The sequence below is a fragment of the Oryctolagus cuniculus genome, chromosome 15 (genome assembly GCF_051225735.1).
Source record: "Oryctolagus cuniculus isolate XC-2025 breed Fujian yellow rabbit chromosome 15, ASM5122573v1, whole genome shotgun sequence".
NCBI classification, from domain to species: Eukaryota; Metazoa; Chordata; class Mammalia; order Lagomorpha; family Leporidae; genus Oryctolagus; species Oryctolagus cuniculus.
This window is the reverse complement of record NC_142881.1, coordinates 87,712,446-87,783,737: the sequence shown is the minus strand read 5'-3', so window position 1 is coordinate 87,783,737 and position 71,292 is coordinate 87,712,446. Positions and strand designations below refer to the sequence as shown.

Below are 71,292 nucleotides of genomic sequence, written 5' to 3'. Positions count from 1 at the left end.
CCAGCACCTGGGGAAAATACTGTTCCTGGTGCACCTGCTGGCGTACCTGGCCTCCATCATGGGAAACACGCTCATCATCACCATCACCTGGGCTGACCATCGCCTCCACACACCCATGTACTTCTTCCTCAGCACTTTCTCCTTTGTGGAATGCTGCTGCATAACCACAGTGATTCCTAAACTGCTGGCCATCTTCCTGTCAGGGAGGCAAGCCATTTCCTTTGCTGCCTGCTTCACACAAGCTTTTGTCTTTATTTTCCTGGGGTCAACAGCTTTCTTCCTTATGGGAGTGTTGTCTCTGGATTGGTACCTGGCCATTTGCAGACCTCTGCGTTACTCCAGCATCATGAGCCCCAGGGTGTGCTCCCTGCTGGTCACTGCCTGCTTCACTTTGGGATTCCTCTTCATGGTGGTCCCAGTTGTCCATCTTTCCCAGTTGTCCTTCTGTGGCCCCAATGTCATCCCCCACTTCTTCTGTGATTTTGGGCCCTTGGCTAAGCTCTCCTGTTCTGACAGTAGATCTACTGAAATGTTGTTCTTCTACCTTATATTTCTGGGTCTTTTAATATCCCTCCTTGTAACCATCATCACATACAGCAACATCATAGTCACCATCGTGAGGCTCCCGTCAGCCAAGGAGCGACAGAAAGCTTTCTCCACCTGCTCGTCTCACCTCATCGTCCTCTCTCTCATGTACGGCAGCTGTCTTTTCATCTATGTGAAGCCAAAGCAGACGAGCAGGGTGGACTTCAACAGACAGGCTGCTCTGGTGAACACGGTGCTGACCCCAGTGCTGAACCCTGTCATCTACACCCTGCGCAACAAGCAGGTGCACCAGGCTCTCAGGGGTGCCCTGTGTAGGGGGAAGTAGAATCACAGCTCCTCAGTGGAGGGTGCAGCTCCTTCTTGATTGAATCCAGAATTTGCTCCATGTACCCAATCTTCTACATACTTGTAAATTTTGTATGTGTTGTTTTTTCCATTTTTGAGTGTATATCTTAAGTTAGGGGCTGAATGTTAATCCTTTCTGGAAACTCTGAACTTCTTCCTTTTATTGAGATAAAAATATTGTCCATCATCTTGTGTTCATTTGATGTAAATCATTAAGATAAACAATTTTAATGAAGATCCTTGAGTACACGAATCTAATTGATGCAGGTGGAATCTCAATGCTGACAAGCCATGGTTTCCTGTATCTACTTGTGGTAATTATAAGGAGGTAGAGAATAAAAAAATAAATTCCTGGTATTAAGAATATCAATTCATTCCAGGGTAGCTGACCAGTGTCACGATACTGAATTGTGAATACCAACACACACACATGCAGACACACACACACATTGATATTTGACTAACCTTCAAACTGTAAACTCATTGAAGAGTCTCAATTGCTGGATCATACGGGAAGTCTATTTCTACTTTTGAAAATGATCTCCATACTGTTTTCCACAGTGGATGCACTAATTTACATTCCCATCAAGAGTGAGTGTGTCTCTGGCAAAAAGATCTCTGTGAGTGAGATCCCAGTGGAAAGAACAGGTCTTCAAAGAGGGAGGTGCCTTTCTCTGAAGGGAGGAGAGAACCTCCACTTTGACTATGACCTTGTCTAAACAAGATAAGAGTCGGAGAACTCAAGGGGCTTCCATAGCCTTGGAAACTCATGACTGGTGCATAGGGAGATTACTGATGCCATAAACAGGAGTGTCAATTTGTAAAGTCAACAACAGGAGTCACTGTGCACTTACTCCTCATGTAGGATCTCTGTCCTTAATGTGCTGTACACTGAGGCTTAATGCTATAACGAGTACTCAAACAGTATATTTCACTTTGTGTTTCTATGGGGGTGCAAACTGTTGAAATCTTTACTTAATGTACACTAAACTGATCTTCTGTTAAAAAAAAAAAAAAGAAAGAAAAGAAACTATCAATTCCCAACTTGACTCTCACTGGGATTAAACATGACAATAGGTCTGATCTGATTTCATCATCATTTAAAAAAAAAATCATCTATTATTTTTCACTTTATGTTTCTGTGTGGGAACAAACTGTTGAAATCCTTACTTAAGGTATACTAAGCTGATCTTCTGTATACTAAGATAATCGAAAATGAATCTTGATGTGAATGGAAGGGGAGAGGGAGTGGGAAAGGGGAGGGTGGTGGGTGGGAGGGACGGTATGGGGGGGAAAGCCATTGTAACCCATGAGACGTACTTTGGAAATTTATATTCATTAAATAAAAGATAAAAAAAAAAAAAAAAAGAGTGAGTGTGTAAGGCCAGCGCCGTGGCTCACTAGGCTAATCCTCCACCTTGCGGCACCGGCACACTGGGTTCTAGTCCCGGTCAGGGTGCCGGATTGTGTCCCAGTTGCCCCTCTTCCAGGCCAGCTCTCTGCTGTGGCCCGGGAGTGCAGTGGAGGATGACCCAGGTCCTTGGGCCCTGCACCCCATGGGAGACCAGGAGAAACACCTGGCTCCTGGCTTCAGAGTGGCACGGTGCGCCAGCCGCAGCGCTCTGGCCGTGGCAGCCATTGGAGGGTGAACCAATGGCAAAGGAAGACCTTTCTCTCTGTCTCTCTCTCACTGTCCACTCTGCCTGTCAAAAAAAAAAAAAAGATTGAGTGTGTAAGCATTCCCTCTTCTCCACAACCTCGCCTGCATTTGTTACTCTCTGTGATTCAATTAGATAATTTTCTTCTAATTGGGTGCACATTGAAATATGAGAACAAGATACTGTTAAAACTGGCCTTTTCTGATGTCACTGCTTGCATTGTATCAGGACTTATACATCCTTCATGGGTGAAAAAAAACATTTCACCTGCATAGCAAACTGATTTACATATTCCAAGGGAGAGAGGGATCATCAGTACTTAGGTCATCAATCATCCATCTACATTTGGAAAAGCCCAGGAGTGCTTGCCATTGAAAAGCACTTACAGGCATACTGAGGTACATTTTTTCCAGGCAGTTGGTTGAGATTTTTTATTATGTATATATTTTGAATTTTACCAACATATTTTTCTACAGCTACTGAGATGATCATCTGATCTTTGTTAATGTGGTATGTCACAAGTACTGATTTGTGCATGTAAAATATCTTGGAGTGAAACCTGCTTGATCTTGGAAAATGACCCTTTTAGTGTGCTGGTGAACTTAGTTTACTAAGAATTTTCTTCAGAAATCTATACCATGTCCAGTGTGGATATTGACCTATCATTTATTGTGCTTTTACTGATTTGATATCAAGGTAATGCTGGCCTTGCAGAAGGAATTCAGAACTCTTACTTCGACATTTATTAATTTTTGGAAGAGCTTTAGAGTTGCTGTTATTAATTGTTCTTGAGCACAAATGATTGGTACAATTCACCAGTAAGGCCATCGGTCCCACTGCACCTCATTGAGAGGTCTTTGATGACAGACTGCTTCATCTTATACTACTATAGGATCATTCATAGTTTTATTTCTTCAGATTCAGCAGAGTGGGTTATACATGTCTAGGAGTTTGTCCATTTCTTCTAGGTTATCCATTTATGGTGAAAAATTGTTCACAGTAACCTATGATTTTACTTTGAAATGTTGGAATCACTTGTTTTCCTTCCTACTTGAATTCTAATTTTATTTATGAGAACCTTCTCTCTGTTTACAGACCATCTGAATTTTATTGATTTTTCATCATTTCATAATACTAGTCAATTTTGTGGACATTTTCTGTTATTTTTCCCACCTCTCATTTTCCAAGCTATCACCTGTTTTTGCTCTGGCATTTGTCATTTCCTTTCTTTGAATAATTTTGAGCTTGGTTAAGTCTTCTTTTTCTGTGAGATATAATGTTCATTCTTTTTAATTTGTTTTTTGTCTTCTCTTTTGATACAAATGTTTATCACTGTAAAACTTCCTCCGGGAGAGGTCGTTGTGGTGAAGAGTATAAAGCCACTGCCTGCAATGGTATGCCATGTGGACACTGGTTCCTGTCCTGGCTACTCCATTTCCAGTCCATCTCCCTATTGATGACCTGGGAAAAGCAGTGGAGGATGGCTCAAGTTCTTTGTCCCTGAACAACCATGTGGGAGACCAGGAAGAGTCTCCTGGCTCCTGGCTTTGTCTAGCTCAGCCCCAGCTCTTACAGCCATCTGGGAAGTAAAGCAGCCAATAAAATTCTCTCTTTCCCTCTTTCTCTCCCTCTCTCTGTAACTCTGATTTCCAAACAAATCAATAAATCTTTTGTAAAAATTCCCTGTTAGCTAATTTTGCTGCACCCCATAAATTTTGGTACATTGTGCTTGTTTTTCTTCGTCACAGCTAATAGTAAATGTTTTAAATATGTTCTCCAATCCACTGGTTGTTTGGGAGCATGTTGATTAATTTCCACATACTTGTGAAATTTCCAACATTCTTCCTGTTTTTAAGTTCTAGCTTCATACCATGACGATTATAAAAGATGCTTGATATGATTCCAATTTTATTAAATTTGTTAAAATGCGGTTTGTAGCCTGACAAGACCTAACCTGAAAAAAAATTATTTGTGCACAAGAAGATTGTGTGCTCAGTGCCTGCTACATGGAATGTTTTGTAAATAACCTGTGTGTCCATTAGGTCTGCAGCTTACTTCAAGTTCTTAAGCCCTTATTGATTTTGTGCCTATCATTGAATATGAAGTATTGAAGTTTCCTATTGTTCCCACATTATTATTCTATCATACTGTATTTCCCTCCTCAAATGTATTATTTTATTTATATATGTAGGTACTCTAATGTAGAGTGCATACATTTTTATTATGACTTTCTTTTATTTTACAGTTTTTGATTTGAATTCTTCTTTATATGATTAGGTAGAATGATCTCCATTGCTCTTTTTTGTTACTATTTGCATGGAATAACTTTTTCCTTTCCTTCACTTGATGTCTTTATGTGTCCTGAAAGGTAAAACAAGTTACTTTTAGTCTGTGTATCGTTGGGTTTGTTCAAATCTGTCTTTTTTTTTTAAGGTTTATTTATTTACTTGGAAAGACAGAAGGATAAAGAAAAGGAGAGAGACAGAGAAAGAGCTTCCACGCACTGATTCCTCCCCAGATGGCCACTACCAGCCATGTTGGAACATCTAAATCCAGGAAGTCAGAACTCCAAGTGCTTGGGCTTCTTCCACTGCCGTCCCAGGCACAGGAGTGGGAAACTGAATCACAAGCAGAGTAGCTGAGCGTTACAAGTGCTCTGATGTGCGATGACTGTGTCGATAGCTGCAGCTTAAACCATTGCAACACAATTCCAGCTCCTCCACTCTGTGTGCGTCATTTTTCTTTATTTATTTTACTTAGAGAGAGAGAGGGAGACTTCCATCCAGTAGTACACCCCTTAAGAGCTCACAACAGCTGAGGATAGGAGAGGTTGACAATCGGAGAAGAACTCAGTCCAGGCACCCGACATGGGTGACAGGGACACTAAGCCATCACCTGCTGTCTTCTGTCCCTCAGCATTACCAGGAAGCAGAGTCAGAAGCAAAGCTGGAACTCAGCCTGGACACTCACCAGAGAGGCTGGCATCCCACGCAGGGACGTAAGCATTCTACCAGATGCCCATCCGTCACTGGAGAATCCAATCCATTGACATGTGAGGTAGATGAGCTAGAATCACTGATGCTGCTTTGTTAGGTGGTGTCTGGTTGTTTGCAGGCCCTTTTCTCTGATTCATTTGTGATGAGACGATGTTTTAAGGTGATATTCTTTAGTCTTTTTTATCTTCTGTATTCTTTATAGGTTTTGCTTTTTCGGCTACCATGAGCCTTAGACAAAATATGCATAGCTGTAACAGGGTATTTTAAGTTCATAGTTATTTAACTTTGATCACATACTCCCTTTCCCCACTTTTTTTTTGGTTTCTGTGTCATGATTACCTTTTAATATTATACGACCCTTAATATATCATGGGCATTGTTTTGCATATTTTGCCTTTTAATCTTTATGTCCAAACATAACTGACCTACATATCCAGATTACAGTACTAGGATGTTCCAAATTGACTCTGTGCATACTTTCCCAGTGACTTTCCTGTCTTTACCTGTGATGTTGTTAACTAGTGTCCTGCTATCTCAGCTTGCAGAACTTCCATGCGTTTCTGGTCTTCATTGATTCCCAAAATATGAACAGTTCCCTCTCAGTGCACTCAGGTCGCTCCTGTGGGGTTTTCACTGCTTCTGGACTTTCCCATTCTCTCCTCGGATCATGTTTTCAAACAACCTGTGTTCAGGTTCATAATTTTCTACAGTACAGTCAGATCTGCTATTGATACTCTCTGTGGCACTTTTTAAACTTTTATTTAATAAACATAAATTTCCAAAGTACAGCTTATGGATTACAATGACTTTCCCCCCTCCCATAATTTCCCTCCCACCCACAACCCTCCCATCTCCTGTTCCCTCTCCCATTCCATTCACATAAAGATTCATTTCTAATTCTCTTAATATACAGAAGATCAATTTAGTATATATTAAGTAAAGATTTCAACAGTTTGTATATATTAAGTAAAGATTTCAACAGTTTGCCCCCACACAGAAACATAAAGTGTAAAATATTGTTTGATTACTAGTTATAGCATTAATCCACATTGAACAACACATAAAGGACAAAGATCCTACATGAGGAGTAAGTGCATAGTGACTCCTGTTGTTGACTTAACAAATTGACACTCTTGTTTATGGCATCAGTAATCACCCTAGGCTCTTGTCATGAGTTTCCAAGGCTATGGAAGCCTTTTGAGTTTGCCAACTTTGATCTTATTCCGACAGGGTCATAGTCAAAGTGGAAGTTCTCTCCTCCCTTCAGAAAAAGGTACCTCCTTCTTTGATGGCCCATTCTTCCTGCTGGGATCTCACTAGCAGAGATCTTTCATTCAGGTCTTTTTTTTTTTTGCCAGATTGTCTTGGCTTTCCATGCTTATAATTCTCTCATGGGCTCTTCAGCCATATCCGAGTGCGTTATGGGCTGATTCTGAGGCCAGAGTGCTGTTTAGGACATCTGCCATTCTATGAGTCTGCTGTGTATCCCGCTTCCCATGTTGGATCATTCTCTCCGTTTTTTATTCTATCAGTTAGTATTAGCAGACACTAGTCTTATTTATGTGATTCTCTTTGACTCTTAGACCTATTAGTATGATCAATTGTGAACTGAAATTAATCACTTGCACTAGTGAGATGGCATTGGTACATGCCACCTTGATGGAATTGAATTGGAATCCCCTGGCACGTTTCTTTTTTTTTTTTCTATTGTTATTTTTTTCTTTTTTTATTTTTTATTTTTTTTAACTTTTATTTAATGAATATAAATTTCCAAAGTACAGAATATGGATTACAATGGCTTCCCCCCCATAATGTCCCTCCAACCCACAACCCTCCCCTTATCCATTCCCTCTCCCCTTCCATTCACATCAAGATTCATTTTTGATTCTCTTTATATACAGAAGATCAGTTTAGCATACATTAAGTAAAGATTTCAACAGTTTGCTCCCACACAGAAACATAAAGTGTAAAATACTGTTTGAGTACTAGTTATAGCATTAAATCTCAATGTACAGCACACCAAGGACAGAGATCCTACATGAGGAGTAAGTGCACAGTGACTCCTGTTGTTGACTTAACAAATTGACACTCTTGTTTATGGCCTCAGTAATCACCCTAGGCTCTTGTCATGAGCTGCCAAGGCTATGGAAGCCCCCTGAGTTCACTGACTCTGATCATTTTTAGACAAGGCCATGGTCAAAGTGGAAGTTCTCTCCTCCCTTCAGAGAAAGGTACCTCCTTCTTTGATGACCCATTCTTTCCACTGGGATCTCACTCGTGGAGATCTTTCATTTAGGTTTTTTTTCCCAGAGTGTCTTGGCTCCCTGGCACGTTTCTAACTCTACCGTTTCGGGCAAGTCACCTTGAGCTTGTCCCAAATCATACATCTTCTCCCTCTCTTATTACCACTCTTATATTTAACTGAGATCACTTTTCACTTAAATTTAAACACCTAAGGATAATTGTGTGTTAATTACAGAGTTCAACCAAAAGTATTAAGTAGGAAAAAAAAACACTAAAAGGATAAAGTATTAAGTTGTTCATCAACAGTCAGGGCAAGGGCTGATCAAGTCACCGTTTCTCATAGTGTCCATTTCACTTCAACAGGTTTCCTTTTTGGTGCTCAGTTAGTTGTCACCAATCAGGGAGAATATATGATATTTGTCCCTTTGGGACTGGCTTATTTCACTCAGCATAATGTTTTCCAGATTCCTCCATTTTGTTGCAAATGACCGGATTTCGTTGTTTTTGACTGCTGTGTGGTATTCTATAGAGTACATGTCCCATAATTTCTTTATCTAGTCTACTTTGATGGGCACTAGGTTGATTCCAGGTCTTAGATATTGTGAATTGAGCTGCAATAAATATTGAGGTGCAGACAGCTTTTTTGTTTGCCAATTTAATTTCCTTTGGATAAATTCCAAGGAGTGGGCAGGCTGGGTTGAATGGTAGGGTTATCTTCAGGTTTCTGAGGAATCTCCAGACTGGTCATAGATTTAGGTCTTTAATCCATGTTGAGTGGATTTTTGTGTAAGGTGAAAGGTAGGGGTCTTGCTTCATGCTTCTGCACGTGGAAATCCAATTTTCCCAGCACCATTTATTGAATAGACTATCCTTGCTCCAGTGATTGGTTTTGGATCCTTGATCAAATATAAGTTGGCTGTGCAAGACACTCTGGCAAAAAGATCTCTGTGAGTGAGATCCCAGTGGAAAGAACAGGTCTTCAAAGTAGGAGGTACCTTTCTCTGAAGGGAGGAGAGAACCTCCACTTTGACTATGACCTTGTCTAAACAAGATAAGAGTCGGAGAACTCAAGGGGCTTCCATAGCCTTGGAAACTCATGACTGGAGCATAGGGAGATTACTGATGCCATAAACAGGAGTGTCAATTTGTAAAGTCAACAACAGGAGTCACGGTGCACTTACTCCTCATGTAGGATCTCTGTCCTTAATGTGCTGTACATTGAGGCTTAATGCTATAACGAGTACTCAAACAGTATATTTCACTTTGTGTTTCTATGGGGGTGCAAATGGTTGAAATCTTTACTTAATGTATACTAAACTGATCTTCTGTAAAAAAAAATTATCAATTCCCAACTTGACTCTCACTGGGATTAAACATGACAATAGGTCTGATCTGATTTCATCATCATTTAAAAAAATCATCTATTATTTTTCACTTTATGTTTCTGTGTGGGAGCAAACTGTTGAAATCCTTACTTAATGTATACTAAGCTGATCTTCTGTATATTAAGATAATCGAAAATGAATCTTGATGTGAATGGAAGGGGAGAGGGAGTGGGAAAGGGGAGGGTTGCGGGTGGGAGGGACGGTATGGGGGGGGAAGCCATTGTAATCCATAAGTCGCACTTTGGAAATTTATATTCATTAAATAAAAGATAAAAAATATACACATATATATACAGAAAAAAATATAAGTTGGCTGTAGATGTTTGGATTGATTTCTGGTGCTTCTATTCTGTTCTGTTGGACTATCCGTCTGTTTCTGCACCAGTACCATGCTGTTTTGATTACAACAGCCCTGTAGTATGCCCTGAAATCTGCTATTGTGATGCCTCCAACTTTGTTTTTGTTGTACAGGATTGCTTTAGCTATTCGAGGTCTCCTGTGTCTCAATATGAATTTCAGCATCCTTTTTTCCAGATCTAAGAAGAATGTCTTTGGTATTTTTATTGGTATTGCATTGAATCTATAAATTGCTTTTGGGAGAATGGACATTTTGATGATGTTGATTCTTCCAATCCATGAGCATGGAAGATTTTTCCACTTTTTGGTATCCTTTTCTATTTCTTTCTTTAAGATTTTGTAATTCTCATCGTAGAGATCTTTAATGTCCTTGGTTAAGTTTATTCCAAGGTATTTGATTGTTTTTGTGGCTATTGTGAATGGGATTGATCTTAGAAGTTCTTTCTCAGCAGTGGAATTGCCTGTGTATACAAAGGCTGTTGATTTTTGTGCATTGATTTTATATCCTGCTACTTTGCCAAACTCTTCTGTGAGTTTCAATAGTCTCTTAGTAGAGTTCTTTGGATCCCCTAAGTAAAGAATCATATCGTCTGCAAAGAGGGATAGTTTGAGTTCTTCCTTCCCAATTTGTATCCTTTTAATTATTTTTCTTGCCTAATGGCTCTGGCTAACACTTCGAGAACTATATTGAATAGCGGTGGTGAGAGTGGGCATCCCTGTCTAGTACCAGATCTCAGTGGAAATGCTTCCAGCTTTTCCTCATTCAATAGGATGCTGGCCGTGGGTTTTTCATAAATTGCTTTGCTTGTATTGAGGAATGTTCCTTCTATACCCAGTTTACTTAGGGTTTTCATCATGAAAGGGTGTTGTATTTTATCAAATGCTTTCTCTGCATCTATTGAGATAATCATATGGTTTTTCTTCTGCAGTCTGTTAATGTGGTGTATCACATTGATTGTTTTGCGAACATTGAACCATCCCTGCATACCAGGGATAAATCCCACTTGGTCTGGGTGGATGATCTTTCTGATGTGTTGTTGCATTCTATTGTCCAGAATTTTATTGAGGATTTTTGCATCTATGTTCCTCAGGAATATTGGTCTGGAATTTCCTTTCAATGCTGCATCTTTCTCTGGCTTAGGAATTAAGGTGATGGTGGCTTCATAGAATGAATTTAGGAGGATTCCCTCTTTTTTGATGGTTCTGAATAGTTTGAGAAGAATTGGAGTTAATTCTTCTTTAAATGTCTGGTAGAATTCAGCAGTGAATCCATCTGGTCCTGGGTTTTCTTTGTGGAGAGGGCCTTTATTACTGTTTCAACTTCTGAATCAATTATGGGTCTGTTTAGGTTTTCTATGTATTCCTGGTTCAATACAATTTAGGTTATATGTGTCCAGGAATCTATCCATTTCTAAGAGATTTCCCTGTTTGCTGGCATACAAGTCTTTGTAGTAATTTCTGATGATTCTTTTTATTTCTGTAGTGTCTGTTGTTACATTTCCTTTTTCATCTCTGATGTTATTGATTTGAGTCTTTTCTCCCTCTCTCTCTCTCTCTCTTTTTTAGTCAATTGGGTCAATGGAGTGTCAATTTTGTTTATTTTTTCAAAAATCCAGCTCCTCATTTGGCTGATTTTTTGTAATTTTTTTTTGATTCAATCCTGTTGATTTCTTCTCTGATTTTAATTATTTCTCTTCTCCTGCTAGATTTGGGTCTGGTTTGCTGCAGATTTTCTAGATCCTTGAGATGCATTGAAAGCTCATTTATTTGATGCCTTTCCAATTTCTTGATGTAGGCACCTATTGATATAAATTTTCCTCTTAGCACTGCTTTTGCTGTATCCCATAAGTTTTGATATGTTGTTCTGTTGTCCTCATTTACTTCCAGAAAGTTTTTCATTTCTCTTTTGATTTCTTCTATGACCCAGTGTTCATTCAGGAGCATGTTGTTCAATCTCCATGTGTTTGCATATGTTCTAGGGATTCCTGAGTTGCAAATTTCCAACTTCATTCCACTATGGTCTGAGAAGCTGCATGGTATGATTCTAATTCTTTTGAATTTGCTGAGACTTGCTTTATGGCGTAGTATGTGTCAATCCTAGAGAAGGTTCCATGTACTGCTGAGAAGAATGTAAATTCTTTATGTGTAGGATGAAAAGTTCTGTAGATATCTGTTAGATCCATTTGGGCAATGGTGTCATTTAAATCTACTGTTTCCTTGTTGATCTTCTGTCTGGATGATCTGTCTTTTTCTGAGAGTGGTGTGTTGAAGTCCCCTAGTACTATTGTATTGGAGTCTAAGTCTCCCTTTAAGTCTCTTAACACATTTTTTAACTAAACCGGTGCCCTGTAATTAGGTGCATATACATTGGTAATCATTATATCTTCCTGTTGAATTGATCCCTTAAACATTATATAGTGCCCCTCTTTTTCTCTCTTAACTGTTTTTGCATTAAAGTTTATTTTGTCTGATATTAAGATGGCTATGCCTGCTCTTTTTTTATTTCTGTTGGCGTGGTATATCTTTTTCCAGACTTTCACTTTCAGTCTATATGCATCTTTGTTCGAAAGATGTGTTTCTTGTAAGCAGAAATAGATGGGTTTTGAACCTTAACCCATTCAGCCAATCTTTGCCTTTTAACTTGAGAGTTAAGACCATTAACGTTCAATGTAACTATTGATAAGTAGTGACTTTGCCCTGCCATTTTCCCAAAGATATTTTCTAGTATATGCTTTGAGCTTCCTATGATCTTTTACTGGTAGGTTTTCTTCCTTTACCTTCTTTCATATTGGTGTCTGTGTTTCTGTGTTTCTGTGTGCAGCACATATTTTGCAAGTGGCAACAAATTATTTCAATTTCTGTTTGCTATGAAAGTTCTTTATTTCAGCTTCATTCACAAATGAGAGCTTTTCAGGATATAATATTTTGGGCTGGCAGTTTTTCTCTCTTAGCACCTGGGCTATATCTCGCCATTCCCTCCTAGCCTGTAGGGTTTCTGATGAGAAGTCTGCTGTGAGTCTAATTGGAGATCCTCTGAGAGTAATCTGACGTTTCTCTCTTGCACATTTTAGGATCTTTTCTTTATGTTTCACTGTGGAGAGTTTAATTACAACATGTCGTGGTGAGGATCTCTTTTGGTCATGTTTATTGGGGGTTCTATGAGCTTCCTGTACCAGGATGTCTCTGTCCTTCTCCAAACCCGGAAAGTTCTCTGCTAGTATCTCACTAAAAAGGCCTTCTAATCCTTTCTCTCTCTCCATGCCTTCAGGAACTCCTAGAACTCGAATGTTGGGTTTTTTAATAGTATCCTGTAGATTCCCAACAATATTTTTTAAATTTCTAATTTCCTGTTCTTTTCTTTGGTTTGACTGTATACTTTCTTGTGCTTTGTCTTGTAAGTCTGATATTCTCTCTTTTGTCTCACTGACTCTGTTTTTAAGGCTCTCTAATGTGTTTGTCATTTGATCTATTGAGTTCTTCATTTCATTTGGATTTCTCTTCACCATCACACTTTCCTGTTCTACTAGTTCCTGGATTTCATTTTGATTCCTCCTTAAGATTTCATTTTCATGAGAGAGATTTTCTTTCCTGTCCATTAAGGATTTCTGTAGTTCAAAAATTTGTTTTTGAAAACTTCTAAATGTTATTATTATAAATGTTTTGAAATCTGTATCTTGCATTTCTTCTATCTCATCATCTTCATAATCTTGGCTTATGGTGTCTTGTTCATTTGGGGGTGTCATAATGTCTTCCTTGATCTTGTTCCCTCAGTTTCTGTGTTTGTTGCTTGGCATTGTGGAGATATTCTTTGGATTCTTCTTCCTTCGCTGTTGTGTTTTTCTTGTTATACTATGACTGTGTTAAGTGGACTTTCTGCTTTTGGAGGAGCCTTAGAGGCTTGAGGCTTGAGATGGGTGTGGCCAGAGAGCTTTGCTTTGTTCTTCAGGGCTAAGGGTGTGCCAAAGGTGACACACTCAGGTTAGGCGTGGTAAATCTCTCTCTCTCTCTCTTTATTTATTTATATTTTTTTGATTCAGGAGGGAAGTAATACCTCACAGCTGAGTGGAATTGAAGGTAGTCAGCTTCCAATCTCTGCCTTCTGTGGGTATATCATTCGTCTGCTTTTTCCCCAGGACCACAAAAAGAATCTGTTCTGCCCTCAGTATGGGCTCAAATTCTTCTGCAGTCTCCTGCTGGGTTGCCAAGGTTACAGAATTGTGGCGTCTCTGAAGAGTACTCATGTGAGTTCTCTCGCCCACCATTTCTTCCGCCCCACTCAGTTCATTAGCTCCACCCTTTCACTAAGTCCTAATCTCCTGTTATTTCACACACACCCCCCAGTCAGGTTTTTGTGTTTGCCTGGGGGCAGGCGCAGCTCTCAGGTTGCGCACAGCCCTGAGGTCCCTAGCGCACCTTTTATGTAAGTCCAAAGTGGCTCCTGCTCTTTGTCTCCTGCTCGCCTTTGCGAGGTGGGCAGAGAGAGACCTTACTGGTCCCCCCTTTTTTTTCCTCTCTCCTGTAGTTAGTCTGGTGAACTTTCCCCTGCGGGGCTTCAAGCCGGTTTCCCTGCCGATGTCTTGGGTTACAAGGTCACCTCCCCTTTCAGCACAGATTCCGTGGGCGTCCTTGCTCTCCCTGCAGGTCGTCTGTGTCAGATCCACTAGATATGGAAGAGTTTCCTCTGCAATTTTTTCCCCGAGCATTTCCTGAGATTACTGTAATTCCACTTTTATTAACCTATCTTTTCTCGGACTATCAGTGTGCATCCTCTCTATTCCGCCATCTTGGCTCCACCCAGATCCTGAGCATGTTTTCAGGCCTCTGTTGGCCATTTGTATTTCATTCTTTAAAAAATGCGTATTCACAGCCCTAAAGGCACTCGGATCTGGCTGAAAAGCCCATGAGAGTATTTCAGGCATGGAAAGCCAAGACACTCTGGCAAAAAGATCTCTGTGAGTGAGATCCCAGTGGAAAGAACAGGTCTTCAAAGAGGGAGGTGCCTTTCTCTGAAGGGAGGAGAGAACCTCCACTTTGACTATGACCGTGTCTAAACAAGATAAGAGTCGGAGAACTCAAGGGGCTTCCATAGCCTTGGAAACTCATAACTGGTGCATAGGGAGATTACTGATGCCATAAACAGGAGTGTCAATTGGTAAAGTCAACAACAGGAGTCACTGTGCACTTACTCCTCATGTAGGATCTCTGTCCTTAACGTGCTGTACACTGAGGCTTAATGCTATAACGAGTACTCAAACAGTATATTTCACTTTGTGTTTCTATGGGGGTGCAAACGACTGAAATCTTTACTTAATGTACACTAAACTGATCTTCTGTAAAAAAAAAAAAAAAAGAAAGAAATTATCAATTCCCAACTTGACTCTCACTGGGATTAAACATGACAATAGGTCTGATCTGATTTCATCATCATTTAAAAAAAATCATCTATTATTTTTCACTTTATGTTTCTGTGTGGGAGCAAACTGTTGAAATACTTACTTAAGGTATACTAAGCTGATCTTCTGTATATTAAGATAATTGAAAATGAATCTTCATATCCTGAAGATTTTAAAGAATATTTTGACTTCTTAATTCAACATTCAAAACCCTACTTCAATGTTCAAAATGTCTCCTCATTCAACACTGATAATTGGATCCTACCCTCAAAATGATGCCTCTTTCTCTGCTTTTGAAAAATATTCTCCTTGTTTATTCCTTAATTTCATTAAGTAATAATAAAACATCTACTGTCTCTCATATGTGACTTCATTGACTTTGATCAAACCGCAAACTCAACTTACCATAACTTGATAGGTTCAAAGCAAAGGACAAGGGGTGAGAAACTGAGAGCCAGCAGTGTGAAATGTCCAACATGACACAAATATGTAATGAAGGAGCCAGAAGTATATTGGATTGTCAGTCTTCTGATTAGGATTCTACTCAGAGACTGAGAAGAAAATTAATACAGGCCATTCATCTGAGTAGTTATTCTTGGTATCTCTACTTTTATTATAACTTGGTTTTTGTTAATTAGCCCACTACAATAAATAAAATATTTTTCAAAAGGTAAAAAAAAAAAAAAAAAAAAAAAAAAAAAAAGAAAATGAATCTTGATGTGAATGGAAGGGGAGAGGGAGTGGGAAAGGGGAGGGTTGTGGGTGGGAGGGACGGTATGGGGGGGAAGCCATTGTAACACATGAGTCGTACTTTGGAAATTTATATTCATTAAATAAAAGATTAAAAAAAAATTTAAAAAAATGCGTATTCATATTCTTAGCCAATTTCTCTTTTTAAATATTGCTAAAGGTTTTTTTAAAAGATTTATTTATATATTTATTTGAAAGCCAGAGTGAGAGAGAGAGAGAGAGAGAGAGAGAGAGGCAGAGAGAGAAATGTTCTATCCACTGGTTCACTGCCCAAATGGCTGCAGTGGTCAAAGCTGGGCTGATCAGAAGCCAGGAGCCAGGAGTTTCTTCCAGGTCTCCACATGGATGCAGGGGTCAAAAGACTTGGGCCATCTTCTGCTGCTTTCCCAAGTGCATTAGTAGGGACCTGGTTTGGAATTGGAGCCGCTGGGACTTGAACTGCTGCCAGTATGGGATGCTGGCACCACAGGCAGCAGCATTACCTGCTGTGCCACAGCAGTGGTCCCTCTTAGCCCATTTCTTTTTTTTTTTTTTTTTTTTTTTTTTTTTTTTTTTTTTTTGACAGGCAGAGTGGACAGTGAGAGAGAGAGAGACAGAGAGAAAGGTCTTCCTTTGCCGTTGGTTCACCCTCCAATGGCTGCCGCGGCCAGCGCGCTGCGGCCGGCGCACCGCGCTGATCCGATGGCAGGAGCCAGGAGCCAGGTGCTTTTCCTGGTCTCCCATGGGATGCAGGGCCCAAGCACCTGGGCCATCCTCCACTGCACTCCCTGGCCACAGCAGAGGGCTGGCCTGGAAGAGGGGCAACCGGGACAGAATCCGGCGCCCCGACCGGGACTAGAACCCGGTGTGCCGGCGCCGCTAGGCGGAGGATTAGCCTAGTGAGCCGCGGCGCCGGCCAGCCCATTTCTTAATCAGATTGTTTTTGTTGTTGCTGAGTTTCTTGAACTCCTTATATATACTGGATATTAATCCTTCATCAGATGTATAGTGTGCACGTATTTTCTCCTATTCTGTGTGTTGCCTCTGTACTTTACTTTTCTTTGCTGTGCAGAGACTTCTTAGATTTATGTAATCTCATTTGTCTATTTTGGGCTTTATTGCCTTGGCTTCTAGGGTCTTATGGAAGAAGTCTTTGCCTATGTCAGTGTTTCCCCTATATTTTCCTCTAGTAATTTCCTGGTTTCACATCTTAGATTAGATCCCTATCTATTGTCAGTTGATTATTGTATAGGCTGTAAGGTAAGGATCTTGTTTCATACTTAGCATTTTGTTTATGCTTGTGACAGATACTTGGTTTTCCTTCATCTGAGAATGTCTTTATCTTCACTTAACTCATAAGTATTTATAATTCTATATACTGACATTTCTTTTCTTTACCACTTGAAAATATTGTGTTATTTCTTTCTAGCCTCTGTGGTGTCAGATGTGAAATTCACTATCATTTGAGTTATTTTTCCTCATAGGTAACATATTGTTTCTCTCTGCTTTCACGTTTTTTTTTTGTCTCTAATGACTAGAAGTTTAACTACACTGTGTCCTGGAGGGAGCTTGTTGAGTTTATCCTATTTGGGATCCGTTGATCTTCTTGAATCTCTTGGGTTTGTTTATTTCCAGATGTGTAACAATCTTGCCTTGTTTCTGCTCTTTGTAGGATTTCAAAAATGTGATTGATCTTTTCCATAGTCCCACAGACCCACTAGGGTCTGTTTACATTTTATCATTCTCTTTCTGGTGATGACATTGGTAATTAATTTCATTCTGCGTATAATCCACTAATATTCCCCATTCTGTACCACCCATTTGCTGTTGCACTCATCGTTGAGTTCTTAAATATTCACTTACTGTCCTTTTCAGCTCCAATTTTTTTATTTTATTCTTCTTTATGTCTTCTGTTTCTTGGCTGAAACATTCTGTATTATTGCTGAGATTTTCATTTTTCAGAATTTAGTTTCAGTGTTTTTGAATTCCTGTTGAAGCATTTTTATGATAGGTGCTTTGAACTTTTACATAATTCATGTATCTATGTCATCTTGATGTTGATACTTTGGATGTCTTTACAATCAAATTGAGGATTTTTTTAGTTTTTGTTATTACAGCGATTTTTAATGAAACCTGGAAATTTATTTTGGGCATAATGTTATGAGACTCTGGCTCTTAATTATAGCCTAACTTTGCACTGCTCTGCCAGAGTTAGGGGGAGCTACAACTCGATGCAGCCGGGAGAGGATGCAGTTTTCCTATTTGACCTATCTACTACCACCTTAGTAACATAATGCAATTGGGACTTTATAGACTATATTGTTATTATAGTAACTACAGGCGCCCTACTTTCAAAGACTTTTCCTGGGAAGAATTCAGACATCTGTAAGTCCATATTATTATATTTGCAATCGTAATGAAAGAGCAAATGTGATGCTTGTATAATAAGTTTTCTATTTCCAAGAGTACCCAATTAGTATCCAACAGAAATCCTGGAGGGACACTGGTCTCTAGATGGCTTTGTTCCATCTTCTCCTAATGATGTCTGTGGCCAATTGTCCTGGTAGATCCTAATTGGTGTCAAGAGACAGGCCAGTGACAAACCAACAATGGGACAATTCCATATAACTTTAATTTCTTCTCTCAACAGCATGAGTGTCCTCCTGTCTACTGAGGTAAGAATAGGAAACCCAATCCCTGGAACACATGACATATACTCATGATCTATGTGTAACACACCAGGTTAAGTCAGGAGCCAATTTCTTGTCCCTTTGCTATCCTGGGTCATTTTTCTCCAGGAAGCAAGTTCTTTTGTTGGAGCCGACTGATTCAGGAGTAGGAACATGTTGGGGATCTGGGAGACCTGGGGCCTCTAATGAGGCTATGAGATCCCTTTGGCGGTGCAAGTGGACTCACACCCAAGTTCTAAAGTTTGGAGAGAGGATGTGCTCCCCGTTTTTTAATTCAGTGGCACGTTTGCCACTCAGTTATAACTTCAGCCTCCCCTGTTTTGGAAAGCTCTGGATTCACGGAAGATAGATAAAGAGCTCACATGATATACACATTGAACTTCTCTCTGGGACAGCATAGGGGCATCTCAGTGCAAGTCTTTTTGTTTGTTTTCATACAGTACTCAGAGCCCAGCCCAGCATCTTGATTTTTTTCAGAAGTATGAAGATCTACAGGTGCAGCATTGTTGACTGGGAACTCCATGTGGATGGAGTTTAATTTCATTTAATTGTAGTAAGATGAAGCAGAGTCCCATTCCTCTTTGAGTAGATCTCATAGATTAAAAGGATTGGGGGCGTTGGCATTGGTTATACTGAACTTCAACCTGCACTGTGACGTAAGATGCTAGCAACATATAGAAGCTTTCCTGCCATACAGCAGTGCTAGCTCCTACATCATTTTTACATAGACTTGGAGCTATAGACAAAGTTGTAATTTATCCAGGTTTTAGGGCTGCATTCATTTTATTCATAGATAAAAATTATTTTTGTATAATAATGGGAAAAATCTATACAATAAGATGCTAGATGGAATGCTTGCTTCCCATATAGGAGTGCCTGTGTCAGTTTCTGGCCATATTACTAACTCCAGCTTCCTCCCTATAGGAGAGTGGTAAATTAGATGGGTCCCTGTCACCAACTGGGACACCGGATTCAGCTCACACTTCATGATTATGGATTGCCAGAGTTGGAGCTGTTGTAAACATGGGAGTTGACGGGTGTGAAACAATGGCTAGGAGGTTTCTCACTTTGAAAGAGATAACATGAAAATATTAAAAAAAGATTAAAAAAGTATTCTCATATAAAAAAGGGCCATTACCCAGGCCATATATGTTTAATGATATAAAGTTCTCCTTTCTTCAGTCTTGAGACAGCAAGAGAGTTTGGTGAGAAGTAATGATGGAAAGAAAAAGCTGATGATGTGGGATCCGGGGAACAGGACAGCAGTGCAGGAGTTCATCCTGGAGGGCTTCCCTGCTGTCCAGCACCTGGGGAAAATACTGTTCCTGGTGCACCTGCTGGCGTACCTGGCCTCCATCATGGGAAACACGCTCATCATCACCATCACCTGGGCTGACCATCGCCTCCACACACCCATGTACTTCTTCCTCAGCACTTTCTCCTTTGTGGAATGCTGCTTCATAACCACGGTGATTCCTAAACTGCTGGCCATCTTCCTGTCAGGGAGGCAAGCCATTTCCTTTGCTGCTTGCTTCACGCAAGCTTTTGTCTTTCTTTCTCTGGGGTCAACTGTTTTCTTCCTTATGGCAGTGCTGTCTCTGGATCGGTACCTGGCCATTTGCAGACCTCTGCGTTACTCCAGCATCATGAGCCCCAGGGTGTGCTCCCTGCTGGTCACTGCCTGCTTCACTTTGGGATTCCTCTTCATGGTGGTCCCAGTTGTCCATCTTTCCCAGTTGTCCTTCTGTGGCCCCAATGTCATCCCCCACTTCTTCTGTGATTTTGGGCCTTTGGCTAAGCTCTCCTGTTCTGATACCAGGTCTGTTGAAATGCTGTTCTTTGATGTTGCTTTTTTGGTTATTTTTATATCCCTCCTTGTAACCATCATCGCGTATAGCCACATCGTAGTCACCATCGTGAGGCTCCCATCAGCCAAGGAGCGACAGAAAGCTTTCTCCACCTGCTCGTCTCACCTCATCATCCTCTCTCTCATGTACAGCAGCTGTCTTTTCATCTATGTGAAGCCAAAGCAGACGAGCAGGGTGGACTTCAACAGACAGGCTGCTCTGGTGAACATGCTGCTGACCCCAGTGCTGAACCCTGTCATCTACACCCTGCGTAACCAGCAGGTGCACCAGGCTCTCAGGGGTGCCCTGTGCAGGGGGAAGTAGAACCACAGCTTCTCCAGTGGAGGGTGCAGCATTTCCCCAGTTGAATCCAGAATTTCCTCCATGTACCAAACTTCAGCACATTTGTACATATTTTTTCAATATTTATTTGCTTGAAAGTCAGAGTTACACAGAGAAGGTGAGATGGAGAGAGAGAGAGAGAGAGAGAGAGAGAGAGAGAGAGAGGAAGTCTTCAATCCGCTGGTTCACTCTCAATTGGCTGCAGCTGCACCAATCCAAGCCAGGAGCTTCTTCCATGTCTCCCAGATGGGTGCAGGGGCCCAAGGACTTGGGCCATCTTCTAAGGCTTTCCCAGCCTATAGCAGACAGCTGGATCAGAAGTGGAGCAGCTGGGATATGAACTGGCACCCATTTGGGATGCCGGCTCTTCAGGTGGCGGCTTTACCTGCGACACCACAACACTGGCCCCCAAATTGTATATTTATTACTTTTTTCATCTTTGATTATTTATCTTAAATTAGGAGCTGACCTGATAATCCTTTCTGAAAACTCTGAACATCTTCTTTACATTGAGATAAAAATATTGTCCCTCATCTTGTTTTCATTTGTTGTAAATCATTAAAATAAATGATTTTAATGAACACCCTGAATACATGAATCTATTTGATGCAGGTGGAATCTCAAAGCTGACAAGCTGTGGTTATGTGTATGTACTTGTGGTAATCATAAGGAGGTAGAGAATAAAATTCCTGGGTATTAAGAATAGCAAGTTGTCTGGCACTGCAGCTCAATAGGCTAATTCTCTGTCTTGTGGCGCCAGCACACTGGGCTCTAGTCCCGGTTGGGGCACCGGATTCGGTCCCGGTTGCCCCTCTTCCAGGCCAGCTCTCTGCTGTGGCCCGGGAAGGCAGTGGAGGATGGCCCAAGTGTTTGGGCCCTGCACCCCATGGGAGACCAGGAGAAGCACCTGGCTCCTGCCTTTCAATCAGCTCGGTGCACCGGCTGCAGTGCGCTGGCCGCGGCGGCCATTGGAGGGTAACGGAAGACCTTTCTCTCTGTCTCTCTCTCTCACTGTCCACTCTGCCTGTCAAAAAAAAAAAAAAAAGAATAGCAAGTCATCCAAGCATAGGTGACCCGGGTCATGGTACTCAGTGGTCAGTAACAACACACATACACACACATACACACGTTGACGTCTGACTGTCCTTCAATCTGTAAACTCATTGCAGATTCTCAATACAATTATTTTTAATTTTCTGTATATAAAATGAATATTAATTATATATTCAGGCATAAAATCTTTATAATTCTAATTCTCCCTAGGAAGAAATCACATAAATGAATATGGCTGAAATAAAGACATTGTTGGCTTCATTGGTTTGCCAGGTTGGTTTTACAAGCAAAGCACTGAAGTTGAATTGCCTCAAGTAAAGATGTATTGCGAACTGTGGGGTAAAGACTGGATAATTAAGATTTTCCCTACCATACAAAATTGTTACGATTGGATGAAATCTAATCAGAGGTGGAAGAAGTCTGCCTGTGGCTGTGACGCTGTCCAAACGCACATATGAGTAAGTGTGTCAGTTGTGTAGTAAGAGGGCAGGTGGTGATCACCTTTAGGCATCATCTTAGTACCACTGTGAGTGACAGTACTGATGCTTTGTGTGACTTGATACTTTTAAAAAAGTGTGAGTTGAGCATGGCACAGGGAGAATGGTGGGATGTTTTACTGGTAGAATAAATGTGACAATTGTAACTTTGTTACTCAAGGCTTTGATCAGAACTGATAAGATTAGAAGCAAAACCCAGTCTCTGCATTTGGTTTGTTATAAGTTGGTTACTGACAATGATCATGGTTTTCGTTGGTCACATTACTGACATAATCACAATTTGCAGACTAGACTTGACTCAGCTAACAACGCAGTTGTGCAAAATTTTCCATGTGATTTTGTTAAGGCTATTTTCTTCTTCCCACATGTGGTGAATTTATTGATTTGATAATATTTTTTCTCAGAATGACAAATGAGTTGTACTGTCATTGATTTTGATCTCTAAAATTTTACAATATTATTGGTCTAAATAGCAGACTGTCTTTGATAATTCATTTTTAAATAAGTGGGATAAATATCAATGTTTTCATCTTACTTTTTCCAACAAGAAGAAAGTACACGGTTTAAAAATTACATTGTCAGCGATTACCACCAATTCTTTCTTTCTCTCTCTCTCTCTCTCTTTCTTTCTTTAAAAAAGATTTATTTATTTGAAAGTCAGAGTTAAACAGAGAGAAGAGAGGCAGAGGGAGAGAGAGTGAGAGAGAAAGGTCTTCCATCTGATGGTTCACTCCCCAGATGGCCACAACAGCCGGAGCTGTGCCGATCCAAAGCCAGGAGCCAGGAGCTTCTTCCCAGTCTCCCACATGGGTGCAGGGGCCCAAGGACTTGGGCCATCTTCTGCTTTCCCGGGCCACAGAAGAGAGCTGGATGGGACGTCAAGCAGCCAGGTTTGGCACCCATAAGGGGTGCTGACGCTTCAGGCCAGGGCGTTAATGCACTGCGCCATAGCACCGGCCCATTTCATTCTTTTTTTTTTTTTTCAAGATTTATTTATTTACTTCTAAGTCACAGTTACACACAGAGAGAAGGAGATGCAGAGATAGAGAGAGAGGGAGAGAGAGGAGAGAGAGGTCTTTCCTTTCCAGTTGGCCACCATGGCCAGAGATGTGCTGATCCTAAGTCAGGAGCCAGGAGCTTTTTCCAGGTTTCCCATATGGGTGCAGGGACCCAAGGACTTGGGCCATCTCCTACTGCTTTCCCAGGCCATAGCAGAGAGCTGGATCAGAAGTGGACCAGCCAGGTCTCGAACTAGTGCCCATATGAAATGCTGGCACTGCAGGCGGCGGCTTAACCTGCCATGCCACAGTACTAGCCTGAACACAAATTCTTTACAATTAGATACCCCATAGACAGACTTTAATTTGTTTACCCATAGATTTTTTTTGGTGGACATTTGAACTGTTTCCATGTTTTTTCTATTGTTTTTCTTTTTTAAGAAAAGATTTTTCGTTTATTTATTTTTAAGTCACAGTTACACACAGAGAGAAGGAGATGGAGGGGGGCAGGGAGAGGGAGAAGGAGAGGGAGAGGGAGAGGGAGAGGGAGAGGGAGAGGGAGAGGGAGAGGGAGAGGGAGAGGGACATCTTCCATCCCCAATTGGCCACTATGGCCAGAGATGTGCTGATCCTAAGTCAGGAGCCAGGAGCTTCTTCCCGGTTTTATGCATTTGGACATGTATTTGTTAAAGTTTCTGTTTTCACTTCTTCTGGGCATAATCTGGGTGAGGAATCATCGGAGAGTGGCAATATGAGGAGCAACCTACTTGAATAGAAATGGGGCATCTTTCCGGGGTGATAAAATGTTTGGAATTAGATACAAGCACTGACTGCAAAACTTCTTGACTGTACTACCTGTCACTGAATTGTTCAATTTAAAAGGATTAATTTTATATGAGAACTCAGTCAATAAAATCACACATCCTGAAAGTTTTCTATTTTCTTGATTTCTTATATAAATATAAAACAATATTCCTTGACCTACCAGGCAGAGTAGAAGAAATTAGTCCTCACTTTTCCCAACCCATTTCTGCAAATATAGACAGGGATGCAAAAACCAAAATATCCCTGGGAAGGCTTGAGAGTCCACTAAAGGGTCTGCAGCCACACACAGGGCAAAATCATAGAAAATAGCCATTCACAATGGACCATGGATAATATTGGCACATCAGCGGTGCCAGGAGATTGGCTGGGCACAGAGACAAAAGCTGAGGCTGTATGAATCCATCACCTGGCAGGATTCACTCGGACACAGTGATCTGTGCTGTAGAAGACACCAGCATCTTTCCCCACAGAGGGAACCAAGAGCCCTTCCTGGCGGGGACTCCCAGAGAGGGGAATGTTGAGGCACACAGCTACCCCTGAAGAAGCAGCCATTGTTGAATAACTCTGGGACTGGAGCTGCCTTTGTTATCTCTTTATTTTTATGGTATTTAGAATTCTGTATTCTGACACTTCTTTTCTTTAGCACTTAATGATACTGTGTTATTTCTTTCTGTGTTCTGAGAAATTCACTGTCACTTGAGATATTTTTTCTCATAGGTACTATATTGTTCGTCTTTCTCTGCTTTCACATTTTTATCTTTGTCTCCCATTACCAGAAGTTTGCCTACACTATGCCTGGGTGTGGATTTACTGAGTTGACCCTACTTGGAATTCATTTATCTCCTAGAATCTATAGGGTGTGCTTTTTTTTCAGATGTAGCAACAACTGTCCCCTCTTTCTGCTGTACACAGGTCTCCAGAAAAACGAGTGATCTCTTTTCCAGTCCATAGATCCACAACGTTCTGCTCACTTTGTATCACTCTACTTTCTTCTGATGAGCTGGTGATTCATTTTGTCCTATATTACAGTTCACTAATGTTTTCCTCTGCACCATCCTTCTGCTGTTGACCTGATCACTGAGTTCTTAAATCTTCAGTCACGGTACTTTTCAGCTCCAGAATTTTTGTTCGATACTTCTTAGTGTCTCCAGTTTCTTGAGTTAAACTTTCTATATTTTTGTTATATTTTCTATTTTTCAAAACTTACTTTAAGCTCTTTAGTAATGCTTGTTGAAGCATTTTCATGATGCCTCCTTTAAATTCTTGGCTGTGTCATTCAAATCTCTTCACCATGAAGTTGACATCTGTTGAATGCCTTTTTAAAATCAAATTGAGATTTTTTGGTACTTGATATAATATGTGATTTTCAATGAAACCTGGACATTTAATTTTGTCAGTAATGTTTATTGAATTATTAATGTTTTAATTTCGATTTTAATAGATTCAGTATGACTTCAGACACAAATCCAAGAATACAAAGATATTCCCTTTCTCCCTTCCTCCCTCCCTCCTTCCATCCTCTCTACCTCTCTTTCTTTTTCCCTATAATATTCAAATTATACTGCAGTAAATTTTTGATACTTCACTAAATAAGAAGTTTAAAAATAAAAAGTGAATGGACCTAGTTTAATGGGGACAATGGCTATAAACAGTCATTGAATGTAAAAGTGGGTTTTATATGACTTGGCACTGCTGTTGCCGAGTTAGCATAGCTCCATTTCATTGTTGCCAGGAGAGCTCCTGTGTTCCCTGTGTGATCTACCCACCACCAGCTTAGTAACATAATGTACTTTAGGTACTCTACATAAAAGATTTTCATGAGGGTTAACTCAGACAGAATGAGTCCACATTTCTATATTTGCCAACATATGGAGAGTCAACTGTGATGTTTGTGAAACACTTCTCTGTTTCCAACAGTGCCCAATTAATAGCCTCCAGGGATTCCAGAGAGAAATTGGTCTCTAGATGGCTTCATTCCTTTAGCCAATGGGCCTGGTGGCTCTTGATTGGTGTCAAGAGACAGTCCAATGCAAGCAAGGGATGGGAAAACTCCATATAACTTTGATTTCTGCAGTCAATGTCAGTGTGCACAGGTGAAGGGTGGCTAGCCTGGAGTCCAGGAATGCATTTTAGAGACACAGGTCTATGTTTATGGCACTGGGTTAAATGAAGACTTGTATTTCTCAAGTCCTGGCTGTCCTGAGTTTTTTTTTCCCATGAAGTAGGATCTTTGCTGGAGCTGGTAGGTTCAGGGCAGGAGCACTTTTAGGAACTCTGAGACCTGGGAGGCTATGAGATCCCCTAGTGACAGCCAGTGGACTCACAGGCTCTTTCTGGAAGACAGAAAAAGGATCTGCTCCCTCCTCTTATCCCAATGATATGTTTGCCACTGAATTATCACTACAGTGTCTCCTAGCTTGGAGAGCTCTGGATTCATTGAAGACAGATGATTAGCAGACAGGATGCACAGGTGGAAATTTATCTGTCACAGATTAGTCCCAACTGAGGTTCCAATGATTCTTGCCTTAACATTTCCAACTACCTAGCACAGCATCTTGCTTTTGTAAAAGAATGAAGAACTGAAGATAGATCATTGGTGACCTGTGGCTACATGTGGGTGAGTATGTGGGCTTACTGTGACTGGGTCAACTCATTGTTTATTTTTTGTAAACTAAAGCAGAGTATGGTCCTCTTTGGGCAGATCTCGTGCAGTAAAATGCTTGGGGCTGTTGACTTTGACTATATAGGAGAGCTAGTTCAGAGATCTGAGAGTTCACCAGTGTGGCAAGACTCTCCCAAGAGAAGTCTGTGGATTTAAAGGTAAAAGAGAATATTGAATCTAGATAAGTAGACAGCAGGAGGGACAAGGAGTCACAAATTAAATGTTGGATTCATGACTCTATAGAAAAATGATCAATTCTATTAAATTATATCTTTTAATTAATATAAGTATTAGAAAAGCAGAGAGAGAGAGAGAGAGACATGCACACATATGCACTCAGATAAAGAGAAGCAGAGAGAAAGAGACAGAGAGAGAGACATCTGTCCTTCATCTGCATTTCACTCCCAAAATGGCTTCTAGCCAAAGTCAATTAGGATGAAAGTGGGAACCAGGAACTCCATCCAGGTTACCACATGGGTGGTTGGGTTTCTCAGCAATTATTTCATTATTTGCTGCTTCCCTAGGTGTTAACAGAAAGGTGGATTTTTAGCGGAGTAGCTGGGACTTGACTAGCACTCTGACGTGTGGTGCCAGTAACATGATTGGAGGTTTGTCTCTTGTGCAACAGTGCTGGCTCCAACACCATTCTTTATTAAAACTGCTAGCTATACACACACCTCTAATTCATCTAGGTTTTTAGCCTACATGTGTTATATTCATCAATAAAATAATACTTTTATTTAACAACAGTCAAAGCCATATAAAAGGTAAGATTTTAAAATATTACAGGTTGAACATTTGGTTAATGCTTAAGATGGTAGTGGAATACAGGTTCCCATACTGGAGTTCGTACTTCAAGTCCTGGCTTAACTCTGAACTCCAGCTCCCTGCTAATGTACACTTTAGGAGGGAGTAGGTGAGCTCTCAAGTAGTTGTGTTCCTGTCACTCACATGGGAGACCCAATTGAGCTCATTTCTCCGGACCTGGAGCTGGCCCAGCCACAGCTATTCTAGACATGTTGGAGGTGGGTGAAGCAGTGGATAACATCTCTCTCACTGTTATGGCATGTACACACAATGGAATTTTATTCCATTATAAAAAAATGAAATTCTACCATTTGCAACAAAATGGATGCAACTGGGGGACATCATGTTGAGTTAACTAACCTGAACACAGAAAAACAACTGCTGAATTTTCTCCTTCATTTTGGGAGATAAAATTAAAAAGCAAAGAGCCTTGGGTGATTACTGACTTCATAAATAAGAGTGTCAGTTGTTAAATCAAAAACAGGAGTCACTGTGCACTTATTCCCCCTAAGGATCTCTGTCCTTAATGTGTTGTACTATGTGAATTAACAGCACAACCAGTGATCAAACAGTACTTTACACTTTGTGTTTTTGTGTGGGTGCAAACTGTTGAAACCTTTACTTAGTATATACTAAATTGATCTCCTGTATATAAAGATAATTGGAAATGAATCTTGATGTGAATGGGATGGGAGAGGGAGTGGGGATAGGATGGTTGCAGGTGGGAGGGAGGTTATGGGGGGAAAAAGCTGCTATAATCTGAAAGTTGTACTTTGAAAATTTATATTTATTAAAAAAATTTATATTTATTTAAAAAATTCACCACATGTGGTGAATTTATTGTTTTAATAATAATGTTGACTCATACTGATAAATGAGTTTAATTGTCATTGATTTTTTGATCTTTAAAACTTGAAAATATTATTGGTCATCTTTGGTGACCTACTTTAAAATAAGTGGAATAAATATACAAGGTTTCCATCTGACTTTTTTCACCATAAATGAAGTACATAGTTTAAAAACTACATTGTCAGTAATTAACACCATTTACTTACCAAAATTAGGTACACTGTAGGTGTGCTTTTATTTGTCCATTGATTCGTTGGTGGGCATTTGAACTATTTCCACATTTCTTATTGTGAATAGAATTGCTGTGCATATATATGGATATGTATTTGAGTTCCTGTTTTCAATTATTTTGGGCATAATCTAGGACAGGAATCATGGGGCAGTGGAAGTGGGAAGGGGCAAACTGCACTAGCAGCGATGGGGCTCCTTTTGGGGGTAAGATGTTTGGAATTAGACTCAAGTGGTGATTGTAAACACTCTTGAATGTACTACCTGCCACTGCACTACACAATATAAAGGATTAATTTTTAATAATTAATTAATTATTAACATCAATAAAACTACATATTCTGGATATTTTATATTTTCTTGATTTTTTTTTATAAAAAAAAACAATAGTCCTACTTGACCAGCAAGGCAGAGTAGAAGACATTCATCTTCATCTTCTCACCCAATTCTCCTTTATATACGGGGATCCAAAACCAAAACAGCCCTGAGAACGGTTCAGGGCCCACTGAAGAATCTAAAGACACTCACAGGCCCAAATCATAGGGGAAGTGCATTATAATGGATCACTGTGGACTGGTATCAGATGTGCAGGAAATCGGCTGGACAGAGAGTCAGAAGCTGAGGCTGTCAGTATCCATCACCTGGAAGAAATTGCTTGGTCCTAGTGGCCTGCGCTGTAGAAAACACTGGCATCATTAGTCACAGAGGGAACCAAGAGGTATTCCTGTTGGGAACGCCCCTGCAGAGAAAGGCTGATGCACACACCTACCCCAGAAGAAGCAGCCATTGTTGTATAACTCTGGGACAGGAATTGTCTCGTACTCCACACTGTGGTTGCCCCAGACCCTGGGTCTTGGCTGGCTTCTCCATGCATGCTCCTGCTCCAGACCCAGACTCGCTTACTAAACTGCACTAGGTCATGTCTCTGGACAATGGAGCTATTGTCACACCCTCAGCCCCAGAGACAAAGTGTCTCTGTACACTCCCACACTTAGACTGACACTGACAACTCATGCATCCCCTGGTCATGATCAATGGCTGTGCTGCACGCACCCATACCTCAGACTCTGGAGTCACCCCCACAGTAGGTATCTTGTATGCTGGGCCCTGGACCAAGGTCTCTCTGTGCTTGTGGCTTGCAGTGCTGGCTCAGCAGAAATGGAGAATTAGGCTTCGCCTATGACAGAGGCAGTGCAGCACTGCACAACCCATGCTTACATCCTGCTGCCTGGCTGCTCCCCAGGCACCTGACACTTGCATACCTTCACTACCTGGAAGTGTGTGTGGCTCTGCCCTGGGTGTTGGTCTGGTTACCTTCCCAAACCCAGAATTGCAGTTCCCATGCTACATGCCTCAGATCAGTGTCTCCTCTCTGAGTGCCACTCATCAGACCACAGGGCCACCGCCACCACAAGAAGGCCTGAGAACCACACAATGACAAGAAGGAAGCCCTTAGACAATGCCCCGAGTGGAGCAGAAGAGCTTAGGAAACCCTTGGAGCCATTGCAGTAGATACCACAGCAACTCCTATTGCCACTGTGGACGTCCAAAGTGTTGGTTTCTAAGGACCCAGGCATGTGTTGTGAATACCCATATCAGCAGACAGAGCTGTTTAGGCTACACGGCTGCACCCTCAGTGGTGCAGAACTGCTGAGATCCCTCTTGAGTGCTCTGCCACTCCAACTTTCTCTAGGAGAAGACTTCTCCTCACCAAAACAAGTAAAACAGCACAGCTTACTGCCTCAGCAAATGCAGGACATCAGTGTGAGGCCACAAAGCAGGGAGAAACTTGACCAGCCTTGAACGTAATATTCCAGTAAGTGACCCAAAAGAACTGGACATTTACAAACTAGCTGATAATGAATTCAGAAGCATTATCATAGGAAAGCTTGGGTAATATCAGGAAAATGCACAGAAACAATTTAATATATCAGTAAAACATGAAATCACCCAGAAATAAGTTTAACAAGAGAGTGAAATCATAGAACCAACATAAATTCTGTCATTTAAAAGTACAATGAATATAATCAAAAAAGTGCACCTTAATCCCTAAGCCAGAAAAAGATGCAGCATTGAAAGAGAATTACAGACTTATATCCCTGAGGAACATAGATGCAAAAATCCTCAATAAAATTCTGGCCAATAAAATGCAACAACACATCAGAAAGATCATCCACCCAGACCAAGTGGGATTTATCCCTGGTATGCAGAGATGGTTCAATGTTCGCAAAACAATCAATGTGATACACCACATTAACAGACTGCAGAAGAAAAACCATATGATTATCTCAATAGATGCAGAGAAAGCACTTTAAAAAATACAACACCCTTTCATGATAAAACTCTAAGCAAATTGGGTATGGAAGGAACATTCCTCAATACAATCAAAGCAATTTATGAAAAACCCACCGCCAACATCACATTGAATGAGGAAAAGCTGGAAGCATTTCCACTGAGATCTGGTACCAGACAGGGATGCCCACTCTCACCACTGCTATTCAATATAGTTCTCGAAGTGTTAGCCAGAGCCATTAGACAAGAAAAATAAATTAAAAGGATACAAATTGGGAAGGAAGAACTCAAACTATCCCTCTTTGCAGATGATATGACTCTTTACATAGAGGATCCAAAGAACTCTACTAAGAGACTACTGGAACTCACAGAAGAGTTTGGCAAAGTAGCAGGATATAAAATCAATGCACAAAAATCAACAGCCTTTGTATACACAGGCAATTCCACTGCTGAGAAAGAACTAAGATCAATCCCATTCACAATAGCCACAAAAACAATCAAATAACTTGGAATAAACTTAACCAAGGACGTTAAAGATCTCTACGATGAGAATTACAAAATCTTAAAGAAAGAAATAGAAGAGGATACCAAAAAGTGGAAAAATCTTCCATGCTCATGGATTGGAAGAATCAACATCATCAAAATGTCCATTCTCCCAAAAGCAATTTATAGATTCAATGCAATACCAATCAAGATACCAAAGACATTCTTCTCAGAACTAGAAAAAATGATGCTGAAATTCATATGGAGACACAGGAGACCTCGAATAGCTAAAGCAATCCTGTACAACAAAAACAAAGCTGGAGGCATCACAATAGCAGATTTCAGGGCATACTACAGGGCAGTTGTAATCAAAACAGCATGGTACTGGTGCAGAAACAGACGGATAGACCAATGGAACAGAATAGAAACACCAGAAATCAATCCAAACATCTACAGCCAACTTATATTTGATCAAGGATCCAAAACCAATCTCTGCAGTAAGGACAGTCTATTCAATAAATGGTGCTGGGAAAATTGGATTTTCACATGCAGAAGCATGAAGCAAGACCCCTACCTTTCACCTTACACAAAAATCCACTCAACATGGATTAAAGACCTAAATCTACGGCCTGACACCATCAAATTATTAGAGAACATTGGAGAAACCCTGCAAGATACAGGCACCAGCAAAGACTTCTTGGAAAAGACTCTGGAGGCACAGGCAGTCAAAGCCAAAATTAACAATTGGGATTGCATCAAATTGAGAAGTTTCTGTACTGCAAAAGAAACAGTCAGGAAAGTGAAGAGGCAACAGACAGAATGGGAAAAAATATTTGCAAACTATGCAACAGATAAAGGGTTAATAACCAGAATCTACAAAGAGATCAAGAAACTCCACAACATCAAAACCAACAACCCACTTAAGAGATGGGCCAAGGACCTCAATAGACATTTTTCAAAAGAGGAAATCCAAATGGCCAACAGACACACGAAAAAATGTTCAGCATCACTAGCCATCAGGGAAATGCAACTCAAAACCATAATGAGGTTTCACCTCACCCCAGTTAGAATAGCTCACATGCAGAAATCTACCAACAACAGATGTTGTTGAGGATATGAGGAAAAAGGATATCAACCCACTGTAGGTGGAAATGCAAACTGTTTAAGCCACTATGGAAGTCAGTCTGGAGATTCCTCAGAAACCTGAATATAACCCTACCATTCAACCCAGCCATCCCACTCCTTGGAATTTAACCAAAGGAATTTAAATTGGCAAACACAAAAGCTGTCTGCACATTAATGTTTATTGCAGCTCAATTCACGATAGCTAAGACCTGGAATCAACCCAAATGCCCATCAACAGTAGACTGGTTAAAGAAATTATGGGACATGTACTCTGTAGAATACTATACAGCAGTCAAAAACAATGAAATCCAGTCGTTTGCAACAAAATGTAGGAATCTGGAAAACATCACGCTGAGTGAAATAAGTCAGTCCCAAAGGGACAAATATCAAATTGTTCGCCCTGACTGGTGATAACTAACTGAGCACCAAAAAGGAAACCTGTTGAAGTGAAATGGACATTATGAGAAACAATGACTTTATCAGCCCTTATCATCACTGTTGATGCACAATTTAATACTATATCCCTTTTAGTATTTTTGTTTGTCCTACTTAATACCATTGGTTCAGCTATGTAATTAGCACAGAATTACTCTTAGGTGTTTAAAGTTAACTGAAAAGCGATCTCTGTTAAATATAAAAGTGGGAATAAGAGAGGGAGGAGATGTACAATTTGGGACATGCTTAAGCTGACTTGCCCCAAGTGGTAGAGTTAGAAATGTGCCAGGGGATCCCAGTACAATCCCATCAAGGTTGCATGTACCAATGCCATCTCATTAGTCCAAGTGATCAATTTCAGGTCACAATGACCATAATGATAGGTCTAAGCATCAAAGGGATCACATAAACAAGACTAGTGTCTGCTAATACTGATAGAATTAAAAAGGGAGAGAACGATCCAACATGGGAAACGGGATACACAGCAGACTCATAGAATGGCAGATGTCCTAAATAGCACTCTGGCCTCGGAATCGGCCCTTGAGGCACTTGGATCTGGCTGAAGAGCCCATGAGAGTAGTTTAGGCATGGAAAGCCAAGACACTCTGGCAAAAAAAAAAAAAAACTAAATGAAAGATCTCTGCAGGTAAGATCCCAGTTGAAAGAACGGGCCATCAAAGAAGGAGGTACCTTTCTCTGAAGGGAGGTGAGAACTTCCACTTTGACTATGGCCTTGTTGAAATAAGATCAAAGTCGGCGAGCTCAGAGGGCTTCCATGGCCTTGGCAACTCATGATTAGAGCCTGGGGAGATTGCTGACACCTTAAACAATAGTGTTAATTTGTTAAATCAACAACAGGAGTCACTGTGCACTTACTCCCCATGTAGGATCTCTGTCCTTATTGTGTAATTCAATGTGAACTAATGATATGACTAGTGCTCAAACAGTAGTTGGCAATTTGTGTTCCGTGTGGGGCAAGCTAATGAAATCTTTACTTCATATATACTAAATTGATCTGTATATAAAGAAAATCAAAAATGAATCTTGATGTGAATGGAATGGGAGAGGGAGCGGGAGATGGGAGGGTTGTGGGTGGGTGGGAAGTTTTGGGGGGGAAAAAGCCATTGCAACACTTTGGAAATTTGTATCTACTAAATAAAAGTTTTTTTTTTTTAAAAAAAACATGCTCAGTATCACTAACTATCAGAGAAATGCAAATAAAAACCACAGTGCATTTTCACCTCACCCCAGTTAGAATGGAATCCAAAAATCAAAACAAACCAAATGCTGGTGAAGATGTGTGGAAAAAAGATACCCTAATACATTGTTGGTGGTAATGTAAACTAGTAAAACCATTATGGAAGACAGTACGGAGATTCCTCAGAAATATGAAAAGAGATCTACCATACGACACAATCATTCCACTCCTGACTCAAGGACATGAGATCAGCATATGAAATAGTTATCAGTACCCATGTTTTAGCAGCTCAACTCACAATATGTAAGATAGGAAATCAACACAAATGTCCATCAACTGATGGTGAGTTAAAAAAATTACAGTATATGTAAATGATGGAATACTACTCAGTTGTAAAGAAAAATGAACCCCTGTATCACAACAAAATGGATGTAGCTGGAGACCACTGTGTTTAGCAAAATAAGCCAGCCCCAAAAGATAAATATCATATGTTTTCTCTGATTTTTGGTACTAATGCATAGAATAAAATAAAAGAAATATGTTTGGGTGAAACTGACTTCTTCAGAATTATTGTTTATAGGCCTTGTTTATTCTCATCCTAAATACTGGTCTCTCTACATACTATTTGTTAAATTCTTTATTTAGTAGAGGATGAAATTGTAATTGTAAAAATAAATTAAAAGTATGTTATTGCAAAAATTAAAAGGAAAAAAGAGAGAGAGAAAGAAGCATGATCATGGGCTTTAAATGGTGTATATAAAATACATGAAGTCTGTTCTTTGGAATGGGAGAGAGAATAGGAGATAGGATGGTCTGCGGGTGGGAGGGAGGTTATGGGGGAGTGGGGGAACTGCTATAATCCAGAAGTTGTACTTTCAAAATTTCTATTTATTAAATAAATATTTATTATTTTTTAATTTTATTATTAAATATTATTTTATTATTCAATAAAAGTTTTCAAGAAGCAAGAAATCTGTTCTCTTTACATATAAATATTTTTTTTAAATTTCAAGAGACTATAAAGCTCTCAGATATGTCTGTTGTTACTGAGGCAAAGGCACATATAAAACTAAGCATTTAAAGAATTCAGTGACATTCAGTACACTCAAGACACTATGCAATCAGCACTGCTATCTAATTCAAACATTTTGGTTCCTTTCACAAAGAAACTCCATACCTATTAGAGGAACTGACGCACTTTCCACTCCCCCAGAATTTCTCTCAGAGACTATATGAAAGGGTATTACAAAAGGAATTCAAATAAATACATGCACACACATATCATACCAGTGGTATTCACCATTGAATAAAAGTGGCAACAGTTCAAATATCCCTCAACAGATTAATGGATAAGGAAATTGTGGCATGTCTATGGAGTATTAACGGTAGTGAGCAAATTGTGTTATTCAAATACAATGTAATTTCTCTAATGATGCACTATATACTTGTAGGAAAGAGTAAAATAAAATTATTGTGTATTTTTGAATTTATTACAAAGTAGATTTTCAATGATGATCCATTATATAATTTCAAATTTTAGACATAAAAAAGGCAATGACTATGCAGGAAAAATTATGAGCAAAGAAATACCCTCACAACATGAGTAAAAGAAACAAGATTTAGCCCAGCGCCATGGCTCACTTGGCTAATCCTCCACCTGCAGTGCCAGCATCCCATATGGGCACCAGGTTCCGGTCCCGGTTGCTCCTCTTCCAGTCCAGCTCTCTGCTGTGGCCCGGGAGGGCAGTGGAGGATAGATCAAGTGCTTGGGCCCCTGCACCCTCATGGGAGACCAGGAGGAAGCACCTGGCTCGAGGCTTCAGATCAGCACAGTGCCAGCCCTAGCGGCCATTTGGGGGGTAAACCAATGGAAGGAAGACCTCTCTCTCTCTCTCTCTCTCTCTCTCTCTCTCCCTCTCTCTCTTTCTCTCTCTCACTGTATGTAACTCTACCTGTAAAATTTAAAAAAAAAGAAACAAGCTTTAGCAAAAGCATATGGAAATTTTATACATATCACATAAACAAAAACTTGCATGGTTAGTTAAGTCTATTCTTCAAATTATTTTCTGATTATATCCCTAGAAGTTTCACATCACAACCATTTATTATCCTCGCAATGAAGAAACCATGTGGCCAAGGTAAAACATCTTTGCCATGAACCAGCTTACCAAACCAATTCCAACTACAGGTCTTTGTCTACATTCCATCAATCCCACCTAAATTACAGTTGTAACTTGAAATCTTCCATTAAGTCATAGAATTTTCCCTACACCGGCCGGCGCCGCGGCTCACTAGGTTAATCCTCCACCTAGCAGCGCCGGCACACCAGGTTCTAGTCCTAGTCGGGGTGCCAGATTCTGTCCCAGTTGCCCCTCTTCCAGGCCAGCTCTCTGCTGTGGCCAGGGAGTGCAGTGGAGGATGGCCCAAGTATTTGGGCTCTGCACCCCATGGGAGACCAGGAGAAGGACCTGGCTCCTGCCATCGGATCAGCGCGGTGCGCCAGCCGCAGCGTGCTGGCCACGGCGGCCATTGGAGGGTGAACCAACGGCAAAGGAAGACCTTTCTCTCTCTTTCTCTCACTGTCCACTCTGCCTGTCAAAAAAAAATTTTTTTCCCTACACCATGCTCAAGTGGTACTTTTGTAAAAATGTGTCACATGTCATATGAAGTCTGAATAATGTTATTCACATTAGTGCTAAAGGTGATCACAGCCTCACTTCTTCCACAAATGTGGGGACCTATTCATAGGTGAAGTTAGAAACAGTTATAGTCACAGTTGGACTTCTTCCCATCTCTGATTAGATTTCTCCCAAATTCTTTATATTTCCTAAAGCAGGCAAAAGATCCAGTTCCTTGTTCCAGATCTCATAACGCATCACTTCTAGAGGGGCTTCAAATTCAAGTCTTTAAATGCTCAAGTCAACCTCGAAAATCAAGGAAGCCAAGAGGACTTTGATTTCAACCAAGGTGTTTATGTGATTACATCACAGGGACAACTAGAATTGTAAAGATTTGTGAAGAAAGAGAATTGCAAAAATATATATCCATTAAACACAGACTATTCATCATTGAAAACAACTGGACTGAGTAATTGACTTAAGCAAGTAAATGATAGAATGGGTCAAATATGTGTGCGTGTGTGCTGTTCTTCATAATTCAGCACTATAACCATGTTAAATGATCCTTGCATTAATTTGATACTCTTTTTTAAAGTATTTATTTATTTATTTGAAAGGCAGAGTGACAGAGAGACAGGAAGAGAGAAGAGAGGTGTCTTCCATCTACTGGTTCACTCCCCCAATCAGTTGCAACGGCTGGAGCTGGGCCTGTGGAAAGCTAGGAGCTTTCAAAGGACCCATCCATCCTTCTTGTGGATATAGTGCAAAAAAGAAAAAAAAAATGTCAACCTTTAGTAGACATATCTGCAATCCCTAGCTGATTGCAATAGCCAAGATGAAAACTGCCTAATTGTCCATCAACAGATGACTGGATAAGATATCTTGCTGGCTATATATGGCTTGAAAAGTGTGCTTTTACAAAAGGATACTACAGGTTTTCCATGACACTTTGGAATCCCTTGAACCTTTTGATTCATTCTCACACATACCTGTGTAAAGATATTTATGTGTGTGTATACATATATATATATATAATGTGTAGCAATACATTGTACATGATAGATGTATGATTATATGTATATATATATATTTATATGATGGCATGCTGTCCAACTCAAAGATAAAGGAACTCATGTCATTTGTGATAAACTGGGTGAAATTGGAGGATATTATGGAAAGTGAAATTAACCAGATATAGAAACAGTAATCCTGAGTGATGTCTGCTATGTATGGAATCTAAAAGGAAAATAGTTGAATATGTCAAAACAGAGAATATAAGGGTGGTCATCAAGGTGGTGGAGTCAAGTGGGAAGAATAGAGAGATTCTGACCCAAGAGTACAAAGTAGTAGCTATACAGAAGAACTAAATCTAGGGTTCTGAAGTCAAGCATGAGAATCTGAGTTATTAATGGAGCTATATTCTCTATTAGAATTAGAATTTTCTAAGAGTAGATTTTGTGGGTCCTTACCATGTGCAGGAACATGAAGGATAACTGTGAGATGATGAATATTTTTAATTACTGGTCTCCAGTAATCATTACACTATGCATATGTGCATTACAATATCATTTTTGCATGCTTAAGGATTGATTTTTTATTTGAAAAGCTGAGTTACAGAGAGAGGGTAAGAGACCTTCCATCTTCTGATTCATTCACTCCCCAAATGGCTGCAACAGCCAGGGCTGGGCCAAGACAAAGCTAGGAGCCCAGACTTCCATCTGGGTATCTCACAGGAGCTCAAGGGCCCAAGGACTTGAGCCGTCTTCCACTGCTTTCCCTGGCACATCAACAGGGAGCTGAATCAGCTGAAAGTGGAGCTGCTGGGACTCCACCAGCACTCATAGGGGAGGCCAGTGTCTCAAGTGGTGGCTTAACCCACTGTGCCACAGTGGAGACTCCTACATCTATTTATACATCAAAATTTAAAATTTCAAAAAATCCCAATTCAAATATAAACCATTCAAATATAAAATCCATTCAAATATAAACCTTAAAATTTTGAGCTTTTTGGGACTGGCATTTGGTTCAACAGTTAAGATGCATTTGGCAATGCTCACATCCTATATTTTTTTATTTGACAGGTACAGTTATAGACAGTGAGAGAGAGAGACAGAGAGAGAAAGGTCTTCTTTCCATTGGTTCACTCCCCAAATTGCTGCCACGGATGGCGCTGTGCCAATGTGAAGCCAGGAGCCAGGTGCCAGGTGCTTCTTCCTGGTCTCCCATGGGGGTGCAGGGCCCAAGCACTTGGGCCATCCTCCACTGCCCTCCCGGGCCACAGCAGAGAGCTGGACTGGAAGAGGAGCTACTGGGACTAGAACCGGGCACCCATATGGGATGCTGGCACCACAGGCGGAAGATTAGCCAAGTGTGCCATGGTGCCGGGCTAAAGCTTGTTTCTTTTACTCATGTTGTGAAGGTATTTCTTTGCTCAAAAATTTTCCTGCAGAGGATTAACCGAGTGAGCCACGGCACCCGCCCCTTACATCCTATATTTGAGTATCTGGGTTGGAATCATCAAAGGGCTTCCCGTCCAGTTTCCTGCTAATGTGCACACTAGGAGGCAGCATGTGATGGATCAAGTATTAGATCCCTTACTTCTAAGGGTACGGCTTAACAAGTTGCCATCAGACCCCAAAATCCCTTAAGCTGACTGATAAAAATAGCAGGTTAAGTGTTACAAAGACAAGTGGATAGGATTAAGTGGTAAAGTGAACATATAGATGGATCAAGTGTTAAAGTGATCATATAAATAGGATGAAGTGTTTGGAAACAATAATAGACAGAATTCAAAAGGTGTGGAGGCTCTAGCATGAAAAGTGGTCCATACAACAGACTCATAGAATGAGTAGCACTGTGAACTCAGAATTTGCCCATAAGGCATTCCAGTCTGGCTGGAAAGCCCATGAGAACATTTCAGGCATGGAAATCTAAGACACTTGAGCAAAAATTGCCCTACAAAGAGGACCCCTGAGGGTAGACCCCCGTGGAAAGAAGTGGCCCCTGAAGAAGGATGTACTTTCCCTGAAGGGAGGAGAGAATTTCCTCTTTGCTTATGGCCTTGTTGAGCTAGGTGGATCCAGAAGGCTTCTGTAGCCGAGGCAGCTCATGTCAAGTGGCTTGGGTGATCACTGATGTCAGAGGTAAGAGTGTTATTTGTTAAAGACACAGTGAGAGTCACTGTGCACTGCCCTCTGTCCTCAAAGAGTTGTATCATGGGCCTTAATAGTGAAACTGTTCTCCAGAATCACTTACTTGAAGTGCATTAAATGGAGGATATTATTACATCTCACAAGTTATAGTTCTGTCTAAGAGCTCCCAACAGATGTATCATCCTTGTGTTCTTCTTTGAAGATTATTGAGTTTCTTTTTCTTTTTTTTAGAAAGCATAATCTTTTTTTATTTAATGAATGAATTTTTATATATATACAACTTTAGGAATACAGTGGTTCTTTCCCTCATGCCCCCAACCCCACTCCCTTCCCACCTCCCATTCCCTCTCCCATCTCCTTCTTAATTTATGGATCATTTTTAGTATGACTTTATATAGAGAGGACCATCTCTATGCTAATCATATAGGTCAACAATCTGTCCCCATGCCCATACGCAATATGCAGAGTACAGTTTGGGGAGAGAATTTGTAGTCAATTCAATAGGGACAGAGGTCCTACCTGGGGCGCAAGTGCACATTGACTACTGTTATTCCTTTAACAATTAACACTTTTTTATGACGTCAGTGATCACCCCAGGCTTTGTCCTGAGCTGTCAGGGCTGTGGAGGCCTTTTGTGACCATAGACTCTGTCGCTACTTGGACACGGCCATAAGCAACGAGGATGTTCTCCTCTCCCTTCAGAGAAGTCTCTCCTTCTTTGATGACCCTTCCTTTCCTCTGAGGTCTCGTAGAGATCCTCCGTGTAGGGTGGTGGTTGTTGTTGTTTTATTTCCTGCACTGGGAAATCCTGTCTTAGATTTCCATTCCTGAGATGCTCTTGCAGGCCTTTCAGTCCGACCGGTCTATCTGTTGCCTTTAACACATAAGCTGATCATTGTAACATTGAAGATGGGTTTATACCACCGATTCTTATGGGGTTGGAGCCCCATGAGTAGTTCTTAGCCTGTACCCTTAGAGGTGAGTCTATATGCTTGTATGCATAACTATACCTTTTTTACAGTTTCAGACTACCTCCTCCATCTCTTATTCCCTCCCTTTTTTCAGCTGGTATCTTTTTTTCCAATTGCTTTAAAATACGTATAATTAACCCTGTGTTACATCGAGAGTTCAGCCTACAGTGTGAGGTAGAAGAGAGAGAGAGAGAGAGAGAGAAAATAGAGGAAAAAGAAATAGAAAAACAACCATCAGAACAATACCGAAGGGAGAACTGCAGAGAGCAGCATTTGCAAGCACCCAGGTGTCTCGGACTCTGGGAAATCTCTTACTGGTGGCCATCAACAGAGCGCAGGAAACGCGAGAGAAGAGGCAGCTAGAGACGCAGGAGAACTCACAGCCTGACTATCTGCTACACTTTCCAATACCTTCCTAAAGTTCATCCACAAAACAAGCCTGGGAAAGTGCATGACGCGGGAAAAAAGGCAGAAGCAATCACCCACCAACAGCAGCCAAGTGACAGGAGCAATAAATACAGCGGACAGTCCGCACGAGGAAGGCTCCTTCTCCTCCGGACTCTGCGGCTCCCTCGGGATCCGGGCCAGAGAGACCCGGGAAGAGGGGTCCACGGCGGGGGAGGCAGGGTCGGGACCCCAGAGGGAAGAGCGGAAGCCGAGCTCAGGTGGCAGGGCGAGCATTAACTCCACAGAGGGGACCCCGCAGCCACAGCGCCGCGCACCCGCTCCTCCGTCAGCTCCCACGCGGCTGGGAAGGGCGGGAGCGCGGACGCGCGGGACGACCCCGCCCCAGACCGCGGGCGCCCACAGGCCACGCCCCCGCCACGCCCCCGGCGCTTTCCCGCCCGCCGCAAGCCCCGCCCACCACCCGGTGCCCTCAGCCCTCAGGAAGGCGAGGCCCCTGCGCCCGAGGGCGCCGTCGACGACCCCCAGCCCGGCCTGCAGGCCGCCGAGGGGGCTGCTGCGGACCCCGCTGAAGAAAACGGAGCTGTGGACAATGGAGGACCCGCGCCAGGGCTCCGGGACGGGACAGCGGTGCGGGGTCACGTGAGGGCCGCCTTCCGGAACCGGAGTCAGAGGAGAAGACAGGGAAACGGGACGCGGGGCGGACCGCGCCCAGGGACGGGGTTCCAGGAGGACGGGCGCCGGCCCCAGGCTCAGGACGCGCTCCTCGGAGGGGGATGCGGGAGCCGCGCCCACAGCTCCCGGGAGGGCGGGAAGGGCCGGGCCCCTGGGGAGGCCGCGGGGCTGCGGAGCCCGGGCGGCAGGGGGCGCTCTCCGGGACCACGGCCTCCTGTTTTCAACTAGTTTTATTCTTACCATTGTGTTTATTTATTCGAGAGAGAATTACAGAGAGGGGAGAGACGAGGGTCTTCCGTCCTCTCGTTCGCTCTCCAAGTGGCCACAACAAGGGGTCTCCCAGGCAGGAGCAGGGCCCAAGCCCTCGGGCCACCTTCCACGGCTTCCCCAGGCCATTAGGAGAGAGCCAGACGAAGAGGGGCAGCCAGGACGGAACCAGCGCCCACGGGGGAAGCCGGCCCTGCAGCCAGAGGCTTAGCCCACCAGGACACAGCAGAGGACTGACCGCGGCGTTTCTGGTGCTGTGCAGAGAAACTGACTTGAAACTTACCAGTCTCCAGGAGCTAGAATCCGCTGTTTTTCTCTTAGAGAGAGGAGGCCTTGCCTCCTGCGTGCGGGCTTGTAGTTTATAACTGTGGCCGGCAGAAGTCTCTGAGGTCTGAAGTGCAGGTAAGGAAGTGAGGTTTAGGTGGCTGCAGGTCATCCCGCACTGTCTAGGGTTAGAGGCTCTGGAGCTGGCGCGGTCACACTAAGGGAGGAGCCCAGGAGTGCAGCGTGGGGCGACAGGGCGTGCACAGAAGGGCAGGGTTGTGGGGGCGCTGTGGCACCCACATGGGAGACCCAGATGAAGCTCTTGGCTCCTGATTTCAGCCTGCCCAGCCCTTGCCATTGTGGCTATTTTGGAAGTTAACAGGCCAATAGAGGGTCAGTCTCTCTTTTCCTTTGCCTCTCTCTCTCTCTCTCTCTCTCTCTCCCCTTCCCCCTCCCCAACGTTCCAATAAATAAATAAAATAAATCCTTTAACAAAGAGAGAAAGAAAATCAATGGTAAAATCAAGAAATCAATGGCAAAGGACAAAATACCCAGCCCCACTTATGAAATACATATACATTTCTTCAGGGAGTGTTTTTCACACCTTTGTCAAAACTAACTGGGATGTAGGTGCATGAATTTCTATGGATTCTCTTTAGTTCCATTGTCCTATGTGTCTATTGCTATGTTGGTACCATACCGTTTTGGTCTCAATAGCTTTGTGGCACATCTTGAAATTTTGCATGGTGATGCCTTTAGCTTTGGCTTCATTGGGTTAAGAATACTTTCAGTATTCCGAGACTTTTGGTTTTCTTAAGAATTTTAAGATTTTTTTTCTAATTCTGTGAGGATGTCATCAGAATTTTGATGGGGACTATACTGAATCTAAATTATTTTGGCTAGTTTTGACATTTTAATAATATTAATACTTCCAAATCAAGAGCATACGAGGAAATTTCATTATATTGTGTCTGCTTCGATTTCTATCATTAAATTCAATTGCTTTTAAATTTCCATTGAAGAAGTCTTTAACATCTGGTTGAACTTATCACAAGGTATTTAATTTTTTTTAGCTATTGAGAATTGGATAGCACTTATAAAATCTCATCAAGATGGTTGTGAGTATACAATAAGGCCATTGATTTTGGAATTCACGAACTGTGTAGCTAATAAAGAATTAATAATCCAGAACAGCCAGCGCCGCGGCTCACTAGGCTAATCCTCCACCTTGTGGAGCCCGCACACCGAGTTCTAGTCCCGGTCGGGGTGCCAGATTCTGTCCCGGTTGCCCCTTTTCCAGGCCAGCTCTCTGCTGTGGCCAGGGAGTGCAGTGGAGGATGGCCCAGGTCCTTGGGCCCTGCACCCCATGGGAGACCAGGAGAAGCACCTGCCATAGGATCAGCGCGGTGCGCCGGCCGCAGCGCACCAGCCGCGGCGGCCATTGGAGGGTGACCCAACGGCAAAAAGAAAGACCTTTCTCTCTGTCTCTCTCTCACTGTCCACTCTGCCTGTCAAAAAAAAATAATAATAATAATCCAGAACATATAAGGAATAAAAGAACTTCACCTGTCAGGTAGATGCCTCACATCAGAAGTTTGGAATTTACCTGGTTCATGAAAGTGAGATGTAAGTGAGGTGTTGAAGGCATTTGTTAAGTGTGGATGCTTTCTATGATTCCCTCCATCTGTGGACTCTGACATTAAACAAACTGCTTATCTGCCCCCAGTGTGCAGGGGACATAGGGTGACAGTGACAGTGGCTCTAATTCAGCAAGGGTAGAAATGGAGGCCACAAGGAAGTCATGCATCCAAAAGTTTTCAAGTTGAGATGGGCAAATCCAACAGGACTTCCTGGGATAGGTTTCAGGGCCGAGGACTAATCCTCTGAGACATGGGCCTTGCCTCTGGGTCTCAGCCTGCGATACTGCCATCTTCATTTGAGCCAGTAATCGTCCTTTCTTCTCACACTCCTCTGATGTTTGCCTTCTTCCTGATGTCAGCAGCTGTCTCTTGGTTGTTTTGCACATACACCTTACCTGAGTCAGTCTGCCAATGCCGCGTGCTTGGCTTTGACCACTTTCTACCAGAGGCTGTTCTCACAATCTCAGGCACCTCTGGAAAATCTTTATTGACCTGATTTGCGTAGTTCATGGTGGTTTTTAAATTTTTTTATCTTTGACACTAGCAGAACAGCCTAGTAGAAAAGCTAAGTCTACAGGGGCCCAGAAGGAATCTCTACTCTCCCTGGCTCCAGGACAAAAAAACAATAGCATGGATCTCCATACAGAAATGACCTCCATGAGGTCTGACACTCTCCAGCATTGCCGCAGAGGAGAAAGCCTGAGGGAGAATTCCGGAGGTGAGGGCTCCACAGGACAGGCAGGGCTGTGTTAAATACCTGTTAAACTTGAGTGTTATCTCTCACATTCTATCACCCAGTGATTGAAAACAGAGAATAAATAATGGGAGAAAAGAATTGTGAGAAAAGATGTGTCCAAGGAAGGACCTTCTTACTTTTGTTTGTTTTTTGCAGCAGAAATACCAGTGCTTTATGCAAAGTTCACAAAACCCAGCCTTGCATTCCTGGAAGACAAGAGTCAAGCCTGGGACAGGGAAGCTGGAGGTCAAAGCTCATGGGGTGGCCCTACTACCATCAGGTGCTGTGGTGCTGAGACAACCTCTTAGTCTGCATGGACCTCATGTTCATCATCAGTGAGGTAAAGTGTGTATTGTTCCTCTCTGAGGTCCTCCTGCTCAGGTTCCTCTGAGTCCCTGGGGAACCACACCGTGCCCTGGAAACTGAGGCTGAGACATGACCTAGTCCCTCCTCTGTGTCTCCTGCAGGTCTGGAGCTGAAACCACATCCTGAGATCCCAGAACTGAAGGTGCGGATGAAGGAAGAGGAGCAGCTCTCTGGGACATGAGAATGACCCAGAGAATGACAAGGTAATGTTAGGGTGAAACCAAGTGTGGGTCAGATGAAGGACACATTGTGTCAGAAACCTCAGGGGATACTCAGAAAGGCCTACTCCACTGTCCCCCTCCTGTCCAAATCACAGAACTGAGAAATTGGCAAAGGTGCCCATGTGGGATGCCAGCACCACATACGGTGGCCCCACCTGCTATGCCACAGCACTGACCCCAATTTGATATTCTTAATATTTAAGAATTCTGTTAGTTATCTCCTTCTAATTATCACAAGTAAATATATGAAAAAACAGCTTCTCAGCTGAGATTCAGCATGCATGAAATATATTCACAGATTTGAGGTTCTTGATTAAAATTCTTTGAATATTATTGATTTAAAATTAATGAAATGAATATAGCAGATAATATTGTATCCCAGAGTAAGATGGAATATAGAGCTATCAAAAAGATTTATTGTATCAAATATCAGCTCTTTTTCAAAGATAAAAATCAAACATGAATAAAGAAACATAGTTAAAACTATAAAGTTCTGGAGAAGATTCTGTAGATTGGAAAGATTGGATTCAATCATAGAGAAGCTGCACCCTCCACTGAGGAGCTGTGGTTCTACTTCCCCCTGCACAGGGCACCCCTGAGAGCCTGGTGCACCTGCTTGTTGCGCAGGGTGTAGATGACAGGGTTCAGCACTGGGGTCAGCACCGTGTTCACCAGAGCAGCCTGTCTGTTGAAGTCCACCCTGCTCGTCTGCTTTGGCTTCACATAGATGAAAAGACAGCTGCCGTACATGAGAGAGAGGACGATGAGGTGAGACGAGCAGGTGGAGAAAGCTTTCTGTCTAATGGGAGCTACACAATGGTGACTATGATGTTGCCATATGCGATGATGGTCACAGTGAGTGACATCATAATGATACATAAAGCAAGGAAGAAGGCATATATTTCAACAGGTATGGTGTCAGAGCAGGAGACGTGAATTAAGGCACCAAAGTCGCAGAAGAAGTGAGGGATGAGGTCGGAGCCACAGAAGGACAACTGGGAAACCTTGAGAACCAGAGCAGTGATGAAGAGGAAGGACACTGTGCAGCAGCAGGAAACCAGAAGCAAACACACCCACAGGTTCATGATGGCCGGGTAGTGTAGAGGCTTGCAAATGGCCAGGTATCGATCCAAGGAAATCACAGCCAGGAGGAAGAAAATTGTTGACCCAAGGAATAAGAAAGAAAAGGCTTGTGTGAGACATGCAGTAAAGTGAATTCTTTGCTGTCCTAAAAGAAAGATGGACAGCAGCTTAGGAATCACTGTGCTAATAAAACAGCATTCGTAGAATGAGAAACTGCTGATCAAAATATACATGGGTGGGTGGAGGCGCTGGTCAGCCCAGGTGACGGTGATGATAAGCGTGTTTCCTGTGATGGAGGCCAGGTATGCCAGCAGGTGCACCAGGAAGAGGACTTTCCCAAGGCGCTGGAGAGCAGGGAACCCCTGCAGGGTGAACTCCTGGACAGTTGTCTGGTTCCTCACCTCCATCAATATCTGCATCCCTCTTTGATCTGTTGGGCAGAAAATACTCTCATTGATAAATAGCTTAATTGATGACCACCATTTCAAAAGCTGTTTGCAGTTACTATTCTCAATGGGGAGTAACTTTCTTTTTTTTTTTTTTTGGACAGGCAGAGTGGACAGTGAGAGAGAGAGACAGAGAGAAAGGTCTTCCTTTGCTGTTGGTTCACCCTCCAATGGCCGCCACAGCTGGTGCGCTGCACTGATCCGAAGGCAGGAGCCAGGTGCTTCTCCTGGTCTCCCATGCAGGTGCAGGGCCCAAGCACTTGGGCCATCCTCCACTGCACTCCCTGGCCACAGCAGAGAGCTGGCCTGGAAGAGGGGCAACTGGGACAGACTCCGGCGCCCCAACCGGAACTAGAACCTGGTGTGCCAGCGCCACAAGGCGGAAGATTAGCCTACTGAGCCGCGGCGCCGGCCAGTAACTTTCTGTTTTTAAAATATTTTTATTATAGGAAGCATACATTTAGTTTATTGGTCAGGACACCCATTTCACTTATCAGGGTGTCTTGGATCTATTCTGGCTGAAACTCCTGACTCCAGCCTCCCATGCTAATGCAGACACTGAGAGGCAGAGAGGATGGCTCACTTATTTGGGGTCATGCCCTTGACATGGTGTGTTTTTGGCATTTGGGTGGTAAACCAGAGGCTGATATTTCTCTCTCTCTGTTTCTGCCTCTCTCTCTCTTCTCTCTCTCTCCATCTGTGTGTCTGTATGTGTGCATGTGTTTCTCTCTATTTGTCTCTCAAATAAATAAGGAAAAATTAGCTAAAAATTGTTGTATAAATCATTAGGTATTTTTCCTTTTGTTAAATTGTAAACAAAAAATTGAAGGTTAATTTTTTGCATTTGTTTTTGAGAATTGCTTTTTATGTGTGAGCTCATTTTTCTAATAAACAACCTATTTTGAATACTATTCCATAAGGAAAACAAAGCAGTATGAAAATTATTTTTGTAGGCAACATTAACAACTAATAGCAATGAAGGCTGTCAAACCTCAGGGGATGTTCTGGCATGGGTCACTATGGTAGTTCCTACATTTCAGGAATGGCATGATCCCCTGGAGTGGCCCTGCACACAGATTTCACCCATCTGACACGACATTGGGAAGCTTGAAAAAGCCATGCTCCCATTATCATGTTCTAACCCAGTTATTTACATGAAGTCCATGTAGCCTGAGTTCTGTGCCCAAAACTCTAGCGCAAGCAGGAAAACTCACTATTGTAGTTTGTCTTCACTTTCCACTCCACAGACATAAGAGAAATCATGTCTAAAGAAGGTGGAGGAGGAATGGTTCCATGGACTGCATTGTTCAAGCATACAAGCAAATGCAAAGTGGGTGATACACTAATTCTAACTCTATCGGTTTAGGAGAATGCAAGTGTCTCCTGCTGTTGGTCATCCATTACCCCCTCAACGTGGCTTTATCCTGGAACATTATTGTTGTATGCGGAAGTTCTGCTGTGGTTGGATGCACATTGCAACTACTAGAAGAGCAATAACTCTAGTTTCTTTAAATGCCACCCCTAGATGGAAATCAGATGAGGAAGTATGTGCTCTTTGGTGAAGAGGTCTCTATACCTGCTGGAACTCAGTGGTGTAGTGAGTAAGTCATCATAAGAAATTGCATTAATTCTTCAACTTGGCTAAATAAGTTGCTTTAGCTATGAGTCATCCACAATCCTAGCCTGAACACAATCACTCTGTGGTTTCAATATTAGACCCATTAGCTTGCAAATTATTCCCTTGTTCAAGTGCTCACCAAGAAATAACTCACAGGAAACAGTGCTTCTGCAATCTTGTGCTTCTTTTTCCTTCCAACAAACCAGGGTCTTTTCCCAAAGCCACTGGGAAGGAAAAAGAAAGAACACCCAGTTAGGATATCTTTGCATTATCAAAAAGCCAGTTGGCATCTTGTGTCCTAACTCAGTAGGAAATTACTAGTAAGGCTGATTATTTCCAAGGAAAACAGAGATTTCCAGACCTTAGAGGATGAACAGTTGTAGTTTCCCTTTGGCTAACTTGCTGGTAAAGCCTACTTCACTACAGAATGCAGCATGCCCACATCCGCCCGAGCAAGCGCAGGTGAGCTGCTGCAAGCTCCTTAGCATACGGCGGCCCACTCTAACAGACGTGACGGCAGAGTCCACCTTGAAAACCAACAGCACTGCTTGTGCATCGCCCCAGAAAGACCCAGGAAAACAGACAAGAAGGGCCTAATTTCTGGGCCACTCTCCCAGACCGGCCTCTCTCCACCTGTCTGAGTTAGTGAGGTCATCACAGTGGAAAAAGAAAACACATTTAAATGCCCTTATCTCAGGGGTGTTTGCCACCACCACTGAGGATACACAGGGTCCCAAAGGACAAACCCTTGGACATTCAGATTTCATTAGAGGAGCGAAAATGAGGCAGGGACTACAATCACAGCAGAGTCTTGGGGGTATTTAATTGTTCATTGTTGGAAATGGGAAAGTTCAGCAGAAATATACTCTAGTTACCATTTCTCTGCCATCATTCTCCATAATCTACGTGGTTCCCAATAAAAGACTTCAGAGGGGCTGGCGCCAGGGTTCACTAGGTTAATCCTCCGCCTGCAGCACCAGCATCCTATATGGGCACCAGGTTCTAGTCCCAGTTGCTCCTCTTCCAGTCCAGCTCTCTGCTGTGGCCCAAGGAGGGCAGTGGAGGATGGCCCAAGTGCTTGGGCCCGTGTACCCACATGGGAGACCAGGAAGAAGCACCTGGCTCCTGGCTCCTGGCTTTGGGTTGGCACAGCGCTGGCAGTGACCGCCATTTGGGGAGTGAACCAATGGAAGGAAGACCTTTCTTTCTTTCTCTCTCTCTCTCTCTCTCACTCTCTCTCACTGTCTATACTCTACCTGTCAAATAAATAAATAACAAAAAAGACTTCAGAGATGGATTTGGCAAGATGACCCCAAGGTGATATCATCTCAAATTATGTATTTCAAGAGACATAGGGATAAACCACATAAATATTTTTACAATTACTTTTTTTTAATGTTTTCTGCATGATTTTAACCTCACTTTTTTAAAAAAAACTATACTTATTATTTGGGGGATTTTTCAATTTCATGCTCATCAACAACTTATTGGCTCCACTAAGTATAGAGTTCAACAAATAAAGAGCAAGAAGACCATGGCTCTTAAGGCCAGGAGGCATGGGCTATACACAATGGACAAAGGCAAAGACATCCAACTTCACTGCTATGAAGTTTAAAAGATACAAAATCATTAAAATTATACTAGCACATGTCAGAAATGTATTGCTTTTCTTTTTGTAAGTTTTTATTTATATAAATGGAACAGCTATCATGTATTTCAATGCACAGTTTTAAGAGCATAATGAAACTTCCTACCCTTCCTACCTCCTTTGCTCCTACCCTCCTTTCTCCTTCTTTTAATTTTTACAAGACATAATTTCAATTTACTTTATAACCACAAGCCTAACCCTACACTAAATAAAAAATTTGACATGTACCAAGTAGGAAAACCACTGTTTGTCAAGAAGTATAGACAGTGGCTCTAAACAGTGATCAAATCTCAAAATGTCAATTTTGCTCATATACATTGCTTTTTTGTACTCTATGATTTCCTTTAGTTGTTGTATACACTTGACAAAATCAAAATAGTCATTGTTTTAAATACTTGTCAAATTGGTAGGGACTATACACTGTTATAATTTTTCTTTATTGACATATAATTTACATACTGTAAAATGCACAAATTTAACTGTAGAGATCAATAATTTTCTGCATATATAAACAGCCATGAGACATTGCTGAAATCAACTTATAAAATATTCCCTTTTCAGCACAAATTTCCTTGTGCTCTTCATAGTCAATAGCCCACACTACGAAAAACATTTTTTTTGTTTCTATCATCAGAAACTACTTATGTCTTTTTTAAAAATTAGCTTTTATTGAGCCAACTTTTTGGCATAGCAGGTAAAGTCATTGCCTTCAACGCCAGCATCCCATATGAGCACCGGTTCATGTTCTGGCTGCTCCATTTCTGATGCAACTCCCTGCTATTGTGCCTGGGGAATCAGCAAAGGATGGCCCAAGTGCTTGGACCCCTGCACCATGTGAGAGACAAGGATGAAGCTCCTGGCTTTGGTGTGGCTCAGCCCCAATCATTGTGACCATCTGGGGGTGAACCAGCAAATTAAAGATCTCTCTCTCTCTCTCGCTCTCTCTCTCTCATTCTTTCAAATAAGCCATAAATATTTTTTGATATTTTATGTATTTATTTGACAGAGTTATAGATAGAGAGAGGGAAAGACAGAGAGAAAGGTCTTCTATCTGCTAGTTCATTTCGCAAATGGCCTCAATGGCTAGAGCCAAGCAGATCCAAAGTCAGGAGCCAGGAGCTTCTTCTAGGTCTCACATATGGGTGGAGGAGCCCAAGCACTTGAGCTATATTCCACTACTTTCCCAGGCCACAAGCAGAGAGCTGGCTGGGAAGAAGAGCAGCCAGGACACAAATTGGTACCCATAAAGGATGCCAGTGCTGCCAGCGGAGGCCCAACATACCAGGCCACAGTGCTGGCCCCAACAAATAAATCTTTAAAACAAATTAGTTTTTACTTCCTTGAGAGACAGAGAGAGGTTGAATTTTGTATACTGATCAAGTGTTCACATGGAACCCAGGCACTCTGATGTGGGAAGTAGAGTCTTATGTCCTTGGCTAAACTCAAACTCTCCACCAGTATTGAATGGAACACAGCTTTTGAATGGAACATGTTGCTTACCTGGCTTTTTTTTCCTACAGATTTCTGAGACTCATCTCTGCTCTCTTGTGTTGCTTGATGGTTCTTTTATACTTCCTAGCAGCAGCACTGCATACATAGAATGTAAGTCGCCCCTCTTCCATTGGTAGTCATCTGTGATCTCTTTGATTCAATAATATAATTAAAGCTGCTATACACAATTTCTTTTGTTGCAAAAGACAAGGTTTCATTTTTTTTACTGCTTAGTAGTATTCCAAAGTATATATATACCACATTTTTGTTATCCAATCATGGGTTCATGGACATCTGGGCTTACTGCATATCTGCATATCTTGGCTATATTGAATTGAGCTACAATAAATAAGGGTACAGAAAAATCGTTTTTTTGAAAGATTTATTTATTTATTTGAAAGTCAGAGTTGCACAGAAAGATGAGAGGCAGAGAAAGAGAGAGTGGCCTTCTGTCCACTGGTTCATTCCCCAAATGTCCACAACAGCCAGAGCTGTGTGGATCCGAAGCCAGGAGCCAAGGAGATTCTTCCAGGTCTCCCACGTGGGTGCAGGGGCCCAAGGACTTGGGCCATCTTCTACTGCTTTCCCAGGCCACAGCAGAGAGCTGGATCAGAAATGGAGCAGCCAGGACTTGAACTGGCACCCATATGGGATGGTGGCGCTTCAGGCCAGGGTGTTAACCCAATGCGCCACAGTGATGGCCCCCAGAAAACTCTGATACACTGCTTTCATTTCATTTTGGACAGTTCCCAGGAGTAAGATGGCTGGCTGGGTCATAGGGTAGGTCTTTTCAGATTCTGGAGGAATCTCCACATTGTCTCCCGTTATGGCTGTACTAGTTTACATTCCCACCAACAGTGTATTTAGGGTATTTTTTCCCTACATCTTCCCAGATTTGTTGTGTTTTGGTTTTGGATGATAGCCATTCTAAGTGAGATGAAACCTGATTGTGGTTTTTATTTGCATTTCTCTGTTGGCTAGTAATCCTGAGCACTTTTTCACATGTCTGTTGGCCCTTTGAATGACAACTTTCGAAAGATGCCTGTTGGGGTGGCTCTGTGGTGTGGCAGGCAAAGCTGCTGCCTGAAGTGCCAGCATCCCATATGGGTGCTGGTTCATGTCCCAACTGTTCCTCTTCCAATCCAGTTCTTCGCGATATCCTGGGAAAGTAGTAGAAGTATGTCCAAGTCCTTGAGCCCCTGCACCCATGTTGGAGACCCGGAGGAAGCTCCTGGCTCCTGGCTTCAGATCTGCTTCAGGTCAACAGCTCTGGCTGTTGTGGCCATTTGGGGAGTGAACCAGCAGATGGAAGACATCTCTCTCTCTCTCTCTCTCTCTCTCTCTCTCTCTCTCTCTCTCTCCCCCTCCCTCTCTTCCTCTCTCCTTCTCTCCCTCTATTCCTCTCTCCCTCTCTCTGCCTCTCCTTCTCTTTCTGTGTAACTCTTTCAAATAAATAAATATATCTTAAAAAAATAGATTCCTGCTTAAGTCCTATGCCCATTTCTTAACTGGATAATTTCTTTTGTTGTTGTTTAGTTTCTTGGGCTCATTGTAGATTCCAGATATTAATCCTTTATCAGTTGCACAGTTTGCAGATATTTTCTCCTGTTCTGTCTGTTGCCGCTTCACTTTGTGGAGTGTTTCCTTTGCACTGCAGAAGCTCTTAGCTTGAAGTAATCCCATTTACATGATTTTGCTTGTATTGCCTGTGCTTCCAAGAAGGCTTTGCCTATGCCAATCTCGTGCAAAGCTTCCCCAAAGTTTTTCTCTAATAATTGATGGTCTCAAGTCATGGGTTTAGATCCTTGGTTCATTTAGAGTTGACTTTTTCATAAGATGTCAGGTCGGGGTCTTGTTTGGTCTTCCTGCCTGCAGAGGTCCAATTTCACCAGCACCACTTGTTGAAGAGACTGTCTCTTTGGGGATTGGTTTTAGCTCCTTTGTCAAAGGTTGTAGATGCATACATTGGTTTCTGAGATTTCTATTCTGTTGCGTTGGTCTACATGTCTATTTTTGTGCCAGTATCAGGCCGTTTTGATTATAACTGCCGTCTAGTATGTCTTCAAATCACAGATTTGAGGAGTTTTCACTTATACCTTATACCTTTTTAAATAATATTTCTGTCCCTTTCCCTTTCTCATATTTTTCTTTACCATGTATAAATGTTCTTTAACATGTATAATACATGTTACTAACATGTATAATACATGTCACTAACATGTATAATACATTTACTAATGCTGTAAAATTGCACATCAGCTGTTCTTCATTCCTATTGGGATTTTTTTTCTTTTTCTCCTCTGATTGCCTGTTTTCAAATGAACTGTTTTCCCAGTTCATACATTTTCTTTACTGTGATCTATTCCACTGTTGATATTCTCTGCTGCAGTTTTTCATTTTACTTATAGTGCTTTTCAATGACAGTATTTCTATATGTTTTATGATTTCAATTTCTCTGGTTAAATTTACTTTTGGGATAATCTTATGTTTTCCTGATATCAGTAAATGATTCTCTGTATTTCGTTTAAATTCCCAGAGCATATTAATCAATTATTTTGAATTCAATAACAGCTAGTTTGTAAACGTCCCTCTCTTTGGGGTCACCAGCTGGGAAATTATATTCTTTGGGTGGTGAAGTTTCTCCTCCCTTTGTGCCTTACAGGGACGTTGATACATTCGGAGGAGCAGGTGCCTCTTCCTGTCCTACATACTGGTCATGGTGGAAAAATCTGCTAAGATACAGGGGAAAGCCCCACTCAGGGTGTAGTGCAGCAGGGCTGGCACTGGTCAGGGCGCAGCACCCAGTTGCTAAGCAGCTCTATGAGTTCATGTCAGTGTTGAGCAAAAATGCATGGGTCTTCAGGGACCAACACTGCGCCTGTCCTGAGTGCCTTTGAGAGTTGTGAGGTCTGGAGTCCCACTGCCTGCAAGGGTCCTGGCAGTGTTTCTGCTTTGCAGACCTCACTCAGCAATGGCACTGGTGTCTGATGAGTGGCACTCTTAGAGGAGCCACAGGGCTGAGGTATGTAACATGGGCACAGCTGAAGAAACCACATCTCTCTCTGAGGTTCAAGGACATAATGGTTCCGATGCCTAGGGCACACGTACTCACACTTTCAATTTAGCAGTGGTCTGAGTTGATAGAGCATCCTGTGAAGCAGCCAGGGAGGAGGGATGCGACCTCGAGAGTGTGCAGAGCTACAGTGGCTCAGGAGGCAGGGTCATCCAAATCTCTTTGCATCTGAGCCAGCAGCTCAGACAAACAAACAGACAAACCTTGGATCCAGAGCCCAGGGAAATCCTACCCTCCATGGTGGAGGCTTTGGTGTTTGAGGTATGGGTGCAAGTTTGGAGTCAGGACCAGTGAAGGTACTAGCTGTCAGTGTCAGCTGAGCTGCACTCTGAAGTGTGGGAACACGTAGGGAGTCTAGGATTTGGGGCCATGATGTGAAGTATCTCTCTATGACCATGGCTCCCACGTATTGGTGTGGCACGATGCTGTTTAGCCACAGAATTGGAATATAAGTGTGAGCATTAGTGGAGAATCAAAGACTCAGGGTCAGGGACATATGCAGGTTGGAGTGATACAGCGGTGACTGCTTCTTGATGGGCATTGTCCGTGGCAACACTTCCTGCTCTGGATCTCCCATCAGGAATGACTGTTGGTTTCCTCCATGCGTAGGATGCCAGTGTCTTGTGCAGGGCAGCGCCCCAGTGGTTCCTGCCAGGTGACTGCTACTTACACCCTCAATCTTCTCTCTGTGTTCTCGGCCATCTCGTGGCACCTCTGACAGGCAGTCTTACCAGAGGTCCTTCCGGGTGGAGATTCTCCATTCCCTCTGTGTTGCTGCACATTCTTCCAGGGTCCTTGGGCAATATTGGTTTTTGATCCCTGTCTACTTTTTAGAAAGGAAACTTGGGAAAGGCAAGGACCAATTTTTTTTTTCTACTCCGCCATCTTGATCAGGAATGATCTTGGTATTCACGAGAAAAAGTTCAGCAGAACATACAAATTTTGGAATGTTTGTGTTATTATTCAAGTATATGTACATATAAAATTAATCATTTTACTTGTACAATTCATTGATATGTGTACATTTAGAGGTTATGTAATCACCATTTCCATCTAATTCCAAAATATTTTCATCACTCCTGTAGGAAGTTCCATATACATTAAAGCATTTTCACCCCATCTCCTCTCCTCCACTTATTCCTATGCAAGTTTATACCCAAAATAATGGAAATAACAACTCATACAAAGACAAATCCACAAATATTCACAGCAGAGCTACTCACAAGAGAAAGAGCTGGAAACAATTAAAAAAAGATGTGTCTGTGTTTTTTAAAATACAGTATGATAACCATGTTTGTCCATGCTTTGAATCAATTTGATATTCTTAAAATATATGAAATATTTAAATTAGTTCCTTACAAATATTCAAGAGGATACATGAAACCACAGCAGCCCATCATTGACATTGCAAATGCATCAAAAACATTTATGTATTAGATACTCTTCCTTAAAATTTTAAGTCTTATTAATTCAAATGTAATGAAAATAAAGGAAGATATTTTATCTCAATGCAAGGAAGATTATTCAAGCTTTCAGAATGGAAAAATAGAGCAATGATTCTATTATTAAAATAAAAATGAAAACCTGAATAAACTAACATATTTATAAATTTAAACATGTTTAGAAGATTATGCACATTGAAGGGAGATTCTATACAGACAGTGAGAAGCTGCACCCTCCACTGAGGAGCTGTGGTTCTACTTCCTCCTGCACAGGGCACCCCTGAGAGCTTGGTGCACCTGCTGGTTGCGCAGGGTGTAGATGACAGGGTTCAGCACTGGGGTCAGCACCGTGTTCACCAGAGCAGCCTGTCTGTTGAAGTCCACCCTGCTCGTCTGCTTTGGCTTCACATAGATGAAAAGACAGCTGCCGTACATGAGAGAGAGGACGATGAGGTGAGACGAGCAGGTGGAGAAAGCTTTCTGCCGCTCCCTGGCTGACGGGAGCCTCACGATGGTGACCACGATGTTGCTGTATGCAATGATGGTTACAAGGAGGGATGTAAAAAGAATCAAAAAAGCAATATTGAAGAACAGCATTTCAACAGACCTGGTATCAGAACAGGAGAGCTTAGCCAAGGGCCCAAAATCACAGAAGAAGTGGGGGATGACATTGGGGCCACAGAAGGACAACTGGGAAAGATGGACAACTGGGACCACCATGAAGAGGAATCCCAAAGTGAAGCAGGCAGTGACTAGGAGGGAGCACACCCTGGGGCTCATGATGCTGGAGTAACGCAGAGGTCTGCAAATGGCCAGGTACCGATCCAGAGACAGCACTGCCATAAGGAAGAAAACAGTTGACCCCAGAGAAAGAAAGACAAAAGCTTGCGTGAAGCAGGCAGCAAAGGAAATGGCTTGCCTCCCTGACAGGAAGATGGCCAGCAGTTTAGGAATCACCGTGGTTATGAAGCAGCATTCCACAAAGGAGAAAGTGCTGAGGAAGAAGTACATGGGTGTGTGGAGGCGATGGTCAGCCCAGGTGATGGTGATGATGAGCGTGTTTCCCATGATGGAGGCCAGGTACGCCAGCAGGTGCACCAGGAACAGTATTTTCCCCAGGTGCTGGAGAGCAGGGAAGCCCTCCAGGATGAACTCCTGCACTGCTGTCCTGTTCCCCGGATCCCACATCACCAGGCCTTCCATTGCTTCATCAACTCTGTCTGAGCTTCTTGCAGTGTATGACTGAAGAAAGAGAACTCATTTCATTTAACATAAAATATCATAGGCAATTGGCTTTTTTAAGTGGTGCTACTTATTTTTTATTTAACGACTATTTATTTATTTATCCCTCTGTAAGGGAGAGAGAAAGAGAGGTCGCCAGTCTGCTGACTGATTCCCCAAATGTGCAACACATCTGGTGCTGACCCAGGCTGAAGCCAGGAGCTACAAGCTTTATCCAGGTCACCCTAGTGGGTGTCTGGGACCCGACTACTCGAGCCAGCACCCACTGCCTCCAAGGGTCAGCATTAGCACATGGCTGAAACTGAGAGTTAAGCTGGAACTCAAACTGGAATCCAGGAATGCCAGTACCAAGCACCATGAGCACTAGGCAAATGATGCTCATCACACGTTATTTTAAAGCATTCTGTGTTATATGTAGCTTTTGCCCACTTCTAAATGAAAGTCAGTGATTTTATCTATGACTACAATGAGAGTAGCCTGAAATTCTTAGATAAATAAAATTGGAACTACCAGTCTTCATAAAGAATAATGCCATTTTAAGAGCATTAGTCATTTCCTATTCAGTCTATTGCCAATCAGAAAAGCCATCTTTCTCTTAGCCCTGTATCTGATCGTGCCGTGTAATACCACTAAGAAGGCACTCACATTGTGCAGCTACAAGGTCTATTACAAAAGGAAAACTGACTTCCAAACAAGAACTTCTGGTCATGGAATTCTGTAATCCCACCCAAAATTCCTTCGTCATGTCTTGGGATTCATTTCCGAATTTGGGGACACAATATCGTTGGTGAAAAACTGACCTGCACTGCAGCTCCTTGAAGTGAGTTCTATTAGAAGCCTCACGACAGCACTGACTGGAATGGTGGAGACTCAGCCCAGCCCCTTTTGGCCCTAGGCTGTCGTCAGTAGTAAGAGTGGTGTGTTTTCCCTTCATCCGCTGCTAAGTGGTCATCCGGGGGAATCTTTAGCTTCTGACCTTCCTGGTCCACAGGCCCAAGGACTGCCTACCAGGAGACAGAAAGAGCCATAGTATGACCTTACTACAACAATTCATTCTGACTCTTTCTCAGACCTACTGTCTACATATGTAGAATAGATTTTTATTTTGCCTTTTAGGTAAACAGATTTCTTTGGGTGACACTTTTTCCCATTAGGTCAGCTAGTATTTGTCCTGGAGCTCTGAATTAACTCTCTGATTAAGTCAAAGCCAACACCCCTAATCCAGTTACCATGTGAGACCTACTTGAAGAGGAACACACTCTGTTTCAGTTTACCAAAAAAAAAAAAAAAAAAAAAGAATGATGAGGTGACCCAAACTAAGGCCACACACTCACCCACATGCAGCTCCAAGTCACCAACACTCTATCTGCAACTCTTCACTCTTCTGAAAAGTCAGGATGCGGGGATAGGCAGCTGGAAAGGTACGAAAAGAAACACTTGCACCTGCGATGTCCCTAATTTGTTCCGGACAAAAGTTGGACCTGTGCATCATGTCTGCTCCTCATGCATCTTCAACAAACCTGGAACTATCCCAACTCGGGGAGACTGAGAGATATCTCCCTGGCAAGCTTCCCTGGTGAGACCCCAGCACATCCCTTCCCAGTGTTCTGGAACTTGGGTGTGACTTCACTCACGCTCCCACAAGGCTTTCTTAGCCTCCTGGCAGGCCCCTCAAGCGGCTCCTACTCCTGAACCAGATAGCTCTAACAAAATTTTTTTAAAAAAACATTGTTTGTTGGGGAAATGAGAAATAGTTCTTTACATAATCTGGCCCTTGTGTATAGCTCCTGGGTCTTAAAATGTGTTCCAGGGCACTAGGCTTGCCACCCTTCTCCCCATCAGACTAGGCAGGATACCCATACCATCAAGAGCAGAAATGAGATTTATATGGAATTGTCCCCTCATAGCTTTGGCACTAGATTGTCCCTTGACACTGGCTAGGAGCCACCAGGACCAGTAGGCAGAGACATCTTTAGGAGAAGACGGAACAAAGCCATCCAGAGACCAATTTCCCTCTAGGATCCCTGGTGGCTGCTAACTGGGGACTATTTGAAATAGAAAATTATTACACAATCATCATCAGAGTTACTCTTTCATTACGTTTGCAAGTGTAATAATATGGACTCGGATATCTGATGTGTCTCCGGTGAAAATTGTTTAGAGTAGAGTACTTATCAATATAGTAGGGTTTATAAAATCACAAATCACATTATGTTACTAACATGGGGCTTATAGGGCAAGTAGGGAATGTGGTGGGCCTTCTCCTATGAACCGGAGCACTCCCTAACTCTGCCACAGTGCAAAGTCAGATAAAACCCAAGGTCTAAATAAAAGCCAGGAGTCTCAAAACATAATGCCCGGGGCCGGTGCTGTGGCATAGAGGGTAAATCTGCTGCCTGCAGTGCCAGCATCTCATATGGGCACTGGTTCAAGTCCTGGCTGTTCCATTTCCAATCCAGGTCTCTGCTGTGGCCTGGGAAGGCAGTGGACAATGGCCCAGGTCCTAGGGCCCCTGCACCCAAGTGGGAGACCTGGAAGAAGCTCATGGCTCCTGGTTTTGGATCGGCACAGCTCCGGCCATTGCGGCCAACTGGGCAGTGAACCATCAGACGGAAAACCTCTTTCTCTCTTTCTCTGCCTCTCCTTCTCTCTCTGTGTAACTCTGACTTTCAAATAAATAAATTAAAAAAAAATAATGCCCAAAATTCCCAGGTTTATTGGAAATCACTTGTTATAACAGACTAAAAAAAAACACTCAAGTTGAATTTTTTAAAGATTTTATTTGAGAGTCACAGACATGGCCCCTGAATTTGAATTTAAAAAGGCAACCAACTGATATCAACAGCAAGATATTTGAATGATACAACAAAGGAATTAAAGCAGCCATTTTAAATGCTACAATGAGTAATACATATGTGATTCAAATAAATTTTAAAGAGTAGAGAAAATCTTCTCTCCTACCAATCTTAGGTTTGATTTATTCCCTGTTCTTCTAGGCCCTTGAGATGCATTGTTAAATCATTTATTTGCCTTTTTCCCGAAAATGGCACCTATTGCTTTAACTATCCTCTTCACACTACTTTTGCTGTATCCCTTAAGTTTTGATACGTTGTGTTGTCATCTTCATTTGTTTCGAGGAATTTTTAAATTTCTCTTTTGATTTCTTCTATGAAGTCAAGAAGAGCATGTTGTTCAGTCTCCATGTGTTCATATATTTTCTAGAGGTTCTACTGTTGTTAATTTCCAGCTTCATTCTTCATAACTCTGAAAACAGATCTACCCTATGACCCAGCCATCTCACTCCTGGAAATTTACCCAAACGAAATGAAATCAGTGTATGAAAGAGTTAGCTGTACCCCCACATTTATAGCAGCTCAATTCAGAATAGCTAAGATATAGAATCAACCCAGATGTGCATCAACTGATGATTGGATGAAGAAAATGTGGCCTGTGTATACAAACTGGAATACCACACAAGCATAAGATAGAATTTCTTTTGCAACAAAAATGGAAAGTAGAGATCATTTTGCTTGGTGAAATAAACCAGTCCCCAATAGAGAAACATCATATGTTTTCTCTGAAATGTATAAGAATGAAACTGACATCATATGATTTAGCTATTGTGTATAGCCCTTGTCTATACTCCTGTGGAAGAGTGGCTTTTCTACTTCATACTTGCTGAACATTATGGCTAGTTGGTCCTTCTCCTGCCTCCCCATAGGCAGCTTTCTGACCAGCTCATTGTAGGTATCTCTCCAAGGGGTTTCCCACACTCACACATGAATGTATATTCACTCCCTCACTTTTAAACAAATCCTTCTCTCATTTGTGTGTCTTATTTATGCCTCTACTTTGCATTCTCATCTCTGTGGGGGCAAGCACTTGGAATAAAAATGAAGACACTGCTCAGTGTAGGAGCTGCTTCCTTGGGGTCTTGGAGACATCCCCAGGAGGCTGAGCTTCAGACAAACATAGGGGACAGTTCCATCGTAAGAAAGCACTCATGTGCAGTGCTGGATAACCACATCTGCTGATTCTAAGGCAGCAAAATGAAGGATTCTGATGGGCTTCATGGTCGGATTAGGCTCTCATAGACTGAGTGCAAGCATTGCAGGGTAAGGGGCAGCACACGGGAGCACATCAAGGCAGAGCACCTCAGCACCAAACCACCAGTGGGTTCAGACCCAGGTGTACGGGCATTTAGTCTGCCAAAGGCATAAGGTCTTCTCAGCCCCAGAAAAGGATAACACAAGGGGCTGTCTCCACTTGTTCTTGAATGTGGCATAGAGCCACCAGCAGGAGGCCGTTTCTTCAAGAGCCCAGGCTGCTTCTTCATCCCAGGGATTTGTAGAGAATGCCAGGGACTCTCCCTGGTTGGGCAGCTGAGATGCCATGATGCAGCTGTGTTCCTGGCCTGTAGGGTGGAGCCCTCTCACGAGAATGGCCATGAACTCACCCAGCTGCTGGAGGAAGACCAAGGCCTAGCCCTGCCTTGTCAAATGTCTTCTTGCTCACCTTTGATGGAAGTAAGCCCTCCACCCCCCTTTCCAAGAGAAAAGGTCTCCTTAGATCCATTCAAAATATAAAATAAAATCACAATCTACTCTGTGCAATAGAGTCTACACTTCCCCAGGCTTACGGAGCTGCCCTTTCTCTGGAATAAACAACTAAACCTGCCGGACTATTCCAGAAGAAGTCTACTTCTGAGAAGGTGGCTCAGGCCTCCTGCCCCTATAGATTTCATATCAGAAGGACACGACCTATAGTGTCAGATGGACAGCTTTGTAGTTCAGGCCTCAGTTGGTGAAGAAGCCTCCATGGAGAAGACCCGGATCCTGTCCCCACCAGCCACAACCATGATAGTGTAGTTGCAATGATGACAAACCAACCCACCATTTACAGGAGGTCGCTTGAGTCAGGAAGACCAAAGGAGCAAGGGCTTATGATTGGGGAGTTAAAGGAAGATGTGCTTTCCTTGGTTTGTAGGCATCAAAGACAGAAAGCAGAGGAATGGGTAACATGGGGAAAAAAAGTTCTATCATTCCTGGCTCTTAAAGACTTGACCCTGTGACGTCATGGTCAGCCAGCCCAGAACGTGCAACCGGCAGAGTGCCTGGGGGTCAAGGGTAGGTCCAGGACTAAATCACAGGATTAATGTTGAGAGAGAACATAACCGGGAAGCAACAGCTGCTCCGAGTGCCCAGCAGAGGGTGCCAGTCAGTGCCTGTTCCTGCAAAATCCACCACAAGAACAAAGTCTTCATTATCAGGTCAGCTGGAGGGGTTTATGCCGGAGAAGGCAAACACCGAAGGAGACAGCAGTCCAGCAGTGAGGAATGTGTGCCAGCACACAGGGAGAAAGACAAGCTGCTGGCACCCACAGGACTCAGAGGGACAAAAGGGGCAGAGCCCGAGACAGCCACTAGAGGGAGGAGTGACTTGAAGAGCAAAGGGGACCTGTCTGAGTTTGGAGAACAAGAAAACAGATGGCTCTGGTGAGTTGGGACAGCATTCAGGACTACAGAAAGGTGAGCCTCCCACCTCTGCCAGGGAGTCCCTAGGTGAGGTTCCTGGGTGAGGATGGTGTCGTGTCTCAGTCTGGAGATTCCTGAGCTAAGCAGCACCCCCCTTCTGCATCAGAGACCACCTCAGTGGCTTCTCATTTACTTACTCCAATGGCCTCTCCCCACTGGGTAATTTTTAGAGCCAAGTCCACAGCTGTCCAAAGCCCCACCTGGGTGGTCCCATACAATTCAACCTCTTTTACTCAATCTAGCCACTCTCTGAGAGCCAGCCCTGGGCAGGGACTGTGACATGGCCATCCTGGTCCCCAGGGGTCACTCGCCAAGAATAGCATCCTAAACTCAGCTCTCAGCTTCCTTTTCTTAGATTCCCTCACTCTGGGTTGGCAGCATCTCAAGGTGGACATATTGTCCTCGTACTTAGAAGAAAACTAGGGCTCAAGTGAGCCGAATGCTACTGAGAGAGTCTGGATTTGAACCCCGATCTCCTCCCTCCCTCCCAGTTCAGGGCTCTTTCCACACACACTTCTTCCCTGAGCTTCTTTTTTTTTTTCTTCTAATTTTTTTGACAGGCAGAGTTAGACAGTGAGAGAGAGACAGAAAGAAAGATCTTCCTTTTTCCATTGGTTTACCCCCCCCAAGTGGCCACCAAGGCCAGCGCGTTGCACCAATCCGAAGCCAGGAGCCAGGTGCTTCCTCCTGGTCTCCCATGTGGGTACAGGGACCAAGGACCTGGGCCATCTTCCACTTCCACTGCAATTAAAAGACATTGTAACTGCCCTGTAACATCTATGTTCCCAAACCACTGTCAGCCACAATTCAACAAATTCTTGAAGTTCATACCCAAAATCAATGTGCTTCTGATGGATGATAATGAGAATGCTGAATGAAGAAGAATCAGAGCCAACACATCCAACTCAAATATCAAATTCAACCTTCAACTACAATAGCACACAATTCGTGTTTTTATTCTGTCAAATGATGCAGTCTAACATTCACATCTTGCTCCTACCATTCCTAATGGGTCAGGATAAAGAGAATGGACTTCCCAATACAATTTCCCAATGGTGTAGAACACAGGCTCAAGACTTGTTTTCATGCGAGATGGAGGATTTGTCTACCCAGTGTTATTCAGAAACAATGGAAGGCTAGCATTGCCTTCTTTCAGTGCTGTGTGACTTCTTATAGCCAAATCATAGCAGTGGTCCCCACTCCAGACCAATGCAGTAGATCAGATCCTCGTGGTCTGAGAGCAAATTCAAGGAAGGGTGAGAAGACACGGGCATCTCTCATCAGGTAATGAAAGGTGGAGTTTCTACAGTCAAAGCAACGTGGTAAAGTCCAACAGGGTCAAGAGAAACCAACTGAGTTAAGATGGTAGCCATAGAAGGTTCCTTAGGGAAGAATAGTCTCCTTAAAACATTTCCTCTAGGGCCCGGTGCCATGGCTCACTTGGTTGATCCTCCTCCTGCAGCGCAGGCATCCCATATGGGTGTTCTAGCCCCGGTTGGGATGCTGGATTCTGTCCCGGCTGCTCCTCTTCCAGTTCAGCTCTCTGCTTTGGCCTGGGAAGGCAGTGGAGAATGGCCCAAGTGCTTGGACCCCTATACCTGCATGGGAGACTGGGAGGAAGCACCTGGCTCCTGGCTTTGGATCAGCATAGCTCCAGCTATGGCGGCCATTTGGGGGATGAACCAACGGAAGGAAGACCTTTCTCCCTGTCTCTCTCTCTCTCTCTCTCTCTCTCTCTCTCTCTCTCTCTGCCTAACTCTGTCTGTCAAATAAAATTGAAAAAAAAGAACATTTCCACCAGCAGTCCTCCAGTCCAAACATCCTGCCTCACTCAATCTTTGTAGCCCACACACCTAAATTCTAGGCGTCCTTTCAGGATTTACACCCTGAACGTTGTGCATACGTTTGCACATGACTGTGTGTCTAGAACACAAGGAACACGTTGCTTCTCTATCTGTTTGGCACTAGCATCACCTTGGGGTCTGACTATGGGGCCCCACTTCTCAGAGGTCTGGGGGCCGTCTCCCAGTCCCAGGCCTCACATCAGCCAGCCCCAGGACCCCAGAATTCTGAGCTTATCCATGCAGGCATTCTACTGGGGTGGAAAAGACAGGTTTTATTCACCCTCCAGCCCATAAATTTGCCCATCAGAACCCCTCACAGGAAGGTCAATACCCAATGAAATGATAATTTCCAAGGAAAACGCCTTCTAAAAGCAAAACTTAGTTTCTGAAGAATGGGAAAAGCTTCCTGAGAGCTGTTTTAACTTCATTGTTTCTCAGAGAATAGATGAGGGGGTTGAGGGTAGGACTCAGCATGGTATACAGCACACCAGCCACCTTGCTCTTCTCCGCACTGTAGCTGGAGACAGGGCTTATGTAGGCGTAGAAGACAGCGGTGTAATACATGCACACCACAGTGAGGTGGGAAGAGCAGGTGGAGAAAGCTTTCTTCTTCCCCTCCGAGGTCCGCATCTTCAGGATGCTGGCGATGATGGAGCCATAGGACATGACAGTCATCAGGAAGTTCAACATGCCATAAAAGGCGTCAGCCAGGACAATCATGACGCTGTTCACATAGGTGGAGCTACAGGAGAGACGTAGCAGGGGAGGGACCTCGCAGAAGAAATGGGTGATGACATTGGGGCCACAGAAACTCAATCGCAACATCAGTCCTGTGTGGATGGCCGTGTTGAAGGCGCAGAGCACCCACACACCCGTGGCCAGTACACCACAGCACGTCTTGCTCATCATGGTGTTGTAATGCAGGGGGTGGCAGATGGCTGCGTACCTGTCATAGGCCATGACCGTGAGGAGGAGCAGCTCTGAGGACGCAGACCACGTGAGGAAGTAGAGCTGAGCCATGCAGCCCCCGTAGGAGATGGAGCTCCTCTCTGACAACAGATCCGCCAGTGCCTTGGGCATGATGGAGGAAGTGCAGATCACGTCCATGGTGGCCAAGTTGAACAGGAAAAAGTACATGGGAGTGTGGAGGCCAGGGTTGAAGGTGATGGCCAAGATGATCAGGACATTGCCTGTGAGCGCCACAGTGTAGAGAGAGAGGAAACAGCTGAATAAGAGCACCCAGTATTCGGGGTACTCTGAGAAACCCTGCAGGATAAACTCGGTCACCAGCGTCTCATTGCTCATAGTCTGCAGGCTGGGAGGGGGTTCTGTGTCTGTCAGGTGAATCTCCACACACAGCTTCATGTCATTCGGGGCTAGAGAGAGAGGGAGGAGAGGTGTCCCAAGGAAGGCTGCTAGCTTGTTGCGTCCATACCTGACACCATGGCCTGGGCAACATTACGCAGGTGCACTAGGATGTAGTAATTAAGACAGACACACCAGTTTACAGTAGGCAAGGGTCAGGAGCATTCAGGTCATGAAAAGTAAATGCAGATGGCCGAATAAATTCGTGAAGCATCACTGAACCCCAGTCAAAGAAACACAGTGAGATCCACTCTTCACCATCCGTGACTTGGCGAGGTTAGATAAGCATGGCAGTGACTACCATTAGCAAGGGTGCCTGTTCCACTGGAACCAGCCCTCTCCCTTCTGCCATGTATCCTGAGGAAGTAATTCAAAACACAGTGTCAGAGCAGTGCTACTGGTAATCATGCATTTTCTCATGTTCTCTACCTTTTTTTTGAGGAATTTATTAATTCATCCCAGTCTCAGGGTCACAAAATTGCATATAATAGTGAAATTTTAAAATCAACCTATACCCTTAAAAGTCAGTTTACTAATATAATATAATGCTGAGTACTTGTCATACTGGTACTCTGGGAGTGTTTTACTGATGCTTTTCTTAAGATAGAACTAGAGGTTGTGTTGTGGCTCAGCAGGTGAAACTGCCTCTTAGGACGCCTGCATCTCATATCAGAGCGCCAGTTACAGTGCTGACTCCTACACTCTGATCCAGCTTCCTGCTAATGCACTTGATGACCCACCTGCTTCAGTTTCTGCCACCTACATGGGAGACCCCAATGGAGTTGCTGGCTCCTGGCTTTGGTGTGGTCCAGCCCTGGCTGTTATGGACATTTCCAGTAGTGAACCAGAAAACATAAGATAACTCTCTCCCTCTGCTTTCTCTCCGTCACTCCCTCTCTCTGCCACTCTGCCTTGCAAATAAAACTAAATAGATCTTTAAAAAATAAATCCAATAACAGAGAATGAAAAAAATTAAATGTAATATGCACAATCCTATCTCATTTTTGGTTTAAAACAAAGAAGGAGGCTTGTGCATGTACTAGTAGAAAAAACAGCTGGTGAGTGATAGACCAGAGTTTGAACAGTGTGGATAGCTTGTGGTCAATTTTCATCCCATTGCTTCCAAGACAGAACAATCAGGAACTCTAACAGTTCTTCCATGACCTCCAACCTCCACATGCTGCCCAAAGCAATGCACTCAGCCACAGCTGCCAGGAGCCCCACCTCTCCAGGCTCTCTCCCCATGCATCTCAACCCTCAAACCAAGAACTCCAGGTTTGCCCAGCACTCCCAGCATGGCCAATGCACCAAGGTCACACCAGGATTTCCTGGTTCTGTTCTTGCAACCCCCTCAGCCAGGAATGCCCTTCCCAAGGACCAGATCCACCATCAGCCAACCTTGTCTCTGCACATCCTTCCCCTGGGCACGGAAAGGACTCCTACTTCTTTGTGTCCATCTGTGTTCTCTACTCATCTGTCCTGGAACCCATCGCACATCACGTTGTGATCAGGCTACCCAGCTGTCCCTTCTAAGGTTGCTGTGTATGCCCTGTTTATCTCAGCACACCCCTTGCTAGCACCCAGCCCTATGCCTAGCACCCAACTGCACTGCAATGATGTTAAAGAACAGTCTAGTGTGGAAAAGCAGAAAGGTTTCTCTTCTGAAGACAATGCACCTTCTGCACTATTTGAGATAAAAATCAGCATGGGATCACACTTGCTTTCTCCATCTTTTCAACTCCTTATTCAAAAAAAGAGCTAACCAAGGTGTCCATTTCTAAACAAAAATTCTATCTTTGTCAAACCTCAAGAAACGGATTTACCACTAACACATTGAAAGATTTACACAACATGAGGAAACATCACCTGCACTCTAGTACATCATAGTACATCACTATTCTAGCAGGTGAAGGCTGCTCTCTGTCCTTAAGAGCTGAGGGCAGAGTTAAGGTGGGGTGATTCAGAGCTGGTGAGAGCGATGGACATGGTTCTGGCAGCAAGGTGTCAGAATAGCTCCGAGATTTGGCTGGAGAAAATCAACAATGTGTGTGTTAGGCCGTTTCATTTTCATTTGGGAAGAAAAGATTTGGACAATCACTTTTGCTTGGTTTCAACAGGGCCATCTTAGAAAACAGCTCTAACTTCACCTACTCCTTACCACAGCCCAGTAAGTGGCTCCTGTTTAACTCCAGGCTGAAAAGAACAAAATTGGACTTACCCCAGACATCCCCAGATAAGGTTTCCTGCCTGCTAATGTCCTCCCTAGGATTCTCACTCTTCTGCAATCCATCATGGTGCACAATGCTGGCCAGGATCACAGAGCTGCCGCTGCACCCAGAGACCAGTAGGGGGCCAGACCTGCCCTAAGCCACTGCTGGGGCACCAAGACAGCTTTTCACAAAGGAAACCTTAATGCCAACCTCTCTCTAAACACGTCCAGAACCAAGAAAGAAAAAATCTGTTGCATTAATGGAGGCTGTGAACAGGTGCTGAGCAGAGAGAAGTTTCAACAAGCCCACTCACATTTAGGGACATATTACCCACTCCCTGGGACTTCCAGGGCAGGTGGACAGTCCCCTGGTCTGGTCGGTGAATAAGGAAATCAAAGAAGCAAAGAGTCTTTCTGTGACAATGACCAAGGACCCTCTGTGGAACCTCAATAGCTACTTCTCCTTCAGGAAAACAAAGACCTTTCTCCCCCGAGGTTCTTGGGGCACTGGCTTTCATGCTCATCAAGCACCACAAGAGTATCACCAAGAACAGGAGTGGAAAGGACTTCAGGTGGCAATGGCCAAGTTGAAGCACACACGACTCTAGGCGGCACGGTGGCTCCCACAGGCAAGGTGACAGGGTATTTAACCCACGGTTGTTCCCCACACTTGAACTCTTCAGTGTCCAAGCTCCTGAGAGAATGAAATGCATCTGGAGGATTGCTGCAATCTCGTGGAAGAAATGGCAATGGCTGTCCTCAGAAATCCCCAGAATCAAAAACCTTTCACCTCCCTGAGTTTTTCCTAAAGATAGATGGAACTTTATCAGAATACATTTTTGCTTTCAGTGAGATATTGTTAGATCCACTTTGTTGTTGATGGTTTCACAAATGGAGAATCTGCACTGCCATGAATAGTTGAGAACTTGTCTACTCCCATTGTTTTAATCTCTAAAGGAGTTGAAGGATTTTCACAGATACAAAATAATTCAATGTCCTATCATATATGAAAGTAGATGTTCCTACTGCAAAGATTTCACAAACAGAAAACTAAGCATCAGAACGTGCCAAAACTTCATATGCTCTGAAAGACATTTTGAAGATGACTTTGTTCATTTTTTTTTTTTTTGGAAAATCACAAAAGAATCTAAGTGGCTTGCCAGAGTCACACAGAGTAGCAGAGACAAAGCTAGTGTTGTGTCTCACATGTTTGGAATTCCACTCCCAGGATTCTTGGCTGTATGATATTTTAGATGCCTACCTAAATCTACCTCCATCCAATGTCCAAAAAAAAAAAGCCACAAAAAAATCAACCAAGAGCTGATTTGAGCATTTTTATGGCTGAGGTGTGGAATGCAAACCCGGAGTCTCAGCAGGCTCTGGCATCTGCCTGAGCTATTTCCTTGACTGACCAGTCATGACACACAAGCAGAAAGACGCAACTGACCCTGCGGCAGTTCAAGAAAACCCAACAGTTAGCTACTGATCCAGATTAGGAAGACTCAGAGTTTTAAACAGAAGATTCCCCTGTTTTTAAATCCCCACTGCAATGAGCCATCCTCGGAACACACAAAATTACCTTGACAAAGCGATCTCACCCTCCTGGAGGTGAGTTTACCTGTGACTCCTCTCTCTCTCTCTCTCTCTCTCTTTCTCTCTCTTTCTCTCTCTTTCTCTCTCTTTCTCTCTCTCTCTCTCTCTCTCTCTCTCTCTCTCTCTCTCTCTCTCCCTCCCTCTCAACGGCAGTTGAGGTTGGGAACCCAGCGACACTGTGCAAAGCCTGTGGCGGTCAGTCTAGACAGAAGAAGGTTCTTTGCCTGTATTTAAACCACTCTCGCCAGGAACATCCAACTGATGTTTCGCCAAGTTTGTCCGTGCCTGAGGGAGACACTTGGGAGAGTGGCTCACAGCCATTACTCTAAGTGGACCCTGAAGGAGCAATTAAATTAACTGCCTCTTTGCTGAGGACGTGGCTGTCCCTGGTGCTCACACAAAGGCCAGTTCAGAATCCTGATTCTGGCACATGGTAAAGAGCACAGGCTCAAGTCAGGGGCAGCAGGACCCACCCATGTCACAGCTCAGAATCTGGAACAGGGACCCACCCAGTGCCAAGTGTTCATAACAATGTGGGCACTCTGGGCACCAAAGGAGAAGGTCAGGCCAGCAGCTGACATCTCTGCTCTGCCCTCCACAGAAGACGAGAGGCACAAATCCAACAGTCCCCCTCCTCTGCAGATTCCACCCAGCTAACAGAGCTGGCCAGCACTGTCTATCACTCACACCTTGGCTCCTGGTCTCCTTGCTACTTCCCTGTCCCATCTCCACAGTCTCCCGCCAGATCTTAGTCCCTTCTTCAGTCAAACCACCCCTGATTCCCAGAGGGCAAAGAGCCTTGTCTGTCACCTCCAGGGATTCCCCCACCAGGCCCCAGTGGCCATGCCACGGGCTGCAGAAACTTCTCGGACCAGATCCAATCCCAACCCTGAAAGCTGATGGTTTTGTCACTGTGGGCTGTCTCTCAACCACCCCAGGACACAATTATCACAATGAAAAGACTTACCACACACACACACAAACACACACACACAATCTCAAAAAGTCTGTGGAAAATTATGAAAACGCCATACATGGATTTCCAAATTATTTTGTGCCAAAATAAACACATTTTAATTCTATTTTTCCAATGTAGGATTATTCTGTATTACTTAGCAGGCAGAGCCTAGGCTACACATATACCACCCACCACCCTAGAGATGTGCCCAAATATAGCTAGCACCTTTTACATGCAACTATTAAGCAACTGGTTAGTTTGATAGGAGAGTTAAGGAGGTTTGTTACCAAAAAGGACTTCAAGTTCTTTGCTAAGCAGCATGATATACTTGGAACAGAAATTATATTTTTTCATTAATGGCTTTGAGACCTGACTCTGTTACTTAAATAGCCATGTGGATTTGTATATTACTTATAATATCTTTTTTTCAAAATATGCAATGAGAATA

The 71,292-nt window shown here is 42.9% G+C and overlaps 6 protein-coding genes across 6 annotated transcripts in view; 3 read left to right on the top strand and 3 right to left on the bottom strand.

Moving 5' to 3' along the window:
- LOC100344756 (olfactory receptor 6E1-like) overlaps positions 1–871 on the top strand; it is a 907-nt gene extending 36 nt beyond the window's left edge. Inside the window, exon 1 of the mRNA XM_002718336.5 lies at positions 1–871. This exon is cut by the window's left edge and continues 36 nt beyond it. Within this exon, the coding sequence (XP_002718382.5) occupies positions 59–871 (813 nt within the window). The 5' untranslated portion in view covers positions 1–58.
- Positions 872–19,575: 18,704 nt separating this feature from the next.
- Positions 19,576–20,514, top strand: LOC100352112 (olfactory receptor 6E1-like). The gene has a single exon (XM_089313761.1). It carries the CDS (start codon positions 19,579–19,581, stop codon positions 20,512–20,514), a length of 936 nt encoding a protein of 311 aa, XP_089169887.1. The 5' UTR covers positions 19,576–19,578.
- A 20,662-nt stretch (positions 20,515–41,176) lies between these two features.
- On the top strand, positions 41,177–46,015 carry LOC127484186 (uncharacterized). Its single transcript, XM_089313648.1, has 5 exons — positions 41,177–41,331; positions 41,418–41,760; positions 44,869–44,992; positions 45,180–45,281; positions 45,888–46,015. Exons 1-4 carry the CDS (start codon positions 41,177–41,179, stop codon positions 45,257–45,259), a joined length of 702 nt encoding a protein of 233 aa, XP_089169774.1. The 3' UTR covers positions 45,260–45,281; positions 45,888–46,015.
- Positions 45,870–48,316, bottom strand: LOC138845422 (olfactory receptor 6C75-like). The gene is given in 2 exon segments (XM_089314201.1): positions 45,870–46,102; positions 46,105–48,316. Coding segments are annotated over 2 exon segments (930 nt in total). The 5' UTR covers positions 46,802–48,316.
- An 8,039-nt stretch (positions 48,317–56,355) lies between these two features.
- On the bottom strand, positions 56,356–58,531 carry LOC100344000 (olfactory receptor 6C74-like). Its single transcript, XM_008269876.5, has one exon. It carries the CDS (start codon positions 57,301–57,303, stop codon positions 56,356–56,358), a length of 948 nt encoding a protein of 315 aa, XP_008268098.4. The 5' UTR covers positions 57,304–58,531.
- A 6,566-nt stretch (positions 58,532–65,097) lies between these two features.
- LOC100343747 (olfactory receptor 13A1-like) lies at positions 65,098–66,084 on the bottom strand. Its single transcript, XM_002718333.4, has one exon. It carries the CDS (start codon positions 66,082–66,084, stop codon positions 65,098–65,100), a length of 987 nt encoding a protein of 328 aa, XP_002718379.4.
- Positions 66,085–71,292: the final 5,208 nt, after the last annotated feature.

Excerpts from the sequence above, each read along its gene's own strand:
- LOC100352112 (XM_089313761.1), top strand. The coding sequence starts at position 19,579 with ATGATGTGGGATCCGGGGAACAGGACAGCAGTGCAGGAGTTCATCCTG.
- LOC100343747 (XM_002718333.4), bottom strand. The coding sequence starts at position 66,084 with ATGAAGCTGTGTGTGGAGATTCACCTGACAGACACAGAACCCCCTCCC.
- LOC127484186 (XM_089313648.1), top strand. The coding sequence starts at position 41,177 with ATGACGCGGGAAAAAAGGCAGAAGCAATCACCCACCAACAGCAGCCAA. Across the intron at positions 41,332-41,417 it reads AGAGAGACCCGGGAAGAGGG|AGGGGACCCCGCAGCCACAG; the intron begins GTCCACGGCGGG and ends TTAACTCCACAG. Across the intron at positions 44,993-45,179 it reads GGTGGCCCTACTACCATCAG|GTCTGGAGCTGAAACCACAT; the intron begins GTGCTGTGGTGC and ends TGTCTCCTGCAG.
- LOC100344000 (XM_008269876.5), bottom strand. The coding sequence starts at position 57,303 with ATGGAAGGCCTGGTGATGTGGGATCCGGGGAACAGGACAGCAGTGCAG.